The sequence below is a fragment of the Strix uralensis genome, chromosome 23 (assembly GCF_047716275.1).
Source record: "Strix uralensis isolate ZFMK-TIS-50842 chromosome 23, bStrUra1, whole genome shotgun sequence".
NCBI classification, from domain to species: domain Eukaryota; kingdom Metazoa; phylum Chordata; class Aves; order Strigiformes; family Strigidae; genus Strix; species Strix uralensis.
The window spans coordinates 77,266-147,617 of NC_133994.1; the positions used below are offsets into that span (position 1 = coordinate 77,266).

General features: G+C 47.7%; 3 protein-coding genes and 1 long non-coding RNA gene across 12 annotated transcripts; 2 read left to right on the forward strand and 2 right to left on the reverse strand.

The window, feature by feature from the left end:
• Nucleotides 1-23,653: 23,653 nt before the first annotated feature.
• On the reverse strand, nt 23,654-26,026 carry LOC141953899 (uncharacterized). 3 transcript variants are annotated; one of them, XR_012632038.1, is made up of 3 exons: nt 25,973-26,026; nt 24,571-24,949; nt 23,654-23,892 (listed from the first exon to the last, which is right to left on the reverse strand). It is a non-coding gene; the product is annotated as an uncharacterized LOC141953899 (long non-coding RNA). The 3 variants fall into 3 exon arrangements; XR_012632036.1 differs by having other exon boundaries at nt 25,892-26,011; XR_012632037.1 differs by having other exon boundaries at nt 25,848-25,999.
• Nucleotides 26,027-26,069: 43 nt separating this feature from the next.
• Nucleotides 26,070-26,780, forward strand: MRPS16 (mitochondrial ribosomal protein S16). Its single transcript, XM_074892832.1, has 3 exons — nt 26,070-26,110; nt 26,202-26,462; nt 26,537-26,780. Exons 1-3 carry the CDS (start codon nt 26,098-26,100, stop codon nt 26,659-26,661), a joined length of 399 nt encoding a protein of 132 aa, XP_074748933.1. The 5' UTR covers nt 26,070-26,097; the 3' UTR covers nt 26,662-26,780.
• A 3,394-nt stretch (nt 26,781-30,174) lies between these two features.
• SLC45A1 (solute carrier family 45 member 1) lies at nt 30,175-45,473 on the reverse strand. 7 transcript variants are annotated; one of them, XM_074892823.1, is made up of 9 exons: nt 45,337-45,473; nt 40,397-40,809; nt 39,273-39,365; nt 38,598-38,822; nt 36,801-37,540; nt 35,486-35,639; nt 34,210-34,386; nt 33,307-33,512; nt 30,175-33,240 (listed from the first exon to the last, which is right to left on the reverse strand). In XM_074892823.1, the coding sequence occupies exons 2-9, from the start codon at nt 40,794-40,796 to the stop codon at nt 32,959-32,961; spliced, it is 2,277 nt and encodes a 758-aa protein (XP_074748924.1). In that variant the 5' UTR covers nt 40,797-40,809; nt 45,337-45,473; the 3' UTR covers nt 30,175-32,958. The 7 variants fall into 7 exon arrangements, with proteins under 7 accessions (XP_074748924.1, XP_074748925.1, XP_074748926.1 ...); XM_074892824.1 differs by lacking the exon at nt 45,337-45,473 and adding an exon at nt 44,010-44,132; XM_074892825.1 differs by lacking the exon at nt 45,337-45,473 and adding an exon at nt 43,694-43,746.
• Nucleotides 41,593-46,312, forward strand: LOC141954119 (uncharacterized). Its single transcript, XM_074893324.1, has 8 exons — nt 41,593-41,658; nt 41,865-41,958; nt 42,113-42,298; nt 42,414-42,430; nt 43,168-43,219; nt 43,483-43,681; nt 43,781-44,167; nt 45,364-46,312. The coding sequence occupies exons 1-8, from the start codon at nt 41,593-41,595 to the stop codon at nt 45,698-45,700; spliced, it is 1,338 nt and encodes a 445-aa protein (XP_074749425.1). The 3' UTR covers nt 45,701-46,312.
• The last annotated feature ends 24,040 nt before the right edge of the window (nt 46,313-70,352 follow it).

The window sequence follows — 70,352 nt, forward strand, 5'->3', positions numbered from 1 at the left end:
CAATTTTTTCTGGCCTCTACTTCTCTCCAGCCTCCCACCCTTTTATGGCCTCCCACACATTTTTGGTCTCCCACCCCTTTTCGGCTTCTGATTTTTTCTGGCCTCTACTATTCACCGCTCTCACACTCCTTTTTGGCCTCCCACCCCTTTTCGGCCTCCAATATTTTCTAGTCTCTACTTCTCTCCAGCCTCCCACCATTTTTCGGCCTCCCACCCCTTTTTGGCCTCCCACCCCTTTTCGGCTACTAATCTGTTCTGACCTCTACTATTCACCGGTTTCCCACTCCATTTTGGCCTCCCACCCCTTTTCGGCATCCAATTTTTTCTAGCCTCTCCTTCTCTCCAGCCTCCCACCATTTTTTGTCCTCCCAGCCCTTTTTGGCTTCCCAACCCTTTTTGGCCTCCCACTCATTTTGGCCGCCAATTTTTTCTGGCCTCTACTACTCTCCAGTCTCCCACCATTTTTTGGGCTCTCACCCCTTTTTGGCCTCCCACCCGTGTTTGGCCTCCCACTCATTTTGGCCACCAATTTTTTCTGGCCTCTACTCCTCTCCAACCTCCCACCCCTTTTATCGGCTTCCCACCCCTTTTCGGCTTCTGATTTTTTCTGGCCTCTACTATTCACCGGTCTCACACTCCTTTTTGGCCTCCCACTTCTTTTCGGCCTCCAAGTTTTTCTAGCCTCTACTTCTCTCCAGCCTCCCACCCTTTTATGGCCTCCCACACATTTTTGGTCTCCCAACCCTTTTCGGCTTCTGATTTTTTCTGGCCTCTACTATTCACCGCTCTCCCACCCCTTTTTGGCCTCCCACCCCTTTTCGGCCTCCAGTTTTTTCTAGCCTCTACTTCTCCCCAGCCTCCCACCATTTTTCGGCCTCCCACACCTTTTCGACCTCCAATTTTTTCTGGCCTCTACTTCTCTCCAGCCTCCCACCATTTTTTGGCCTCCCACCCCTTTATTGCCTCCCACCCCTTTTTGGCCTCCCACTCATTTTGGCCGCCAATTTTTTCTGGCCTCTACTTCTCTCCAGCATCCCACCCTTTTATGGCCCCCCACACCTTTTTGACCTCCAACCGCTTTTCGGCTTCTGATTTTTTCTGGCCTCTACTATTCACCGCTCTCACAGTCCTTTTTGGCCTCCCACCCCTTTTCGACCTCTAATATTTTCTAGCCTCTACTTCTCTCCAGCCTCCCACCCTTTTTTGGCCTCCCACCCCTTTTTGGCCTTCCACCCCTTTTCAGCTTCTGATTTTTTTCTGGCCTCTACTATTCACCGGTCTCCCACAACTTTTTGGCCTCCCACTCCTTTTCGGCCACCAATTTTTTCTAGCCCCCACTTCTCTCCAGTCTCCCACCCCTTTTTGGCCTCCCACCCCTTTTCGGCTTCTAATTTTTTCTGGCCTCTACTTCTCACCAGCCTCCCACCCCTTTTTGGCCTCCCACTTCTTTTCGGCCTCCAATTTTTTCTAGCCTCTACTTCTCTCCAGCCTCCCACCATTTTTCGGCCTCCCACTTCTTTTCGACCTCCAATTTTTTCTGGCCTCTACTTCTCACCAGCCTCCCACCATTTTTCGGCCTCCAACCCCTTTTTGGCCTCCCACCCCTTTTCGGCCTCCAATTTTTTCTGGCCGCTATGTCTCTCCAGCCTCTCACCCCTTTTTGGCCTCCCACCCCTTTTCGGCTTCCAATTTTTTCTCGCCTCTGCTATTCACCGCTCTCCCACTCCTTTTTGACCCCCCAATCCTTTTCAGCCTCCAATTTTTTCTGGACTGTATTTCTCAACAGCCTCGCACCCTTTTTGGGCCTCCCACCCCTTTTCGACCTCTAATTTTTTCTGGCCTCTACTTCCCTCCAGCCTCCCACCATTTATCGGCCTCCCACCCCTTTTCGGCGTCCAATTTTTTCTGGCTTCTACTTCTCACCAGCCTCCACCATTTTTCGTCCTCCCACCCTTTTTTGGCCTCCCACTCATTTTTGGCCTCCATTTTCTTCTGGCCTCTACTTCTCACCAGCCTCCCACCATTTTTCGGCCTCCCACACCTTTTCGACCTCCAATTTTTTCTGGCCTCTACTTCTCTCCAGCCTCCCACCCTTTTATGGCCTCCCACACATTTTTGGTCTCCCACCCCTTTTCGGCTTCTGATTTTTTCTGGCCTCTACTATTCACCGCTCTCACACTCCTTTTTGGCCTCCCACCCCTTTTCGGCCTCCAATATTTTCTAGTCTCTACTTCTCTCCAGCCTCCCACCATTTTTCGGCCTCCCACCCCTTTTTGGCCTCCCACCCCTTTTCGGCTACTAATTTGTTCTGACCTCTACTATTCACCGGTTTCCCACTCCATTTTGGCCTCCCACCCCTTTTCGGCATCCAATTTTTTCTAGCCTCTCCTTCTCTCCAGCCTCCCACCATTTTTTGTCCTCCCAGCCCTTTTTGGCTTCCCAACCCTTTTTGGCCTCCCACTCATTTTGGCCGCCAATTTTTTCTGGCCTCTACTACTCTCCAACCTCCCACCCCTTTTTGGCCTCCCACCCCTTTTCGGCCTCCAATTTTTTCTGGCCTCTACTTCTCTCCAGCCTCCCACCCTTTTTTGGCCTCCCACCCCTTTTTGCCCTCCCACCTCTTTTCAACTTCTGATTTTTTCTGGCCTCTACTATTCACCGGTCACCCACTCCTTTTTGGCCTCCCACTTCTTTTCGGCATCCAATTTTTTCTGGCCTCTACTTCTCTCCAGCCTCCCACCCTTTTTTGTCCTCCCACCCCTTTTCGGCTTCCAATTTTTTCTGGCCTCTACCTCTCACCAGCCTCCCACCATTTTTCGGCCTCCCACACCTTTTCGACCTCCAATTTTTTCTGGCCTCTACTTCTCTCCAGCCTCCCACCCTTTTATGGCCTCCCACACATTTTTGGTCTCCCACCCCTTTTCGGCTTCTGATTTTTTCTGGCCTCTACTATTCACCGCTCTCACACTCCTTTTTGGCCTCCCACCCCTTTTCGGCCTCCAATATTTTCTAGTCTCTACTTCTCTCCAGCCTCCCACCATTTTTCGGCCTCCCACCCCTTTTTGGCCTCCTACCCCTTTTCGGCTACTAATTTGTTCTGACCTCTACTATTCACCGGTTTCCCACTCCATTTTGGCCTCCCACCCCTTTTCGGCATCCAATTTTTTCTAGCCTCTCCTTCTCTCCAGCCTCCCACCATTTTTTGTCCTCCCAGCCCTTTTTGGCTTCCCAACCCTTTTTGGCCTCCCACTCATTTTGGCCGCCAATTTTTTCTGGCCTCTACTACTCTCCAGTCTCCCACCATTTTTTGGGCTCTCACCCCTTTTTGGCCTCCCACCCGTGTTTGGCCTCCCACTCATTTTGGCCACCAATTTTTTCTGGCCTCTACTCCTCTCCAACCTCCCACCCCTTTTATCGGCTTCCCACCCCTTTTCGGCTTCTGATTTTTTCTGGCCTCTACTATTCACCGGTCTCACACTCCTTTTTGGCCTCCCACTTCTTTTCGGCCTCCAAGTTTTTCTAGCCTCTACTTCTCTCCAGCCTCCCACCCTTTTATGGCCTCCCACACATTTTTGGTCTCCCAACCCTTTTCGGCTTCTGATTTTTTCTGGCCTCTACTATTCACCGCTCTCCCACCCCTTTTTGGCCTCCCACCCCTTTTCGGCCTCCAGTTTTTTCTAGCCTCTACTTCTCCCCAGCCTCCCACCATTTTTCGGCCTCCCACACCTTTTCGACCTCCAATTTTTTCTGGCCTCTACTTCTCTCCAGCCTCCCACCATTTTTTGGCCTCCCACCCCTTTATTGCCTCCCACCCCTTTTTGGCCTCCCACTCATTTTGGCCGCCAATTTTTTCTGGCCTCTACTTCTCTCCAGCATCCCACCCTTTTATGGCCCCCCACACCTTTTTGACCTCCAACCGCTTTTCGGCTTCTGATTTTTTCTGGCCTCTACTATTCACCGCTCTCACAGTCCTTTTTGGCCTCCCACCCCTTTTCGACCTCTAATATTTTCTAGCCTCTACTTCTCTCCAGCCTCCCACCCTTTTTTGGCCTCCCACCCCTTTTTGGCCTTCCACCCCTTTTCAGCTTCTGATTTTTTTCTGGCCTCTACTATTCACCGGTCTCCCACAACTTTTTGGCCTCCCACTCCTTTTCGGCCACCAATTTTTTCTAGCCCCCACTTCTCTCCAGTCTCCCACCCCTTTTTGGCCTCCCACCCCTTTTCGGCTTCTAATTTTTTCTGGCCTCTACTTCTCACCAGCCTCCCACCCCTTTTTGGCCTCCCACTTCTTTTCGGCCTCCAATTTTTTCTAGCCTCTACTTCTCTCCAGCCTCCCACCATTTTTCGGCCTCCCACTTCTTTTCGACCTGCAATTTTTTCTGGCATCTACTTCTCACCAGCCTCCCACCATTTTTCGGCCTCCAACCCCTTTTTGGCCTCCCACCCCTTTTCGGCCTCCAATTTTTTCTGGCCGCTATGTCTCTCCAGCCTCTCACCCCTTTTTGGCCTCCCACCCCTTTTCGGCTTCCAATTTTTTCTCGCCTCTGCTATTCACCGCTCTCCCACCCCTTTTTGACCCCCCAATCCTTTTCAGCCTCCAATTTTTTCTGGACTGTATTTCTCAACAGCCTCGCACCCTTTTTGGGCCTCCCACCCCTTTTCGACCTCTAATTTTTTCTGGCCTCTACTTCTCACCAGCCTCCACCATTTTTCGTCCTCCCACCCTTTTTTGGCCTCCCACTCATTTTTGGCCTCCATTTTCTTCTGGCCTCTACTTCTCACCAGCCTCCCACCATTTTTCGGCCTCCCACACCTTTTCGACCTCCAATTTTTTCTGGCCTCTACTTCTCTCCAGCCTCCCACCCTTTTATGGCCTCCCACACATTTTTGGTCTCCCACCCCTTTTCGGCTTCTGATTTTTTCTGGCCTCTACTATTCACCGCTCTCACACTCCTTTTTGGCCTCCCACCCCTTTTCGGCCTCCAATATTTTCTAGTCTCTACTTCTCTCCAGCCTCCCACCATTTTTCGGCCTCCCACCCCTTTTTGGCCTCCCACCCCTTTTCGGCTACTAATTTGTTCTGACCTCTACTATTCACCGGTTTCCCACTCCATTTTGGCCTCCCACCCCTTTTCGGCATCCAATTTTTTCTAGCCTCTCCTTCTCTCCAGCCTCCCACCATTTTTTGTCCTCCCAGCCCTTTTTGGCTTCCCAACCCTTTTTGGCCTCCCACTCATTTTGGCCGCCAATTTTTTCTGGCCTCTACTACTCTCCAGTCTCCCACCATTTTTTGGGCTCTCACCCCTTTTTGGCCTCCCACCCGTGTTTGGCCTCCCACTCATTTTGGCCACCAATTTTTTCTGGCCTCTACTCCTCTCCAACCTCCCACCCCTTTTATCGGCTTCCCACCCCTTTTCGGCTTCTGATTTTTTCTGGCCTCTACTATTCACCGGTCTCACACTCCTTGTTGGCCTCCCACTCCTTTTCGGCCTCCAATTTTTTCTGGCCTCTACTTCTCTCCAGCCTCCCACCCTTTTTGGCCTCCCACCCCATTTCGGCCTCCAATTTTTTCTGGCCTCTACTTCTCTCCAGCCTCCCACCCCTTTTTGGCCTCCCACCCCTTTTCGGCCTCCAATTTTTTCTGGCCTCTACTTCTCTCCAGCCTCCCACCCTTTTTTGGCCTCCCACCCCTTTTTGCCCTCCCACCTCTTTTCAACTTCTGATTTTTTCTGGCCTCTACTATTCACCGGTCACCCACTCCTTTTTGGCCTCCCACTTCTTTTCGGCATCCAATTTTTTCTGGCCTCTACTTCTCTCCAGCCTCCCACCCTTTTTTGTCCTCCCACCCCTTTTCGGCTTCCAATTTTTTCTGGCCTCTACCTCTCACCAGCCTCCCACCATTTTTCGGACTCCCACCCCTTTTTGTCCTCCCACTCTATTTTGGCCTTCAATTTTTTCTGGCCCTTACTTCTCTCCAGTCTCCCACCCCTTTTTGGCCTCCCACCCCTTTTCAGCCTCCAATTTTTTCTGGCCTCTACTATTCACCGGTCTCACACTCCTTGTTGGCCTCCCACTCCTTTTCGGCCTCCAATTTTTTCTGGCCTCTACTTCTCTCCAGCCTCCCACCCTTTTCTGGCCTCCCACCCCATTTCGGCCTCCAATTTTTTCTGGCCTCTACTTCTCTCCAGCCTCCCACCCTTTTTGGCCTCCCACCCCATTTCGGCCTCCAATTTTTTCTGGCCTCTACTTCTCTCCAGCCTCCCACCCCTTTTTGGCCTCCCACCCCTTTTCGGCCTCCAATTTTTTCTGGCCTCTACTTCTTTCCAGCCTCCCACCCCTTTTCGGCCTCCCACCCCTTTTCGGCCTCCAATTTTTTCTGGCCTCTACTTCTCTCCAGCCTCCCACCCTTTTTTGGCCTCCCACCCCTTTTTGCCCTCCCACCTCTTTTCAACTTCTGATTTTTTCTGGCCTCTACTATTCACCGGTCACCCACTCCTTTTTGGCCTCCCACTTCTTTTCGGCATCCAATTTTTTCTGGCCTCTACTTCTCTCCAGCCTCCCACCCTTTTTTGTCCTCCCACCCCTTTACGGCTTCCAATTTTTTCTGGCCTCTACCTCTCACCAGCCTCCCACCATTTTTTGGCCTCCCACACCTTTTCGACCTCCAATTTTTTCTGGCCTCTACTTCTCTCCAGCCTCCCACCCTTTTATGGCCTCCCACACATTTTTGGTCTCCCACCCCTTTTCGGCTTCTGATTTTTTCTGGCCTCTACTATTCACCGCTCTCACACTCCTTTTTGGCCTCCCACCCCTTTTCGGCCTCCAATATTTTCTAGTCTCTACTTCTCTCCAGCCTCCCACCATTTTTCGGCCTCCCACCCCTTTTTGGCCTCCTACCCCTTTTCGGCTACTAATTTGTTCTGACCTCTACTATTCACCGGTTTCCCACTCCATTTTGGCCTCCCACCCCTTTTCGGCATCCAATTTTTTCTAGCCTCTCCTTCTCTCCAGCCTCCCACCATTTTTTGTCCTCCCAGCCCTTTTTGGCTTCCCAACCCTTTTTGGCCTCCCACTCATTTTGGCCGCCAATTTTTTCTGGCCTCTACTACTCTCCAGTCTCCCACCATTTTTTGGGCTCTCACCCCTTTTTGGCCTCCCACCCGTGTTTGGCCTCCCACTCATTTTGGCCACCAATTTTTTCTGGCCTCTACTCCTCTCCAACCTCCCACCCCTTTTATCGGCTTCCCACCCCTTTTCGGCTTCTGATTTTTTCTGGCCTCTACTATTCACCGGTCTCACACTCCTTTTTGGCCTCCCACTTCTTTTCGGCCTCCAAGTTTTTCTAGCCTCTACTTCTCTCCAGCCTCCCACCCTTTTATGGCCTCCCACACATTTTTGGTCTCCCAACCCTTTTCGGCTTCTGATTTTTTCTGGCCTCTACTATTCACCGCTCTCCCACCCCTTTTTGGCCTCCCACCCCTTTTCGGCCTCCAGTTTTTTCTAGCCTCTACTTCTCCCCAGCCTCCCACCATTTTTCGGCCTCCCACACCTTTTCGACCTCCAATTTTTTCTGGCCTCTACTTCTCTCCAGCCTCCCACCATTTTTTGGCCTCCCACCCCTTTATTGCCTCCCACCCCTTTTTGGCCTCCCACTCATTTTGGCCGCCAATTTTTTCTGGCCTCTACTTCTCTCCAGCATCCCACCCTTTTATGGCCCCCCACACCTTTTTGACCTCCAACCGCTTTTCGGCTTCTGATTTTTTCTGGCCTCTACTATTCACCGCTCTCACAGTCCTTTTTGGCCTCCCACCCCTTTTCGACCTCTAATATTTTCTAGCCTCTACTTCTCTCCAGCCTCCCACCCTTTTTTGGCCTCCCACCCCTTTTTGGCCTTCCACCCCTTTTCAGCTTCTGATTTTTTTCTGGCCTCTACTATTCACCGGTCTCCCACAACTTTTTGGCCTCCCACTCCTTTTCGGCCACCAATTTTTTCTAGCCCCCACTTCTCTCCAGTCTCCCACCCCTTTTTGGCCTCCCACCCCTTTTCGGCTTCTAATTTTTTCTGGCCTCTACTTCTCACCAGCCTCCCACCCCTTTTTGGCCTCCCACTTCTTTTCGGCCTCCAATTTTTTCTAGCCTCTACTTCTCTCCAGCCTCCCACCATTTTTCGGCCTCCCACTTCTTTTCGACCTCCAATTTTTTCTGGCATCTACTTCTCACCAGCCTCCCACCATTTTTCGGCCTCCAACCCCTTTTTGGCCTCCCACCCCTTTTCGGCCTCCAATTTTTTCTGGCCGCTATGTCTCTCCAGCCTCTCACCCCTTTTTGGCCTCCCACCCCTTTTCGGCTTCCAATTTTTTCTCGCCTCTGCTATTCACCGCTCTCCCACTCCTTTTTGACCCCCCAATCCTTTTCAGCCTCCAATTTTTTCTGGACTGTATTTCTCAACAGCCTCGCACCCTTTTTGGGCCTCCCACCCCTTTTCGACCTCTAATTTTTTCTGGCCTCTACTTCCCTCCAGCCTCCCACCATTTATCGGCCTCCCACCCCTTTTCGGCGTCCAATTTTTTCTGGCTTCTACTTCTCACCAGCCTCCACCATTTTTCGTCCTCCCACCCTTTTTTGGCCTCCCACTCATTTTTGGCCTCCATTTTCTTCTGGCCTCTACCTCTCACCAGCCTCCCACCATTTTTCGGCCTCCCACACCTTTTCGACCTCCAATTTTTTCTGGCCTCTACTTCTCTCCAGCCTCCCACCCTTTTATGGCCTCCCACACATTTTTGGTCTCCCACCCCTTTTCGGCTTCTGATTTTTTCTGGCCTCTACTATTCACCGCTCTCACACTCCTTTTTGGCCTCCCACCCCTTTTCGGCCTCCAATATTTTCTAGTCTCTACTTCTCTCCAGCCTCCCACCATTTTTCGGCCTCCCACCCCTTTTTGGCCTCCCACCCCTTTTCGGCTACTAATTTGTTCTGACCTCTACTATTCACCGGTTTCCCACTCCATTTTGGCCTCCCACCCCTTTTCGGCATCCAATTTTTTCTAGCCTCTCCTTCTCTCCAGCCTCCCACCATTTTTTGTCCTCCCAGCCCTTTTTGGCTTCCCAACCCTTTTTGGCCTCCCACTCATTTTGGCCGCCAATTTTTTCTGGCCTCTACTACTCTCCAGTCTCCCACCATTTTTCGGGCTCTCACCCCTTTTTGGCCTCCCACCCGTGTTTGGCCACCAATTTTTTCTGGCCTCTACTCCTCTCCAACCTCCCACCCCTTTTATCGGCTTCCCACCCCTTTTCGGCTTCTGATTTTTTCTGGCCTCTACTATTCACTGGTCTCACACTCCTTGTTGGCCTCCCACTCCTTTTCGGCCTCCAATTTTTTCTAGCCTCTACTTCTCTCCAGCCTCCCACCCTTTTTGGCCTCCCACCCCATTTCGGCCTCCAATTTTTTCTGGCCTCTACTTCTCTCCAGCCTCCCACCCTTTTTTGGCCTCCCACCCCTTTTTGCCCTCCCACCTCTTTTCAACTTCTGATTTTTTCTGGCCTCTACTATTCACCGGTCACCCACTCCTTTTTGGCCTCCCACTTCTTTTCGGCATCCAATTTTTTCTGGCCTCTACTTCTCTCCAGCCTCCCACCCTTTTTTGTCCTCCCACCCCTTTTCGGCTTCCAATTTTTTCTGGCCTCTACCTCTCACCAGCCTCCCACCATTTTTCGGACTCCCACCCCTTTTTGTCCTCCCACTCTATTTTGGCCTTCAATTTTTTCTGGCCCTTACTTCTCTCCAGTCTCCCACCCCTTTTTGGCCTCCCACCCCTTTTCAGCCTCCAATTTTTTCTGGCCTCTACTTCTGTCCAGCCTCCCACCCCTTTTCGGCCTCCCACCCCTTTTTGGCCTCCAATTTTTTCTGGCCTCTACTTCTCTCCAGCCTACCACCATTTATCGTCCTCCCACACTTTTTCGACCTCTAATTTTTTTTGGCCTCTACTTCTCTCCAGCCTCCCACCCTTTGTCCTCCCACCCCTTTTCGGCTTCCAAGTTTTTCTGGCCTCTACCTCTCACCAGCCTCCCACCATTTTTCGGACTCCCACCCCTTTTTGTCCTCCCACTCTATTTTGGCCTCCAATTTTTTCTGGCCTCTACTTCTCTCCAGCATCCCACCCTTTTTTGGCCTCCCACTTCTTTTCAGCCTCCAATTTCTTCTGGCGTCTACTTCTCACCAGCCTCCCACCCCTTTTTGGCCTCCCACCCCTTTTTGGCCTGCAATTTTTTCTGGCCTCTACTTCTCTCCAGCCCCCCACTATTTTTCGGCCTCCCCCCCTTTTTGGCCTCCCACTCTGTTTCAGCCTCCAATTTTTTCTGGCACCTACTCCTCTCCAGCCTCCCACCATTTTTCGGCCTCCCACCCCTTTATGGCCTCCTACCCCTTTTTGGCCTCCCACCCCTTTTTGTCCTTCAATTTTTTCTGGCGTCTACTTCTCTCCAGCCTCCCACCCCTTTTTGGCCTCCCACCCCTTTTCGGCTTCTAATTTTTTCTGGCCTCTTCTATTCAACAGCCTCCCACCGCTTTTTGGCCTCCCACCCATTTTCGGCTTCCAATTTTTTCTGGCCTCTACTATTCACCGGTTTCCCTCTCCTTTTTGGCCTCCCTCTCCTTTTTGGCCTCCAGTTTTTTCTGGCCTCTAAATGTCTCCAGCCTCCCACCCTTTTTTTAGCCTCCCACTTCTTTTTGCCTCCCACCCCTTTTCGGCTTCCAATTTTTTCTGGCCTCTACTATTCACCGGTATCCCACCCTTTTTTGGCCTCCCACCCCTTTTCGGCCTCCAATATTTTCTAGCCTCTACTTCTCTCCAGCCTCCCACCATTTTTCGGCCTCCCACACCTTTTCGACCTCTAATTTTTTCTGGCCTCTACTTCTCTCCAGCCTCCCACCATTTATCGTCCTCCCACTCCTTTCGGCCTCTAATTTTTTCTGGCCTCTACCTCTCACCAGCCTCCCACTATTTTTCGGCCTCCCACCCCTTTTTGGCCTCCCACTCTATTTTGGCCTGCAATTTTTTCTGGCCTCTACTTCTCTCCAGCCTCCCACCCTTTTTTGCCCTCCCACCCCTTTTTGGCCACCCACCCGTTTTGGGCGTCCAATTTTTTTCTGGCCTCTACTTCTCTCCAGCCTCCCACCCCTTTTTGGCCTCCCACCCCTTTTTGCCCTCCCACCTCTTTTCGACTTCTGATTTTTTTTCTGGCCTCTACTATTCACCGGTCACCCACTCCTTTTTGGCCTCCCACTTCTTTTCAGCCTCCAATTTTTTCTAGCCTCTACTATTCACCAGCCTCCCACCCCTTTCTGGCCTCCCACTCACTTTTGGCCTCCAAGTTTTTTTCTGGCCTCTCCGTCTCTCCAGCCTCCCACCATTTTTTGGCCTTCCACTCCTGTTTGGCCTCCAACTTTTTCTAGCCTCTAATTCTCTCCAGCCTCCCACCCTTTTTTGGCCTCCCACCCCTTTTCGGCATCCAATTTTTTCTGGCCTCTACTTCTCTCCAGCCTCCCACAACTTTTTGGCATCCCACCCCTTTTTGGCCTCCAATTTTTTCTGGCCTCTACTATTCACTGGCCTTTCACCCCTTTCTGGCCTCCCACACCTTTTTGCCCACCACTCACTTTTGGCATCCGATTTTTTTCTGGCCTCTACTTCTCTCCAGCCTCCCACCTTTTTTTGGCCTCCCACCCCTTTTTGGCCTTCAATTTTTTCTAGCCTCTACTTCTCTCCAGCCTCCCACCCTTTTTTGGCCTCCCACCCCTTTTTGGCCTCCAATCTTTTCTAGCCTCTACTTCTGTCCAGCGTCCCATCATTTTTCCGCCTCCCGCTCCTTTTGGGCCTCTAATTTTTTTCTGGCCTCTAATTCTCTTCAGCCCCCCCCACCTTGTTATGGCGTCCCACCCCATTTCAGCCGCCACTTTTTTGTGGCCTCCACTTCCCTCCAGCCTCCCACCCTGTTTTCACTGCTGTGCCCCCAGGCACACCAGCTCCAACCCAGACATAAACAGGCGCAGACCAACACTGCACACATACAAGACAAATGCTGTGACAGAGACATTAAAACAAGCTCTCTTAGAATGACCCCCCTCAGCCAGAGAATGTGCCATATGTGAAGACCTGGGAGGCCATGAGGAATATTCCATGGCAGGCTGAGAAGTGCCACACGCTGTGGCCTGAGACAAAAACAGATGGGAGCAACTGGGCTGAGGCAGGTGCAAGACACCTTACTTCGAGGCCTAAGCATGTAAGGATGCAGGGTAGAACTCCCAGGAAACGTCTTTACAAAAATGGACTGCTCGAGACCAGCAATGTTAACGCAGTCTGGAACAATGCCGCAAAAGCAGACCGACCTGAAACTTCCACACCTATCCATGCTTTAAGCTTGTAATGAAATTTAAAAAAGCACCCGACCAGCACTGTGTCAATGACTACAAGCAGTCAAGACCCGAGGGATGGTGCCTGAAGCACACGCTGTGCTACTTCAATGCAAAGAGCGACGAGGATGTCGTGACCCAAGGAAGCTCTAGGACACATAAAACAGAAAACATGAACTACACAATAACACAGCCATAGGCTGGAACTGCCCTGCCCGACACATGGCAGTCTTGTGCAGAAAGGTCACCTGCTCCTTTTCCCTCCCAAAAGGCACTGTTCCTGGATAGTCCTCTCACCTACGCTAACTTGAAAACTCCTCCCTGCAATTCCCAACCTTGGGCTCACCCCAGAGACCTCTCCCAAACACCAATCCCTCAACTTATCTGGGGGCTGGGAGTCTGAAGCCATTTTTCCACAACAACCACATCAGCTAACCTGGATATTCTTATGGACACCAGGTTCCTTGTGGGAGGCATTGGCCTGCCAGCCTTGCACAGCCTCTGAGAAAGTGCTAGGCTTTGATGAAAAACAGGCCTTGGATGAAAGATAAGAGACTGTTGAGTTATGCCAAGGTGGCAGGGAAAAACAACGGACAGCTGCAACACTAAACTGTGGAAAAGTACTGGACTGTGAGAAGATGCTACCACGAGAACAGCGCGTGAACAAGAGGGTGATTGGTCGGCACAGTGCGCGTTAGAGTGTCTTAGGTCTTATGCTGATAGGAGAAAAGGTTGATAGCTAATTGCTGACTTGTTAACTATGAAGTAAGAGCTTTGCCGACAGCATCCGAGAGCATAAGCATGTATCATTGTAACAATAAACACTCTCTTTCTCTCCCTTCTTCTCTCTGGATTTCTTCGGGAGTCCATGCCTCAGTTGCCACAGTTCCTCTTCATCATCTGCACAAAAACAGCACCAGGAGTCAGCACCATGTTGGCTGACACAGCCCTCTTCTGCAACACGCTCCTCCTCAAAAGCATCAGACTTTCTGCTCACCTGCTCCATACCGGTTTCGGTGTTGAACACTATGGCGATCATCGCTTGTGGCACCTATGACATCAAAAGACAAAACATCGTAGTTGTGCTTGTGTGAAAACACTGGGGCCGTGCTCCTCCTCTCTACTACCCCAGCTCACTTCAAATGCTCATCCTATTCCAAAGGCTGCCTACACAGCACCTGCAAAACAACATGGTTCTCTGCAGGGAATTAGGAAAGGCAATGAGCCATCCCGTACCCTGAAAGACCCTGCGCCTTACATCCCTCCCCCTTTTCTGAGAAATGCTAAAATTCCATATACAAATGCACACAAGATGCTCATTCTAACCCTTGTTACATTATCTCATCTTTGGTCCTATTTAGACAGATGATATCAACAACTTACAATGTGTACAGCAATACTAGGGAAAAAAACAAGCTCCCATCTTCAACAAAGTTAGAAAAGCCAGGAAAATACAACACATATGCTATTAAGCCATCTTAAACACACACACCCACCACCACTTAATACAAAATTACTTACCTGAAAATAAACCACTACGTGCCACTGCACTTCCTCTTATATATGCTGCTGAACCTTGACTGATCCTGAAACTCTTACCTTGGGTAGCTCTATTTCTGTGATTATCAAAACACACCTGCCCAAAGAGCTTTGACAGCTCAAAAGCTGCTATTTACACAAGGACCACTAGAGCACTGACCTCAGAGAGGCCCAAGAGCAGAATGACCACCCTGAGGAGAGGCTGTGGTTTATATACCCCAGGCCCCACCCACCACCCTGACCACAATCACCTGGGAAAGGGGAGGGGTGAACCACCAGAAGGCATAAAAGCAGCCAGGGGAGCAGAAGCAAGTTTTCTCACCTGCCTTAAGTTTACTGAATGGAAAGTGCTGTTTGAAGAAAGCGACACTTACTGGAAATGACAATATCTGCTCTCTCGCTACATCTATTGCATCAGTGATGTGACTGGGTAGGGAATTAAAATTAGCTTTTCTGAGGTGGTATAGATAGAAAAAGACAGATATTGTACTAAGCTATCAGCTAAATAACCAATACTAACTGTACTAACCTGTACTAACCAATCAGCTAAATGCAATAACAATATCATTATCCAAAAGGATGTGCTTTAGTTTCCTATGAAAAAAATGAAATGCTATGGGGTTACGCTTCTTTTCTAGCAAGACCACGCAAGCTACCTAACTTCTAACAGAACCATGTTCTGGATAGGAGTAAAGAACAAAGCACAGTGAGATGGAGAAATCACTATAAAAGGGATGAGGAGTCCTGCTGGGGCATGGTGGAAGAAAAACAGGGTCAGGGAGCAAGAGAGAGGGAAATAGAGAGAAAGTGATGAGAGGGGAGCAAAAAGGAGAGAAAGAGAGAGAAATTAAATGAGGGGAATAAGGAAGGTGGGAGGAGAGGAGAGAAATAGATGGAGAAGAAGCCAGAAGGGTTGATAGAGTAAGAGAGAGACAGACAGATCAGGGCAAAGAGAGGGACAACAAGAAAACTGTGGTACGCTGCAGGATGAGGAAAAAGGGGCAGAGAGAAGGACAGAGGGGAATAATGGGATAGGGAGCTTGACAAGGGGATATAGTGATGGGACAAGCCATGATATGGAGATACACATTCAAATGGTTAGGGAGAGGATGGAGGAACTAAGACAAAGCAGGAAGGGGGTGAGGCAGAGATGGAGAAAGAAACATTAGAGAAATGGATAGAGTGACTGGACAGAGTCAGAGATAGAAAACCAAAGGACAGTGCAAGATAGGAAACTAGAGAATCAAGAAGAGAGAGAAGAGACAGAGATCTTGAAGACAGGTGAGGGACAGGGAGCCAGAGAGCAGGAGATGACTGCGGAAGAGAGAGGGACACAGAGCAGGATGCTGGATTAGAGAGCAAAGAGCAACAGAGAATGACAGAGAGGTGGAGTACGACAAAGAACAGAGACAGAGAACAGGACAGAGAGATGAAGCAATAAATAATTGAGACAGGGAGCAGCACAAAGGGTCAGAGAAAGGATGAGATAAACAGGGAGGAAAAGAGGGACAGCAAGATATAGAATAAGGGGGGTGGGCATCAATGACCAAGGTAAAGGGATACAGAATGCCAGGGGAGGAGGGAGAGAGAGCAACTCAGAGACATGGAGCAGCACAGACAGGCACGGAGAGGAAAAGAACGCTAGGGAACAGGCCAGAGAAGTTGTGGGCAAAAACAGACCGATGCCGATCAGGACCAAGAACTGGAAAAGGAAAAAACCAGCACTAGGCTACAGGAGAGAGGTGGAGGATGAAAAAAAGGAAGGAGAGGGAGAGGAACAAAGGCATCTAGAGAAAAAGGGAGAGATAGAAGAAGACACAACAAGAGGGAGTGGGAGCAGGAGAGAAGAAGGAGAGCAGAGATAAAGGGAAGCAAAAACATCACAGCAGTGTGGGATAAAGAGGGAGCCAGGGGAGAGCCCAAAACGCACAAGAGGGGCGACAGGGCCCTGAGGGTCTGCAACTCACCCCAGCCGTCGCTCTCAGCGCTGCCAGGAAAATTTGCCAGTTCAGAGCCTTCTTTCTCCTTCTCTCCTCCCTTCCTCTTTTGTGGCTCCAGTCACTTGGCTGTCCTCCCCCTAAAAGAATACATGGGTGTCTCTTAGTTCTTACGAGACACGGTTTCCTGTTCATGCAGCCTCACTCACTCACGCACTACGCAGCTGTACCGCACTTGGGGTGACGCACACAGACCCTACGGTGCACGTTGGCAGTCTGGCTTGCTGCGGACTATGAAGAGGGCTGCTTCCTCATCCAGAGAGGCAGGTTGTCTCTTCCTGCAGTGGGAGGCAGGTGCTGCCCAGATGACCTTGTTTTTCTTCTTCGTTCCCTTTCTCCAGCCTCTCCAGCTTCAGCCGTGGCAGCTCCTGTCCATATCCAGAAAACATCCCAGGGGCCTGCCCCTTTTCACCTCTATGCTGAGAGGAGCACAAGGCCAGGCAGAGACACCCCACACAGTTCTGAGGTGGGTCCAGTCAGCAGCATCCCCAGGGAAGGAACAGGCAAGCACAGCCTCAGTGCAGCCTCTGGGATAAGGAAAGATGAAGCGACTACCATTATTACCATAGATCACCCCTGGCCGGAGCCCCTCCTTCCACAGGGGCTTCTGCAGATGCACCAAGGGCCAGCTTGCTGCCATTCCCACAGGGCTTGGGGGTGACCTGGGGCTATGGGACAGGCTTCAGGGGAGGTGCGAGAGCTGGGGCCAGCTGCATGGTGTGGGTGAGGCCAGTACCAGCTCAAGGGCAGCTCTGGAAAGCTGGGGAGGCACCCAGCACCAACCCCTGGTGGGGACACCCATCTTCTTCCCCTCTTCCTTTCTACCAGCTCTCAGGTCACTATCTGGGGCTCCACTGGCCCAGATCACCTCCAGCAGAGTGGAGGCATGACACAGCAGGCGGTGTGAAGCTTCCTGTCCCACCGCTGCCATGGGGCCAGCAGGCAGGAGGTGCCCCCACACCTGCCAAAGGGGCTTGCTGGCCTCAGCGGTGGCCTTGGCCCTCACCCACCACCAGGAATCACGCCCAGCAAGTCATCATACTGCGGCAGCAGGAAAGCCGGCTCTGGCAGTGCTGCGCACCTGTGCAGCGCTGGCACTGCAGTCCTGCACTTTGCATGCCAAGTGCCCGCCGACAGCATGCACGTGAGGTGGCAGCAGCACTTCCTTACCAGGAGGCAGCACCAAGTGTGGCCGCACCACCCCACAGGCATTGGAGCATCACGTTGATGTTACTGGTGGGTGGCAGTGTGGGGCATGGGGGCACCTCTGCGTCGCCCACCTGCAGTACCATGTTGCGTTTGCCAGACAGCAGCAGTGAGTGTGGGGGAGCGCCACACCCCACACGAGCAGCGGCTGAGCGGCAGTACTGCTCGTCGGATGCCGGGCGGTGCGCCACTGCGCACACACTCTCAAGGTATGGGCACAATGCTTTTTGGGAAGCAGCCAGAAGCCCACAGGAAACCACATGAAAGCAGAAACAAAACTATCCCTCGTGCTGCATTACAGGGGCTGTAGTGGTAGCAAGGCCTATGCTGTGCTACGCACACCCGTGAGCAATGCAGCTGCCTGGCAGCGAAGTCTGCAAAACCTACAGCTCCTGGCATGTGCTAGCAAACACAGCATGGCTGCCCAAGCCAAGTGCTGGAAGACCACACATCCCAGCACGCCCCAGGGAACCAACGTGGCTGACCAGAAACCCCATACACCAGGACTACAGCTCCTGCTATGTTGTGAGAGGCAGCTTTCCCTACTTTCTGATGCTGCAGGGACACCATTGTTCACCCCTCCCAACCCCCACCAACGCACCCAGAAGCCCCATCAGGCGCAGCCCTGGACAGCCTGCCCCACAGTGTCCCCGTCACCGGCTTCAACACCAAGCAGTGTCCCCCCGCTGCTCTGTGCCACCCCCTTGCCACCCTGCAGACACCACCATCCTCCTTATGAGCTCCTTCCCCAGGAGCTGCCAGTTGATTGTACAGCTCCACTCACCTTCTCTCTCGGTGCAGCCACAGCCCAGCAACACTCAGCAACTGCTCTGCTCCTCCCTTGGTTTACAGCAACCCCTCTGAGGGCTTCCCTGCTTTCAACAGCAGCACCCACCCCTCCACCTGGAGCAACCCCTTTACAGGGAGGGGCCACTGCCATCAGTCTCATTGCCCACACCTGGGGCCCCTCCAGCTCCAGCCCACAGCTGGAGGCCATCCCCCCACCCCCACAGTGCATCATCACCCCTCTCCTGGGCTCCCTCACAGCCCCTCACCCGGGGCAAAGGAAGCACAAAAGGCAGCCAGCAGCCAGCAAGTGTTTACTCAGTCACACACATAAGTCACAGAAGGGAGTCTGCTCCGGGGCTCAGGGCCCCTAATGCTCCCCCTGCCCCTGGCGCACATTGGCGCTTGTTCCCAGAGCCATGCTCCTCAGGCCAGCAGGGAACAGTCAGTCAGTCAGTCGGCTCCTGGAGCAACGGGCTGCTGGGCAGAGCTGGAGATTGCCAAAAATGAGGAGCAGGGTGCAGGACACTAGAAGACAGGAGAAAAGGGGCAGCCAGCTGGCCAGTATGGGGGTAGTGAGAAAACAAGAGGCGAGGAATGGGGTGGTGAGAGGATGGGGACAGGGAGCCCAACACGGATATAGAGAAAGAAGCAACAGGGAGAGAAGAAAAGAGGCAGCAGAAAGAGGAAGAAGGAGCAGGACAGAGACCAACAAAGAAGGATGAGGAACAGGACAGAGATGCAGAAAAAAACCTGGGATGGGCAGTACAACAGACATGGAGGAAAAAAGAATAGGGGCAGGGAGCTAGACCAGGAGAGATGGTGAAAGACAAAGCTACAAAGAACAGGGCACAGAGGGAGGAAAAAGCAACAGCAACGGGGAGTCAGGACAGCAAACAATGGAGGAAAAGGGCAGGGGAGGAACATAAATCAAGCCACAGAGCTACATGTTACAGGGCAGAGAAGGAAGAATTAGGAAACAGGGACAGAGAGACAGTAAAAAAGACACCTGGAGACAAAAAGTAATACCAATGCATACAGAAAGAAGAGGGGGGAAATTCTAAAACAGGGGAAACAGAGACAGTGAGATGGAGAAAGGACAAAAGCAACAGACTACAAGGCGTCAAGAGAGGAATTACTGAATAGTAACAGAGCGCCAGCCAGAAACAGACCACGCAAGAGAAAAGATCACACGGGGTATAGGGCACAGAGGAAGGAATTCAAAAACCAGGGACAAGGAGCCAGACAGAGAGACACGCAAAAATTAAATGGGGAAAAGTGACAGACCGCAAGGCAGAGAGGGAGGAATTGATAAATAGGGACAGGGCACCAGACAGAGAATGAGGGAGAATGGGAAAAAAAAAATAGCAGCAAGCTACAGGGAAGAGGGAGGAATTAAAGAACAGTGACTGGAAGACAAACAGAGAGACATGGAGAGAGAAGACAAAAGAGCGATGGGCAACAAGATGGATAGGGAGGAAATAAAAAAATAGCAGAAGGAGCTGGCCAGAGAGAAAGACACCGAGGAAAAAGGCCAGACAGGCTATGAGGGGCAGAGGTAGGAATAAAAAAATGGGGACATGGAGTCGAACAGAGAGAGATGGAGATCACAGGGAAGAGCAGCGGGTGCAGGAAGAAGAGGGAGGAATTAATCAATAGGGACAGGGAGCTGGACAGAGAGGGATCGAGAAAGGCAACAATAGTGGCAGGGTACAGGGCAGAGAGAGGGATGACCTACAAGATGGGGACAGGGAGCTGCTCCAAGCAAGATGGAGAAGGAAGATACAGGTGAGCATAAAAAGCTGAGCAGCATCAGAAAGAGAGGAGTCTAGGAGAAAGACAGGGAGGGACCAGGACACACAAGAGGGATGAGAGGGCCCCAAGCGCTCGGGACTTATCGCAGCTCTCAGTGCTGCTGCGAGAATTTGACAGGTCAGACGACTCCTTCTCTTTGTCTCCTCCCTTCCTCTTCTGGAGCTCCAGTTGCCTGGCTGTCCTCCACTTCAGAGAACATGTAGGCGTCTCACAGCTCTTACGAGATGAGGCCTGCTAGACACGGAACCTCACTCGATCACACACTACGTGCAGGAGTAGGACAGAGGAAAGAGAGAGAAACTGATAAGCAAGGAGCAGAACAGATGGATCGAGAGAGAAATGGACTGAAAAGAGGAGCGAGAGCGGTACAAAAGGTACAGAACAAGCTGGAGTGGTTGAGGAAATAAGAGAAAAACCCGCACAGATCAGGACAACTAGAGGGAGAGATTAAAACCATGGCTGGGCTGCAGGATTTGAAAAAAGCCAGGGAGCACAACACAAGAAATAACGGGACACTGAGCTGGGCAGGGGGATATAGCAAGAAACAATGGGACGGGCAGTGGCATGGAGCTCTACAGGCAAAATGTTTGGGAGAGGATGGAGGACAGAGAGAAGAGAAAAGGGACAGGCAGCAAGGCAGTGATGGAGAAAGGAACAGCAGCAACCGAGAGATAAGGAGAGGGACAGGACCGAGGCAGAGAGGTGGAGAAAGAACGCCAAGCCAGCGATGGGTAGCAGGCCAGAGGGATCAGAAAACAGAGGAGGCAGGACAGAGGCATCTAGAAGAGAGGTGAGGGACAGGGAGCCAGACAGCAGGAGATGACTGCGGAAGGGAGAGGGACACAGAGCAGGATGCTGGCCTGGAACCAACAAAAGCAACAAAGAGAATGACAGAGAGGTGGAGCATGAGAAAAGACAGGGACACATAGGATACATGAACCAATCAATAGCCGAGGCAGGGAGCAGCACAAAGGGTCCGAGAGAGGGTGAGGTGAAGAGGGTGGAGGACGGGGACAGGGAGATACAGAATTAGGGAGGTGGGCGTCAGTGAGCAAGACAAAGAGATAGAGGTGGAGAAGGGGGGAGGGCAAAAGGCAGTCAAGGACACATAGTGGCACGTGCAGGCACAGAGAGAAAAAGAATGAGTGGGAACAGGCCAGAGAAGTTGTGGGAGAAAAGGGATCGATGCCAATCAGGACAAAGAATGGGAAAAGGAAAAAAACAGCGCTAGGCTGCAGGAGCGAGACAGACAATGAAGAAAAAAAAAAAAAAAAGGAGAGGAAGCAGGACAAAAAGAAAAAGGCAGAGCTAGAAGAAGAGAGAGAAAGAGGGAGAGGGAGCAGGACAGAAGAGAGAAGAGCAGAGGTAAAGGGAAGCAAAAAAAAAAAAAAGTCACATCAGTGTGGGATAGAGAGAGCAACAGGGGAGAGCCCACATGCACTCGAGGGGCAAGAGGACTCCGTGGTCCCAGGACTCACCACAGCTCTCGCTTTCAGCGCTGCCAGGGAAATTTACCCACTTCAGACCCTTCTTTCTCCTTCTCTCCTCCCTTCTTCTTCTGTAGCTCCAGTCCTCCCCTAAAAGAATACGCGGGTGTCTCTCAGCTCTTATAAGCCCGGCCGAACGCAGCCCCGCGCGACACAGCGCGGCTCCGGGCAGCGCCGCCGCCGCCCGACCCCGCCGCGGAGCGGCTTCTGCCCCAGGTCCCGCCGCACCTCGCGGCGCCCCCCGTCGCGGCTTTCCCCGGCAGCCGCCAGGAGACCGACCGCGCGGCCCCGTTCTGCTGCTCCCTCGGCTCGCACCGGCTCCTCCTCCAGCACCGCCCCGGACAGGGAGGAGCCGCGGCCCCGCGGCCCACCCCTGGGGCTCCTCCAGCCCGTCCCACGCTACACACACACTCCCCCCCCCCCCCCCGCCCCCGCGCGGTAACTATAGCGACCAAGACCATTAAACGCCTAAAGTGCCCCTCAGTCCTCCGAACTCGCGCTCTATGACCTGCCAGTCCTCCAGTCCCGGGAACGCAGCTGCGCATGCGCGCTGGGCGGGGAGCAGAGCAGCATGGGCCGGGGGGGGGAAAACCATGAGTCGCGCATGCGCGCTGAACGAGGGGCGGAGCCAGCGTGGGCGGTGGGGCGGAGACAGGAGCCGCGCAGGCGCACTGGGCGGGGGCGGAGCCAGCGTGAGTGGGCGGAGCCAGAAGTCGCGCATGTGCACTAGGCGGGGGAGGAGCCAGCATGGGGGGCGGAGCCAGGAGCCGCGCGTGCGCGCTGGGCGGGGGGGCGGAGCCAGCGGGAGGGGTGGAGCCAGGAATCACGCATGCGCAGGGACGGACCCAGCGTGGGAGTGGGCGGGGCCAGGAGCCGCGCATGCGTGCTGGGCGAGGGGCGGAGCCAGCATGGGCGGAGCCAGAATCCGTGCATGTGCGCGGGGCGGAGCCAGCAGGTGCGCATGCGCACTGGGCGAGGGGTGGAGCCAGCGTGGGAGTGGGCGGAGCGAGGAATCGCGCGTGCACACTGGGGGGGGGGTGGAGCCAGTGTGGGAGTGGGCAGGGCCAGGAGCCGCGCGTGCGCGCTGGGCGAGGGGCGGAGCCAACGTGGGCGGGTGGGCGGAGACAGAATCCGCGCATGTGCGCTGGGTGGGGGGCGGTGGAGCCAGGAGTCGCGCATGTGCACTGGGCGGAGCCAGCGTGGGAGTGGGCGGGGGCAGGAGGCGCGCATGCGCGCTGGGCAGGGGAGGAGCCAGCGGGGGCGGAGCCAGGAGCCGCGCATGCGCACTGGGCGAGGGGCGGAGCCAGCGGGGGGCGGGGGCTGAGCCAGGAGCCGCGCATGCGTGCTGGGCGTGGGGGCGGAGATAAATCCGGCCTACAGTACCCGCTTTTGGCCACACGGTGGCAGCAACGAACACGAAGGCGGGCACGCCCGATCGCCGGGCTGCAATAAGTGATTTTTAATCACTCACCTGGGACAACCCCAACGGATGATCCACTCTGGAAAACTGACCCGTACCGGATAATCCTCACCAGAGAACCCCCAGCAATGCCCCTCAAACAGCCGGAGTCTCACCCCGGATTTTCCCCAAATTGGGTCTGGGTTTGGGTTTTTTTATTTCTGTAACACAAAAACTGGGGGTTTTGTGCTTTTTGGAAATACTCCACTTCGGTCTTTTTCAGGACTTTTCCACATCAAAATTGGTGATTTTTGGTTTTGTGCATGAAAATGGGTTTTCTGCTCTCCAGCTGCACCAATCCAGGCAGGTTTGGCTGTCCCAGTAGCCCCAAATTGAAGGTTTTTTTCCTCCATTGCAGACCCAGACTCAGGGTGCTTAGGGTATTTTTGTGCCATGGCAGCGACACAGGGCTGTCCCCGCTGTCAGGGGGTTAACGGCCGCCAGGCAAACCTGGCCCGGGGGGACCCAGGTTTTGAAAAACAAAAACCCCAAATCCTATTCCGGCATCTTGAAAAAATAACACAGAAGAAAGTTCCATCAGAATAAGGGTCAGGATATCAGTGGAGCTCGGGGAGGACTCTGCGTGAACAGGTCAGCTCCACCTACAACACACCCTGGCAAGGCCGGAGCGATTTCAACTCCTCAAATCACCAGCAAGGCCGATTGATACGATCCCGAGCACATCCTGCCCATAAAAGCAAACGCTCTTGCTGGTGTCGGAATGTCTCATCCCGTCCATACAGCAGGGCTGCAGGGAGGGAACCCTGCGAGGCTGCAGGACAAGGTCGTACCGTCATCAGAACCTATGGCTGACGGATCCGCCGCAACAGCCGCAGCCCTTGTGCTGCTGCTGCTGCACATCCTGCTTGCTGAGTCAATAAAATCAGGAGTGAAGTGTAAAACTTTAAAGAGTAAAATAGAAAATAAAGAATAGAATAAAGCTCAGTCCCTCACTCTTTAGTATAAATGTGGGCATATGTTTATAGAAGTATTTTTATTAGATGTGTAAGTATTTGATTTTCCTTTTGCATTCCCTGAACTCGCCCAGCTGTGAGCTGATACCATTACACTATCTCCAAAATACACACGTACAACTTGACAAGGGGGGGTTTGGTGTGTTCCATAATTAGCAGGGACGTCTGGCCAGCTGCACTGCCCAAGAGAGACGCTGCTGAACTGCCAAGGAAACGCGCCACTGAAAGTGAGACAGAAATAAAGTACTTCAGAGCACCCCAACAAAATATCAGGAAAAAACCCTGTAACATTCAGTTACCTCTCTTTTTAAACATTTAGAACAAATAGCTAACTGCTTAAATACATCTAACAAATTATATGCTATAGCTATTTGGCAGTTACCGTTTAAACAATGCAAGTCAATTCATAAATTATACCATTTTAAGTCTCATCTATAACAGAAAAACCAGTGAGATAAAAGATGCCCCATATGGTTTTAGTTTTGGGGGGGGGGGGGGGGGGGGGGGGGGGGGAGTCCCCAGTGCTGCAATGCATAAGGCTACCAAAAAGGACTGGCAGATTTGCTAATCTGTGTACTGCAGGGGAACATGTTTTTACGGTATCTCAGCTGTTACAGCCGAGACCCCAAAGACCAGCAATGCCACCAACTTTTAGAAAAGGTGCTGCGCTTGGGTCTTTGGAAGGAAACTGACTTTTTTTTTTTTTTATAGACAGTCTTGTTGGTGATGACTTCTACCACCAAATACATCATCTCTGAAGATCCACTCTGATGGGAAGTTCATAAAATGAAACTTCTTTGAATGAAAAAGATTTCCATTTTGGAAAATCTTTCCAGCTGAAGTCAAAATTACACACCGTCAGTTAAGGAAAAAAGGACATTACTGAAGCAGTAACTCACCACAACCACATCAGGACTCACTGTCACTAGTCTGAGGGCAGCCCACGCTGGTGCAGTCTTACAGCTCTTAAGATGAGACTTTCTAGACATGTAGCCTCACTCTCTCGCACATTATGCAGTTGTACCATGCTGTTGGTGACGTACACGGCCCCTGCGGTGCACATTGGTGGTCAATTTCTTCTTCGCCTTTAATCTGGCCTCTTCAGCTTCAGCCGCAGCAGCTCCTGTCCACAGCCAGTAAGCACCCTGCCTGTCCCTTTTTGCCCCCACGGTGCAAGGAGAGCAAGGTCAGGCAGAAACAACATATGTAAGCACAAAGCGGTTGCAATCAGCAGCATCTCCAGGGGAGGAATGGATATCCGCAACCTCAGCATGACCTCTAGTAGAGGGAAAGAAGCAGTAACCGTTGTTACCGTAGATCAGCCCTGGCATTGGAGCCCCTACTTCCACGGGGGCTTCTGGAAGTGCCTCAAGGGCCAGCTCGCCACTGGCCCCACAGGGCTTGGGGCTGATGTGGGGCTTCGGGACAGGCTTCAGGGAGATGCCAGAGCTAGGGGCAGCTGCACAGTGCAAGGCTCAAGGGGAGCTCTGCCGAGCTGGGGAGGTGCCTGGCATTTGTGCCTGGGGTCCTGCCCACCTCCTTCCCCTTTACCAGCTCTCAGGTAACTCCCCGGGGCTGCCCCGGCCCAGCTTCCCTTGGACCCTGCCGCAGCGGTGGGGTGAAGCTTCCTGTCCCACCACTGCTGGGGGGAAAAAACATGATGGGCTACAAGACACAGAGGGAGGAATTTTTTTTAAAAGGAGGGATCGAGAGCCATAAAGAGAAAGATGGAGAAAGGAAAAATAGTGACAGGGGACAGCTCAGAAAGGAAAAAAAGGAAAAAAAAAACAGGCAGAGGGAACGAGACAGATAGCGATGGACTACAGGGCAGAGCAGAAAGAATTAAGGAATCGGGACAGAGAGAGATATAGAAAGACGTCCCAGAGATCTAATCTCCACAGGAAAGCCACAAATCCAGCACCGTCTCGGTCACAAGGGTTTGGAAACAAAGGACGGAGCTGTACATCCCCCCGCATCGCTCCGCCGCCCTGTCCCTCCGCTCCGACCAGCTGCGCCGACGGAGCGCCCCCAGACCCTGCGCCCCGGCACCCCTTGCTCCTCCCTCACCCCCTACCCCTGCGCCCCTTTCCCCTCAGCCCAGACCGGCCCTCCCCGCTTCCCGGCGCGCGCAGCCCACAGCTCGCTCCCCCGCTCCCGCCAGCACGTCCCGGCTCACCCGGGGACGGACAAAGCCCTTCGGGGCAGACCCGCCGGACGCACCGCAGCAGGCAGGAGACTTCCCGACACCCGCGACCTCCGCGGCGCCCCCGGCCCACAGCGCCGGGCGGCCCCGGCCCCCACCCGATGCCGGCGAGAAGGAAGCGGGTCCCGCCGCGCGCACGCGCGCGCCTCTGCTCCCGGCGGGCCGCGCTTCCGGCCCCTCCTACGTCATCGCACCGCGACGCACAGAAGGCCCGGCCGCCGCCATGGTGCAGCTGGGTGAGTGCCCCGCGGGCCCGGCCCCGCCACGGCGCAGCCCGGTGGGGGCCCGGTGGTCCTGGCCTCTGACTGCCTCGCGCTCTCTTCGCAGGCAGCCGCCTCCTGAAGGGCTACCGCGGCGGCCACGTCGTGATCCGCTTCGCCCTGGGGGGCTGCACCAACCGGCCCTTCTTCCGCATCGTGGCAGCGCACAGCAGGCGCGCCCGCGACGGGAAGTACCTGGAGCAGCTCGGCTGCCTCGACCCGCTGCCCAACGCCCACGGCGAGAGGGTGGCGGGGCTCAACCTGGAGCGGCTGCGCCACTGGTTGGGCTGCGGCGCGCAGCTCTCCCGGCCCGCGGAGAAGCTGCTGGGTAGGCCCGGGGCGGGCGGGCGGGCGGGAGCCGGGCCGGGGCGGCTCGCCGCGGCTCACCGCCTCTCCTTGCAGGTCTGGCGGGGTTCCTGCCGCTCCACCCCATGACGGTGACCGGCGCCGAGAGGCGGCGGCGGCGAGCGCAGGAGGCCGTCGTGCCCGCTGCGGACGTCTCGCCCGGGCCCGGCGACGCATCCTGAGAGACGCCCCGTGCGAGGGGCTGCCGAGGGGCCCAGGACAGCGCCAGCCCTCCCGGATGCGGCTGCGCCCTGCCCTGTCAGGGTACCTGACCACATTAAAGTGTCATTTGCACACTCTACACTCTGCCTCTGCTGCTCTCTCCGGACTCCACTCTGAAAAATTTACTGTTGCTGCCAGATCGGGTGCAGCAAATATAAAAGGGGTTTTCTTACTATAATGTGGGTATGGAACTATTCTGGGAGGCACGTACGGCTTTTCCTAAAGGCATTAGGTTATTAGCTCTAGCGTATCGCTTTCTGCAGCAATGGCCTGACTAGGGCCAGCTTCCATTTGTCTGCTGCACTCATCAAGTGTTTTGACTCCTGGCTCTGACTTACTCTTAATAGGACAGTCCAGTGGTCCAGGAGAGGCCTAGCACTGACAAATGAAAGTGGCATTGTAGCTGCGTTTCTGTTTAGTTTTTACAGAGAGGTTCTGGGCCTATTTGTTCAATTTACAAGCAGAAGGGAAAGATTTCTGAAGTCTTGGGTAAAGAGGGAATGGGGTTTGCATGGAGTGAGATATGAGTTACTACTTCATCACATAGTTGACCCTATCCCGAGAAGCAAGAAACTCACTGAAGCCTCTCTCCTACCTTAGATACAGCTCTTGCTTTTTGGGGTTTCCTTTGGCACAACTCTTACACAAACAGAGGTTAGGCAAGGACAGGTTTTCAGTTTTGCATCCTGATAAGGCTTGTAGCATAACCACCCCAACAGAAGAACAGACAACACTCTTAAGAAGGGGGCTTGCTTGCTTTTAACAAAATCACAATACTGAAAATGGGTGGGTTTATTTCTGCTTACGGATGAAAGATTCAATGATTAAAAAAATATTGTTTGAAGTGGACGACACTGTGAAAGGTGGTACTGCTTTTGTAATACCCTCCCCCTTCCATATATCTGAATGTTTGGAGTCATGTTTTCTGTAACATGGTGACTGGTACACAGTTTCTAGGAACTTCCTCTCTAGCTTACTCTCAGTTTCTTTGCTTCAGAAGTAAAGGTTTGCATCTGCACTTGTTCTTCCTATCGTAGTCTAAAGATACCACACAGCTTTCCCTTTCTGGAGCTTTCTGCTTCAAACACAAGGAGGGAGGTCTGTAATGTTTCTTTTGAGAGTTTAGTGGAGGCCTGGCTTTTCTTACTATTAAGAAAAATACTTTGTTATTAAATAAAGCATCTTACAATCATAAACAAGGCAGTAAAGCGGTTGCTTTCATGTCCTTTTGAATACTGAAGTGCCATGGAAGTGCTCTGTAATGCAATAGGGTTACTGATGCAAGACACAGTAATAACACCAGGTAAATGAAGGAAGCGTGAAGAGGAGAGTCCGGCAGTGCTGAGGTCCTGCTTTCCACAGTGGCTTCTCTCGGCTTTTCTCTTGCCCTGCCTATTCTCTTAAATCCCCCGCTAAGGCATCTGCTACACTGAGAAACAACATGCAACCGATCGGAGGGGATTTACAAAGACAGGGTGTTTCTCCTCACCTACCTACCTCTTCATTGTCTGTGCAAGTGATAGATCTGTTTCTTTTCATGGATGAAACAAGTAACTTTCTTAGGCTCCTGAACTGTTGCAAGTGGATCAGAAGAATAGTTTGTGCAACAATGCACAGCCTCTGGGCCGCAGTAAACCCAATCCTGCCAGTGATTTGTTCTGCACAGATGCAGAGTACTGTGTGCCAGTACAGGACAGCCCAAGGTTTGTTTTTTTTTTTAAAAAAAAAGGCTTAGTGAGCTTTTAAAGCATAATTCTCAGATAGTTGCTGTAAAACCTGCATACAAGGAGCGAGCATAAGCCAGAAGCAGAGTAGAGTATCATCAGGCTGCAGCATGGGAAAAGCTAGCATAGAAAGATACAGATGAAGCTCAAATCTCTAACATAGTAATTCTTCCTAGCATTTGATAGCAATACTGTTAAATGCCTTATTGTTCAGGTAGCTCTCGTAAGCTTGGTTAGCACTGTACTCACACAAACCAAAATGGTCATTTCTTCTCCGATGATGTGATTCCTCTGTTGGCCATTCCATTGGCTACTGCAACAAAATTTGTTATCCTTTGTTCAAGAAAGCTATTGCTGGATCCTAGAAAAAGCAAAAACAAACAAAAAAGCTGACATACAGCTTATATAGGCGAATACTGCATCATCCCTACTACAGACTGCTCCTCGGTCTGCAGACTCCCACTCTGTGCATACTTCGCATTTGAATTCATCTGATTAACATTACTCATCACCTGCTTTCTTCCTTCTGCAGGAATACTTCTGTGTTCCATACACTGGGCAAGCTGACGAAGCAGTCTCCCCTTTGTTTACTGTTAACTGTTAGCGCTACTTGGGTACTGGACTATGCTGTTGCCTTTCAGATCTAAAGTAAAACTCCTTGGACACCACTCGGTGGGGGCATTAGGCATAAGCTGCATACACCAAAAATTCTCATTATTCCATGCACTTACTGTTTCTGCATGGGATATATGAGAGAGAGAGAGCATATTGGCACAGCTTTTAACACGAAGAACTCCTTGTACAGCGTAGAACACTGCCTTCCCAGAACCTTCACACTGTTAGGAGACAGCATGGACAGCGAAACCAACAAACTAAGTATTCTAGTAAAAGACCTCTAGTCTGTCCTGGTGCTGCTGCCCTAACTTTTGCTGTTGTCTTGGGTGTTGCAGCCTGAAATTTGCCACCCTAAACGCAGGCACACTTTCACTAGCACCTTCCCTTCTACTGACCCTGCTACAGAAGCAGCAGCCTGGCCCAGAGGAACAGCAATGGAAAATGGCTGCAAGTCATTTCCTTAGTGAACATCAACAAAAACCTTCCCAGCAGAAAAGCTAGGCTAAATGAATCATTACATCTTAACAACCAGCAGTATGGAAAATGTCGATTTAGATAGATTAAACAGATGCTGGAGATCTCCCTTGGCATTTCAGCTCCAGCAGTCATAGAATTCTCAAGATGTTTACTGTACTTAAAGCAATTCATTGAGTGTTGTGATGGTAATGGCATCTAAAAGTCTCTCGCTGTCTTGCAGTCTGAGGGAGGGAGAATATACATTAGGAAAGTCACCTTTAACCAAAGACAAATTTTTAAAATCAAATAATCTCCTATAGAGTACAACATGACTAACTACTTGTTAGTAGGAAATAAATTGTCTAGACAACTCTTTCCAAGTAATTCCCAGTATACTTTTCTTTTTTTCTGTATATAGTCATGCAATTTTACTTGATTTGATTCTTGAAAAGACTTATTGTCTTCATTCAAAGATACAGCAGAAGTTCCAAAATTGGTAGGTTGTCTTTTTTGAGAGACACAGCAGAGGTCAAGTGAACTGCAGACACACAGTGAAATGGTTACAGCTAGCTTAATTACAAACATGAGACAATTATTAGGTGCTTTCTCCATCCTTCTCTCCATTTTCCTTACTTCTGCATATGTGTTAGAAATACATTTATGACCATCCACAAATAATTGCCATCAAGCAACTTTTAATGATAAGGACTTAATCAAAATTAGCCTTTAGGCACTGCTGAAGAGATTAAACTACAGCACGGCATAAAATCACTTTTCTGCCTAAACTCATGCATCTTACTTCTAAACAGCAGCTTGCCGATTTAGACAGAATATTTGAAGCATTTGGATTCCAAAAGGTAAACATCACTTTGCAGTTCACAGTTCAACAGTGACCACATACAGTAATTTTTGTAAAACACAAGCTGTATGACAAAGGAAGAGAATAAGCAAGTAAGCAGTGCCTCTTTTTTAAGTTACTTCTATGGATTTGGTGCAACTTCCAACTCTGCATGATGGTGGCACGCTCTGGGCTTTTTCCACACACCACCAGTATTGCCCAAAGCCCCAAAATGACATACATTGATGTTGACTTAGAAGTACCATGTATGTAAACACTACATAAATACATATGCAAAATAAAGTCCATATCCCATAAAATAGCAAATGTAACATATATTCTCTTGGACAATGCGTATGAGCATAGCAATAGTTTTCTAACTACATAAAGGTATTTTGTAATATTATTTACAGATGGAAGCAGAGACAAACATTACCATCAAACACATTGATTTCATCAATTCTGTGAATCTTTTGAAAATTCTTGCTTGCAACAAAATGATCTGGAACTCCAGCTACCTAGAAAAGGAAAGTGCTCAAGATCCATTTAGTGCAGTAATGCTGGCTACAAAACTTAAAGAGAGAAAACATTTTAAGAACTAGTACTGCATTAGGTAGTGGGACCAAAAAAAAAAAAATTTGAGTTTAAAAGTTCAATAAGGAAGGGAAATTAAGGTTACACAGCAGACCAACAAAAAAAGAAAAATTCTCCAAAGTCAAGTCTTTAGATTGTCAGAAATCAGAAGCGCCAAATTATGGTATCTCGTGCTATTTTGTTTCAGTTTCATCCTGAACATTCTTGGAGACAGCTGTCCTATAATTAAGGAAACGGCACATCACAGATACTCCTGCAGATATGACACTACATAAGCCCAAAGGAAAAAAAAGAAAGATGAATAGACTCATCAGTGTGACGGTCCTTTACCTCTGAGGGCTTGACTTCGTAACTTCAGTAGTGTTCCTCCATTTAAGAAAATACTGAGTCTCACGAAACTTGCTTCTCAAATAATAAAAAAAAAGGAATACTCAGGGACAGAGGATAAAAACAAGACGTTCTTACAAGTCGTGCATTATGCTTTCAGCACTGGAGTACAGTAAGCCACAACAGCTAAAGATTACACAAGTTATTTCATCTTGGCATCATAGATCAAGCATCAGAATAAACTTAGGTGAACAGTCAAGTACAACTCATTTAAAAGGAGTGACGCTCCAGAGAAAACCCTTCTTCTGGACCTAAAGACCAGGTGAGCAAAAATAACCTCTACAAGGATGCCATGCACAGCACGCATAAACACCAAAAGGCCCATCAGGCTTGGTAAACCTTGGCTGCCTACCCAAATACAGATGCAGGCTGACAGGGATCATAGAAATAATTTTAACTGGATTTCAGTTGTCATCTTCGCTCTCAAAAGACTCCTGGGCTTAACTGGAATTTCTATGAGATCTCACACAGTTACAACCTTCCAAAATCAAAATAATTAATTATCTCAGATAATGAAACCCAAAGCCCTTTTACTAGTTTCAATGAGATGCAGAAGATGCAGCTCTAGCTGAAAAGTACTTAATCACTGATCCCCATGCAGATTTTAAAACATCAGAAGGTACAACTGTATGAAAAACAAGGATGATGTGCTGCAGGCTTTCACACACATTATTTTTCTTAAATTCTCACCCTAACTTTGAGAGTAAGCTTCTGCCTAAGGGCAATTCATGCAAAAAGACCCTTCTCCCCAAAGCTGGGTTACGGACAACTGCCCATCCTCCTGCTAAATCATCACAAGCCCTTGTAGTCTTAGTTAAGTCTAATGTGGAAGGAAATATGCGTGTATTGGCAACCATCACTGTAGACCACAGCCAGAACCTACATAGCAAGGTTTGGGAGCCAGGCCACTGCGGCGTCACCCCACAGCGGCTCTGTGGAGCAGTTCTGCTGGTGGGAGCTCTGCGCACCCAGGAGCCCAGCCGTGGCACTTTACACCACCTGAGCAAGACCAGTCACTCTCAGCCTTTCCAAAGTTGTGAAAAGCACTCTCCAGAGCCAGGTCTACCACGGGCAGAGGCTGGGACCTGCAGGTTGGCCCTGCCGCTCTCCGAGGCCTCACAAGAGTCACCGCTAACCTCGACGACCGAGGACCGGGCCACTCTCCCTGGCTGTGAGATGGCACCTTCTGCCCACGAAGCTGACGGAGCGCCGCAGCCCCAGCGTTCCCGCAGTGGCGGTGCCCACAGCAGCATGTGCGGCCCCGCAGCTCGCTGCCACCGTGCCCGGGCACCACACTTTCAGGTCCCCTGCCTCAGGCCAGACAATGCCACTCGTCCCCCCGGGAACGACGGGGCAGCCGGAGAGAACACCCCACGCTGACACCACCGCTTCCTGTTGCTGTAGCCCCAGGGTCACAGATGGGCCCTTGTCACTTCAGGGGATCGATGAGCGGTGCCACGCGCCACCGACTCGCCCCTTGCCCTCCCACGGGCAGGGGAAAGCTTGGTGAAGCCAGCGCAGACCTTCTTGCCGTTTGCCACGCCCAGTGCTGCCGTCCCGGGGGCGCGTGAGCCCACCGCACCACGATGGGGAGACCAAGGGCGACGCAATGAGGCAGCGGAGGCTGTGGCGGCTTCTCCCGTTTATTCGTTCCGCGTGCGGGGCAAGAGCGGACGCTGCTCCTCGGCGGGCGGCAGCTCCTCAGTGGGCGGCGACTCGTAGGTGACACAGAGGGATGAGAAGAGACAGCCCAGGAAGGACACCAGGCTGGCGAAGTACATGGCGCCGCTGGCGCTGCCGACAGCCGCCGTCAGCGGTCCCATGGCCAGGGCCACGAGGATCTGTGCCAGGAAGTACTGGCAGCTCAGCAGGGAGATGTCAACGCCCATCCCGCGCCGCGTGCCCTCCGCCTGCGAGCCTACAAACTGTGGGGGACACAGCATAAGGGGGTGCCGTGTGACCCCCTCTCCCCTCCCCAGCCCGGGGCTCACCTCGTGGCTCTGGTAGTAGTCGCAGAGCAGGGAGTAGGGCAGAGTGCAGAGCGTGGCGAAGAGGATGCCGTAGGTAGCACACAGTGACAGCACCACATAGACATTTCTGGAGAGTGTGGCCAGCCCCGTGCCCAGCCCGAAGGCCAAATATGCCACAAAGTACAGCGTCCGTGTGCTGAACCGCTCCTCCAGCTTCTCCAGCGCGGCTGCAAGACAACAGCACGGCACTCGGGGTGAACTGTAGCCCTCCCTGCTGCCAGCTGGTTAGTGGAGCCAAGGGGTGCACCTTCAGGCCCCGCAGCCCAGCCATTAGGCAGCAACATCTCAGCAGCAACTGTTACGCCTTTGAGTAACTGGTGGCTCACATGTGAGCACCAAGGACCCCTTCTGAATCCCGCTGCCACGATGCAGCCTTGCTGCCCTACCTGTATGAAGGGCACAGCAGAGCTGAAGCCTGGCAGTGCCCCTGTCCCGGAGGGGGAAATGGGAACCTGGCAGGGGGCAGGGCAGACGCACGACACATACAACGAGGTGCTGGGGTTGTGCGTGCCACCAGGGCGCTCTGCCAGGGGCACAAGGGCACCGAGTGCTGCTGCACCAGAACTGTGCCTGTGGTGGCTGCGTGTATTTCTGGATTCAACATACATTGAAAATGCCACTTCATAAAAGGAACTATATACTAACAGAGATATATTTTCACTGGACTGCTAATCTCATCTGCTGTCCATGCAGGCCAAGCTAGCTAGCAGAGACAAGACAGTGAAAAAGAACACACTGCTTCAGCACTCGTGCTGCGTGGCAGGCTATGCGCAACATAAACGCCAGACTACTTGTTGCAGAAAGCCACTTAAGGAGCAGGTGCATCTTTCTCACAGCAGTGGCTAAGATGGCTGTACGAAGTACCTGAATAGAAAGCAGCACTGAATGCATAGATGCACATTCCCCAGCAGCCCATGGTGACCCCAGCGTTGTACTTCTGATACTCATCTGAGTTGTGAGGCGCTTTTGGATTCCCTTGAAACACTACTTCTCCCATGAAGTCGGTGTAGAAGAGTAACATCCCCTCAAACGAAAGCCATCCTGAAAGAAGCCAGAAGTAACCTATTAGGATTGCAGAGTATCTGTTTCTCCTTGTAAGCTGACATGGATGCTATAAGCTGTATTAAAAATCACAACTGAAGACAGGTGCAACATGAGTATTATGTAACATTCAGCCACATTTATCCGAGGCTGCTGTTCCCTGTGCATTATGCTACAATATTTGTCAAAGACATTTGGGATTTTAAAGACTAGAGGCTGACTGCAGGCCACAGAATACTGGTTTAGCAAGACAGACAAACAGATTACAGCAGTCTGAGCTGCCTTCAGCTTTTGACAGGACAAAACGCTCAGTTTCAGTGGTTCATCACAGTCATTTCAGGTTGCTGTTGTCCTCCCACACAGAACTGGAAGGTGTGCTTCTTATGTCACAGTTGCAGCCTCTAGAGTGCCTCTGATAGTTAAAAACTACTCAAAAAACCGTCATCAGGGTCACTGATGCAGGCAGTCTCTTAATTCCTTTCACAGCCAGTGAGTTTTAACTACCCATTACCTTCTGTCCAATTTTGTGTAAACTGGATAGCTTGCAAGCCCCTCCTAACCATCAGTCACGCACTGATGTACAGGTAACAGTGCACTGGTTACAGGCGCTCCTGCAGTGTGGTGTTCTGCGCCTCCTCACAGCCTGTTCTGGGACCCCTACACACATGCTGTCAAAGGGAGGAATGTGAATGCCAGTCTCGGGTGTAAGCAGGGAAATACTTGTCTTTCTGCTCAGAAATGCCAGTTTCAGAGTGTTTAAAAAAAAAAAAAAAAAAAAGTCGGTAAGTTTCAAGTTTCTTGGTTCAGTGGCATTTCTCATCCCAGTGTAAACATTCCATTTAACAGTCCCACTGATTTAGGCCGTTGTTATACCCCTTCTAGGAATGTAGGGTTTACTGTTTTGTTGTGGGGTTTTTTTTTCCCTTTCTCAGTGTTCTAAGAACCTAAATACCAGTAAAGTACCTTATTGGTGAGTGTATATGAAACAAATCATGTCCTCTCTAGTTACCAGCCACTGCAGCAATAGATAAAATCTTTTAAAACATTCACCCGAGGTAGACTACTTCACGGTGAAAGCAAGACAGCACTTTCTGAATACCTAGGAAGTGGTTGATGCAGAGGTTACGAAGAGCCTTGGGCATCTGGCAGATGGTCGAACAAAGAAGTTTCATGGAGAGTGGTTGCTCAGAGGACTCGCCTGATCCATTCAGCTCGCTCTCATACTTAACACCATTCAGCAAGATATTAGCAACCTGTACCATAAGAACTCCCAGGTCAACAAACACAGTCAGAAAAACCTCAAACATCCTTTGAACAAACCTATGCAATATTACACACCTATCTGATCATCTAAAAGTTAAACTGTGCTGCTGCAGTATGTTGACCTGGACATTAAGAACAGTGTATTTAGCTAAGCTGTAAGTTCAGCCTTGGAACAAGTGTTAAATGGCAGCACCACGCTGCAGCTTTCAGTATACTTGAACAGTATTCTTCACTTCTCATTTGGCAACCACATCCAGATGCTGGCATAGGGAAGGCATAAATCCCATTGCATTTAATAGGAGCTGTACCCACACATTCAGGTGAATTTGGTTCCTGAAGTTTTAGAGACAACAGTGAAGAAGAGGCTGGTTTTAACTGAAAAACATTCTCATTGCTTGCTAACCTTGATGCTTGATTTCTACATGCACAGTATGTAAGATCCTGGCCCTAATGAAGTTTGCTCTCATAAACTGGGTCAAAGTACAGCAACAGCAACAAACAAACAAAACTAACAAAAGGCCCACCCACCCACCCACCCCCCAAAAAAACCCAAACCAAAAAACAACAGAGGACAGTTTACCTCATCCTGGATCATAAAAAAATGGGCCAGCATACAGAGGTCTCAGACATTCCAAGTTATCACCAACAGTGGGAGGTGAGGTCAGAGTCTTATCCCTGGGTAAGGGAAACCTCACCTCCCTGATGGAACCAGATGTAATGACTGCCATAAGGAGAAGCTCATGGGAGAATCCTATCCCTGGCCCTATCTTGAGGTATTTCTGTGGAAAGGGAAGATATAGTCTCAATAAAAACGTGTCTTTTTCTGCTCTCATGTGGTAGCTCCCTGGGTGCTGAAGCACAGCTAAAAATACCAACCTAACTTTCACATGTGGCCTGGTGAGATTGGAACGCTCCCATTTCTGCCATCTTAACAAAGGCAGCTGACAGACTGCCAGTCATAATTCACATCCTACCCGCTACTTTACCGATCAAGTCATAGTTGGTATGTTGTTCCCATAATGACTTTTACGAGCAAACTATCATGAGCATTCTTTAAGGACGGATTTGTGCACTGCACATTTAAATCTATATAAAGAGATTAAATGAATGCTCAGGTTTACATGGTCATATAATTGATGTTCCGCCCTTACCTGTTGGCTGAAGGTTACATTTCTTCGTCTGCTATTTTCTGGACAGTGTCCTGTTACGATATCTGGAATGGCCAAGGTCTGAGGTCTTTTCAGGATCCCTGGTGACCGTGGCTTTATCGCATCCAGTGAGCCCACCCTTAGGGCCTCGCCGTCAGGCCCTGGCGTTATGCTGCTCTCCCCTTGCTCCAGAACTCCGTTTTCTCCTCGGTAACAGCCATCAGGCACATGAGGAAAGCTGACACTGACGGGCTGCCTGGGCAAGCTAGCTGGAAGTGCTAAGTAACTACTGTGCCCGCCTGTAAAACAGTCTATAAGCACACTGTCAATATTTGAAGTCCCAAATGATGATGCAAACTCATTAATTCCTGTCAAGGAATTGTCTCTGCTGACAAAACTGCCGTATTTGGGCGTGAGTGGGCTGAGGGGGGAAACGGGACTCGTAAAACTTGCATATAAGTGAGCTGAGTTATGAGAAGCAATGCTTTCATTTACACCCTCCTCAAAGAAGAAAGGTGGAGAGGGAGGGAGGGGAAGACTTGGACTCTTCATCACCTTTTTCTTCCTGCTAAAGGACCTTAAGGGTCTCTCTGGAATGCTAATTAGAGTCAGCACAGTAGTGACAGTCAGTATAACTGAGGTGAAGACATAGATGACACGAAGTTGCCCTCCCACAGCTTTTCCAAAACTGGTTTTTTCCCAGTGTATTCCTCCAACAACATAACCAAAGCCACCTCCAAGACCTGGTGGAAAAACAAAGCTGAGATTATCTTCCCTAGCCAATGCTGGAAGTCAGTAACAGCACAGCATCATTTGTCTAATGATTTGTGAGTAGAATACAACGTGTTACCTCTGTTTTACTAATCAACCCCTTTTCAATTCAAATGAAGTAATAAACACAGTTATCTGTGCCACAAGGACAGTCTGGATGTACAAACACGGTACAGAAAGAGGGAGAAGGTCAGTGCTGTAGAAGTGATGATACAAATAATCAAAAATGGTAGTTCTTTCTTTGTCAAGAACAAACCACTTTACCTTCAGCTATTTCAGTCCGTAAAACAGAAGTGTCCACCAGCCTCGTGGCAAGGCTCTGCAATCAGTCAGCTAAGACTGTTTTCCTGAAAGTAAGTGAAAATCCATTTTCCTCACTCAGTTAGAGGAACGCAGATCTAACTGCGTCCAAGACAGACCGAATCACTTCAGAAGCATAGCAAGCTCATTACTCAGCAACGTGCTGACAGCGTACAAAACTGCCACTGCATTACTACTAATGAACATGGAAGTTCTGAAGGCACCGGATACCTCTCTCGCTCCATTCACGTGCTGAAAGCCTTACGATACTATCCTTTCTTTCTTATGAACATATTCAAGAGCATGAAAGAGTCTCCTGACAGAGAGGAAAACTAGACTAGGGCAGTACAGCAATTGAAGACGACAGCGATGAGGAATCACAGTGCCCAGTATGTGCTTTCCCTCCAACAGAGCAACTAAAAAAGGCGTTTTCCACACCTGCAGGAAGCCGAACCTCCTCCCTCAAGGGATAATTTTGTTTCCACAGGTGTTACAAATGATGTGCGGGACCTTCAGATGTAACAGTCCAGGACTGTGTTTTGTTTGGTAGTTACAAAAGCCTTTTGCAGTAAGCAGAAATTTGTTTTCAAAGTTAATTAGTGCTACCTCTCCAGATATTCGGTTATTATGCTTATACAGGAAAAGGCCAGTGATCTACACTCTGCTTTCTCACAGGAGGGCTTGTTTACTTAGCATTGACATCACTCGGGAAGCACCAAGAAAGCATACCTGCTAACAAAGCGTGGATGTTGAGGCCCCTGTCTTGATCCACTGGGCTGCACACATCCATCATGTAGGCATGACTGGGATTGTCTGCTGAATCTGCACTGAAGTCCATGAGGACAACACCACAGACCGTAAGAATGATCCCCCATTTGTGGTTATTTGCAGTGTCAGACAAGGCACTCCCTATATCTTTGCCATTCAACATAAGCGAGAGCCCAAGCAACGCTCCTGGGAATAAAACCAAATCACATTCAATCAATTGATTGCTCGTAAGCAAAAAAACCCTGCATTGCTCCATGCTCTAAAAGCATTATACTACCTGTACAGCCTTGTGGCAAGCACTATTGCTCTTGTTCAGATCTCCACAGTCTGGGGAATGAGCATGACCTTTTCCACTGTTCAAGTTTACAAGTGTCTGGAGTTGGTTTTGGCAAAAAAACCACATTCTTGACCCTCAAAACATCATCTCTTCAGACTCTGACAAGAGAAGCTTTCACGTGTGGATCTCCGGCTGCCAAAGAATCACCTCAGTGCCACTCACCACCTTCTTCAGACCCATAATACCCAACACTTCAGAGACGTTTTGTTCAGCCTAGTACCACAGGGAACGTCACAGGAAAGAGATGCGCAATGTTTCTACTTTACAAGCATTATGCCCATTGTTTCTAAAAGACGTACCTACTGCTAAGACCAGAATGAAAGGCCTTCTCCTCCCAAACCTCGATGTGCATCTGTCACTCCAGGCCCCCAGCAAAGGCTGTAGCAAGAATCCTAGGAAAAAGGAATCACTGATAAGTAGCATTTTGCTACAAGCCTGTTTCACAGGGAAGTTAAAATAGGTACCTTAAAAGGCAGTTGAAGGCAGGACACCATGGCACAGTGATATCCCCAGTGGGTACCAGTCACCCAGGTGTGCACACAGTGTACTGCCTTGGCTTTTCTCAGGTTGGGGACTGAATAATGTAACGCGCCGCTGCTTGTTGTCACGGCAGCTCAGGCTGCACCATTAATACAGCAGAATTTGACCTCAGGTGAAGAGTAAGAGCACAACAGTTATACATTCTAAAGCACTCTGTTCCTTACAAGCTATTTCATTTACCCTTAGATGGGATGTCCCCTGCAGAATTAGCTTGGAAGATAGCAAGAAGCAAACATGCAAGTTGGAAAGGTGCCTGTATTACTCTGGGCCAGCCTGTGAGCAGAGGCCTATCCACTCTCTTCTCCTGAAGTACATCCCACGAGTACAAGAACAGGCAGAACAAAGTTTCCGATAGCCCATCCTATGGTTCTTCCCATAGTAATGGATATGCTCCAGCCCCGCCTCCGCGCTAAGGCAAGTAATCCAATGACCATAACAGTAGTGGTCAATGGTCTTTCACCATTGGAACACTTCATTTGTTTCAGAAAGTTAAACAGGAGAAGGCAATCCTACTCTGCTTTTTTCACACACCCGTGGGAACTGCCTCCGTATGCTTTTTTTCATAGGGACATAAATGGATACCCTGATCCTCTTTTGCTAGTTTTTAAATATAGGAACAGAGTAACCAAAGCTTGCCCTCACACAATATGTAAGAGGTTGAGAAGCCATGAAAAGAAGACTTTGTGATCACACCAGGCCCATTTCAGGCAAGACACAACAAGAATATTTATCCATTCCATTGTCTAAAATTATGGCTAGTGCTCCTTAATCTCGAGAGCACACAGAATATACTTGGGAACAGCTGAGGCAGAGAAAACAAAAACATATAACCCCCGTGTAGTGGAAGAAACAAGAGGGAAGAAATAGCACAATGAAAAGCTACCTAATATAGGGCTGATGAACCACACCATTCCATACAGTTGGTCCGGAAGCCCCATCTGAAGCAGCACAGGGGTAACATAGGCTGTTTCCATGGCATAGCTGAACTCAAGCCCAAAGAGAATGCACCCATTAAACAGGAGTTCTAGGAAAGACCTCTGAGGCTGGAGATCCCCAAAGTCAATCAAGTCAATAGGACATGGAGTATTTGGCGGTGGTGGTGGCGAAGGGCGGATGCGTTTTCTCCTTTTCGGATGTCTCTTGAAGTTGTTGGCCCGATGACTTATGTGCCGTGTGACCGATCCAGAATAGCCTGGAACTTGTGACCTCCAGATTTCCTGAGAAGCCATGCTTGGCAAGAGCGCAGCATCGCTGACGGGGGTTGTTGCAGATGGTGGAATCATCACGGGTAGGCGTCTGGAAGAAAAATAGCTCAGAATAAAATGGCTGAGTAAGAAAACTTTGCTTAATTTCATTTACTGAAGTTCAAGCAATTTCTCAACATTTCTCATACTGAGTGAGGCCTTCATATTAGCTACAACCTTTTCTCTCCATCTCTTGACATGAGGCATGTACATTTTATAGGCACATCTCCATCTTTGCACAAATGAGACGTCAAGAGATTCTATCTCGGTTACCTAGGCGTTGCCTACCATCATCTGGGATTAAGACTGAAATATTTAAAACAATTAGCAGCCAGACATGTCACACCTCCCAGGAGTTCCCATAACAGCAATAGGTTTACATTTATCTGCAAATTCACTTGAGTTAAATTAAGATGAATCACAACCTCAGTTTAAGTTTACAATAACACAAAGCTGTGGCTTGGCTGCAGATCCAGAACCCTGCTGCAATGTGAAATCACCCTTCGGTACAGATCCTACCATTCCTGCAGCCTGTGCTGAGGCCAAGGCTTAATGCAAAACTGTTTTCACAATGACTGAATTTGGGTTTCCGTTCTATTTACATTCCTGAATTCAGTAGGGACTTGCTGTTGCAAGGACAGGGTCTGATCCTCTGCTTCTCGATGGTTCTATTTACATAAGACTTTACTGGAATGCCCAAAGAACGTGTTTTGAAGCTCAGACTACACAAGTGGAACACCTGGATGAGGTCAGCTGGCAACAAATATGCTTGGAACCAGAGGCTGGTATCATTTTTCAGTACAGAAACTGAAGTTTCAAACTAATTCCTGAGAAGATGACGCATACCCCACAAGCCACCCTCAGCACTGCTACTCCTCTCTCAGAGATTAACGGCATTCAAGTACCGAGCAGCCTCCTCAGGTCTCATCAGAATCACTCCTGTAGCCAAAGTGCACATACTGTGGTGGGTAAAACTGCCAAATGGGTTCCAAAATACCATCTCAGGATAGATGCCAACAGACCTGCTGAATTAACGAACCACATGTGACTTCTTGCCTCTTGTTGCCAGAAATGGAAACAGCTCATGAAGTCTGACCTTTTCTTTAGGCTTTCTTGCCCACGGACCAAAGGCGGCTGCTGCACAAGGATGGTTCCACATCACCCCACACCTCTTCAGGAAAACCCTCACAGCTGCACACTAGTAAAAAAACCAACCCTCTTACTTTTTTGCTTACAGTTCCACTGGGGAAAAGACTTCCAGCTGTTCTGCTCTTTGGCTGTACAGAACTCCCACAAACTCCTGTTTTCTGCTACTTCCTCCAGTGCATTTCATGCACCAGTCTTTCCTCCTGTAGCCCTTAGTCTACCAACACCATTCTTTGCTGCACACCCTGTGTTTACTGTCATGCTGACACAAAAGGTTGTTAAGCATGGTGGTATGATGCCCTACACAGATCCCCACCTCCACACAAGTGTCGAAAGAGAGACACTGCACAATGCAAAAGTGAATGCCAAGCACCTCACAGAAGACTGCAGCTGGGGTAACTTGACTGTATTTGGGGCCTGAGGGGGAGAAGGAAGGTTGGGAGACAGAAGACATCTACTGAAGTATTGCTAACGCTTACCATGGGTTTCCTTGAGACTGCTCCTCTTCAGACCAAGATACATACCACGTAAGAGAGAACAACAAGCAATTCATAACTGTAGCTACATGCCTTGACAACCCCCATCTCACGAGGCACCAACAGCAAGCTGCATTTTGTTAGGAAACCTCATTAGACACAAAGTCCCCTAGACTGACAGAAGGAGAAGCGTATGGAGACTTCATGAAGATGCCCACACCAGTGCTCCCCTTGACAACATTTTCACAAATTACTGAAAACTTCTTATGATCTGCGTCGTTCATAAGCAGAGTACTTACTTTGCAGGAGTACATTGCTCAGCCTCCAGGTCAAAGTAATTCCCTCACAATGAGAACTTGTTAAAAATTAGGAGAGAGATACCAGAAAAAAGACAGAACAAAAACCCAGTCGGACTTGCGAGGGATGCTCTAATGACCCTTTCACAGAGACACAATACAGCTGTGCTAGCACTCCCTTTCACCACTGATACGCCTTGCCCTTTGCACCCAGAGTGTTGATTTCCCTCTATTCATCTCTAAGTTTTATTTCATATTAGATCCTCTTTCATCTTCCTGTCTGTACTGTGCACTGCAGAGACTGTATCACAAGTTGTAAGTGGCAACATTTTAGTGACAGAAGAACCCCTCTGCATGGCTCAAAAATACACAAGGTGCTCTGTAATTACTTAAAACAAAAGGCTATTATTGACAGAGTATCACCAGTCCAGCAGAAAGTCAGCGTGAAACTGTGAGCTGAGCCTATATTCCTCATTGCCGGTTTTCCTCAAGTTACGAACCGTTCACCAGAGGACACCTCCGAAGGACTTAAGCCTGTCCTCAGGTGAACCTACCCGCTGGTCACCACAGCTTCAAAGCAGGAAACCTCTCACGCAGCGTGGAAAACCATTACACGGCCGCTAGCTTTCACCGTCAACAGTTATTTGTGAATTTTGGCACCGCGTCTGTTCCCCGCACCGGCGCACCCCGGTCTGCAGGGCCCCGCCGAGGCCGGCTCTGCCGCCTGCACCGCCGAGGCGCGCGGCCGGCCGGCCCCGTTCCTCCCGGGCTCCCTGCACCGAAAAGGTGTTTCTCCTTCTTCGGCAGAATCTGGACTCGATTTTTCTGCGGTGGGTGCCGAGGGCTCCGGACGCCCCGCGGACACCGGCGCTGCGCGGGCCGCCCAAACGCAGCTGCCAGCCGAGAACGCGCCGCCGCAGGGCGGGGCCGCCGCGCCCCACCGCCCCCGGGCGCCGTTCCCCCGAGCAGGAGGCGCCGCCAGCGCGCCCCGGCCCCGGCCGCCCCGGCCCGGCCTCACCTCCCGCGGCGCCCGGCCCGGGCCCGCACTGCGCCGCGCGCTGCCGCCGGCCCCGCCGCCGTGACGTCGCGACCGCCCGCCCCGCAGCCGGTCCCCCGCGATTCGCCGGCGGAAGCGGCCGCCCCCGGGGGCGGTTACGGCCGGCGCCGCCGCTGCGCTGGGCCCCGGCGCCCCTTCCCCTGCAGAGCTCTGCCACGCCGGGCCCGGGCGCGCCCGGCTCCGGGCCGGCCCCGCAGCCCTGGGCCCGCGGCGGACGGGGGAGGCCACTCGCCTGCCTCCGGCCACCTCCCGCAGCGGCCGGCGCCAGCTGCCGTACCCTCATTTCCACAGGCTTCTCCCCTCTCGGCACCGGCGTGGCAGCGGATCGCGATGGTCAGATGGCGAGCTGGGCCGGAGGTGTTCGATAGGCCTGTGGAGCAGGTGCCGGAGATGGTGCTGCACCCTTCCCTCCTCTAGCTCCGCCTCCGCGGGCGGGTAAGGTGGCTTGGGGGTTTGGTTCTACAGTGCCGTGGTTTGTGCTCATGTTCCAAATTTCCCCCCGTTATGTAGTGCGGTCTGCTCTGGGTACTTATAAAAAACTTCAAACTCAGGGCATCAAGGATGCTTAGTTTTATCTCCAGAGGTTACCATAACACTGCATGAATCTTTATTATATATTACCGTTTTAGATCTTGTAGAATATTGTAGCAGAAAAATGGCTTCCCTGCACCTAAATCACTAGTCACAGTAGGAATAATAGGTATTGTGTCTTTGTCTGTAGAAAACTAGCTCTCATTTATGTGGTAGGTGGTGCAACCACAACATCTGAAAAAGATGCCAAAGAGCACTGTTGGAGGCAGGTGGGGTGTTCAGCTAGTGCTCAAGTTCATATAAACCCCGTCAAGAAATGGTGAGAAATTTGGGTAATCTTGCAGTGTGCAAGAGACCACCGAATATTCTTACCACCAGGGATTCCGTCACCTGATTTGTGGTGTTCAATCTTTAATGTCGGTTTAGCCATTATATTGGTCAAGTATCATCGTCAGCATTTATGTAATCCAACAGCAGTGTAAAGGACCTGTTTGCAACACTAAGGGTTATTCACTCACAGCACAATGACATCTATGGGGCAGAAGGGGGTCTGTACTGGTCTAAATGAAAAGTGGGACTGGGTTCCTCACCTATCCTCACAAATGTTCTTCCTCAAAACCACATTGCAACCAGCACATCAACAGGCGCAGCAAAACTTTTCCCTTTACTGCTTTCTAAGGCAGGGCCCCGTGCCCCGTTCCCTGCACGTTGTTCCCACACTGACCCTAAGATACATGCTTAATTCTGCCAGACTAGGTAAAAGTGAGCAAGAAACCTGTCAAGCACCAGCACTGTTGCTCTCAGCTGTTTGATCCAGTTCACCTTTTCACCTTCTCCTTCACCCATGCCAAAATGCTCATGCAGATAAACTAAACATAGATGGGAGAGTCAGTCTGATGTCCTAGACATCTTTGAGTAATGGATGCATCCCAAAATACACCTATTTGCCCCAAACAACATGTGTTCTGCTGCTGCCCTGCCAGACACTGTCACAGGCTTCTATCAAAGATGCTGCAGGTTCCTCATTTAACATACATTCTACCCCCGGTCCTTCTGGCAGATTTGTCTCTTACCTGTCCGTGCTGCACTTTTCCTTTCAGATCCCCAGATACGGGACTCTCGGAGCCTGCGTCAATCCAGCCTTGCCACACGCCACTTTCTCAGTGCCAATGCCAGATGGCTGCCACCACAGCAGAATGCTGTGGTCCTCCTGCCAGAGGGTCTCATCCACAATACAGCAGCCACTGCTCCATTTGCTGCCTATGGAGAGAACAAACTGGTTTTAGAAGCCACATTCTCAATGAATTGATTAAAACCATTGCTGTGGCTCTGGAACAAAACAATCATGTTCTTGTTCAAAACCATGGGCTGATGGCATTCCTTTTATTTACATGCCTCCAGTACCACAGCAATTGGAAAAATCCTTCACGCTTCTGAGCAGCAAAGATTTGCAACCCTAAGGATGAAGGGCAGGAACAGGGGAAGGTCCAGCCAGGTGCCACAGCTGGTAAGAGAACATGAGCAGGCAGGTCTGCTGCCTGCCAAAGGGATCAGACAGGTGGGGCAAGACACGGCGTTTGCTGGGAGGAGCCATTACCATCAGCAGTAGTTGTAGTAGCACCAGCTACTGCTCGCCCAGCTTCTAGTGCTCAGGGACAGCTAAATGAGCTGAGACTGTGGCTGTCAGACCACCCACTATTGTTTGCTGCCGCCTTTGCTCAAGCCCCATGGTCAGCCATCCCTTCAGTGACCACACGAGAACACCGTGCAACAGCCTGTGCTCCCGCCAGCCTCAGTCCCCCCCACCATCCATGTGCTAGAGAGCTCTGCAAACACTGAGCAGATGAACAGGGCATTTAAGAGCCCTGTTCCTTGTCACTGAGGAATGCTTCTTGTTCCACCTGGGCATGGAGAGCCAGTTATATTACTAATGTTGGCAGGCAGTCGTGGCCATTGCATATGACGATTTTTCCCTGTGAATGTTTGAGCCATTAAACTCATGTTTATTCCATGTTCAATGAAATAAAATTGTCTGCTCAGAACTTAAAAGGATTAACTCTTACACCATTTAGCACAGTTTGTTCACTTGGGATGGCGGGACAAGGCGCTCTACTCCTTCCCAGGGTAACCACAATGGAGAGAACGAAAGCAATTCCTGCTGTGCATTCATCTATCAGCATCCTTTGGGCTTTAGACAAAACAGAAACCACAAATCTCCTCTCCTGTGTGAGCTGAGCTTACACATAAATTGTTGTAATGTAAAGATACTCATTTACTTTGTACTAATTTAACCCAACAGCATTCAAAGGAGCGAGTTTTGGTGATGAATACCCACTGCTATGAATCTGCGCTGTTCCCTCCTACCTTCTCTGGGTGCAAGATGTTTTGCATTCATTAAACTCTTTTGTTAAGTCTTTCCGCAAAGCAGCTTCTGCAGTGTATTCATCTCTCTGCTCCTTTACAGCTCCCTGTTAGGCTCACTGTTTCATTTGCCAGTGGACCTCATTATTTGACTTCCTCAGATCAGGACCATTCCTCTGCTTCTTGGAAACCTCTCTTCCTATCCTCATAACCCTTTCCTCCGAGGTAAACATTAGCTCCAGTCGAGTGAAATTCTGTGCAAACCACCAACAAAGAGTATGCTGATCTGTCTCTTGAAGAACGGGGTTTTGGTTGTGTGACGTTGGGTGCTTGTTTTTCTTTTTTCATCTTAAAATTCATTTTAAAACATCTTACAGTTAGGTTCAGTGGCTTCGTGAAGTCATTCAGTGATCCACCTGGAACCAGCAGCTTCTTTTTCAAGCACAACGTGATTCTTTTCGGGGGGGATACAAAGTCTGTACCAAACAGACACACTGTGAAAGCTGTTCTGTGTTTGGGGGCCACCACTTCAGAACACCCAAAGGCCACATGAATCCTGGAGTAAAGATTGATCTATGCTTAGTGACCCCAAGAGGGAAGGCCTGATGAGTTACCAAGTTCTTATGTCTGCAGAGGGTCCTGCACATGCCCTCCTCAAGCTATCCCTCCACTTCCTACAGAAGAGCAGGTTATCTGCAAAGAAGTCAAGGAAAAACTATGCCAGTAGATATCACACATGACCCCTCTTCCTTCAGAAGGGCCGTGAACGTGCACATTCTGCACTGCTGTGTTTCTGTGGGAGACTGTGGGCACAGCCGCAGAGAGCTCCTCAGAACAAACCGTACAGGCTTACGACAGCCATACAGCTTGGTTGCCCTTGACACAAAAGGGTTGCCTTGCCAATATTGTAAGAGAATCTTGGAAAGTGTATTCCTTTCTGAAGACACAAGGTGGGGGGCAAAGGCTCTCAAATGAAGGGACCTTTTTTTTTCTTTTCTAATTTAGCAGAATTCACTTCATTTAAAGGGAAAGAAAGCTGCTCAGTTTGGAGGACTTCAATTTGTCCCCTCCTGAGCTCCACAACAAAGGAGGTGGGGTGGCAGAGCAGTATGTGAGAAAAATCCAGAGCAGCATAGGTTACAGAAGAATAATTGCCAAACCTATCTCAAGTCAGTTTGCACAATTTCCAGGTCAGTGATGCTGTCACATACTGGATACCTTTCCTTTGTAGCGTGTCCCCATGCCCACAGTGAAACACTGCATATTTCTTGCTCCTTAGGAGGAATAAGTCGTCTAGTGTAATCTGTCATTTTTGACCACTGCAACCTGGCACTAATACAGAAAGAACTAAATATCCTTCTTTTCCTACTCCATGTTGAAGTGACAAGTTAATTATTGTCCATGTGCTAAAGTGTTTCAAAAGGAAAAACAAAAAACCCTTTGTCTTGTTTGGGAGAATGAGATTCAAGGTTGCAGGGGCAGGATAGGGGGGTGGGGGGGGTTGGGGTGCCACTCCTATTTAGTTAATTATTAAATGTAAAGGTTAGACTAAAGAAAGCACTCAATTTATGAACAAGTTGAGATCTCTTACCCATTTGTTACCAATATTTAGCTCTCACTGAAAAGAGTAATTGACTGATTCATCTCTGCTGTGCTAGGCCTTAGTACCACAGTGGATTTGGCAAATTCACTGCCAGCGATATTATACAGCACATATGCTTTTCAACACTTGGTGCTTTCATAGGGTTTTTTAGAGAAAGAGAGAGATGTATACAGACACAGTGACTTCCTAAGGTCTTTCAAGCTGTATAGGATTTATTGCCATGGATTCAAGACATTTGTCTGATATAAATTAAATTGCCCAAGAAATTTTGGGAGAGTTTTCGGAAGGGATTGGGGGAGAAACAACCACTCAGGTTACATGGCTTTGTACAATAGCTTCTTTGTTTGGTTACTGCCTCTGAAACCACTGTGCCCAGTCTGTTGCATCTTCCTATTTTACTTAAGCAGTCTTTGTATTTTAGCAAAAGCACGCTTTCAAAAAGCTACAGTCAGGAACTCTTCCGGCAGAGAAGTGAGATACAAAGATCTCTGCTCATGTCCAGAGAACAAGGTGTCAGCATCTGCATTGCTTCCTCTTGTACACAGGCATGACTCTAGATATTTCCATATGCACAAAACCAGCCCACTGATTTTTCACCATATTTTTGTAGCCCAAAAAAATTTTTTTAAATTAAAAAGAGGTGGTTGATGCCCCATGCCTGGCAGTGTTTAAGACATTTGGAAAATGCCCTTAATAGTGTGCTTTCATTTTTGGTCAGCCCTGAAGTGGTCATGCAGTTGAACTAGATGATAGTTGCAGATCCCTTCAAACTGATCTAGTCTAATCTATTGCCTGAGACTTTTTTCTTGAGAACCAGAAAAGCAGTGTGATTACTTAAGAAGCTATGAGTAAAGCCCTGTACACTTGCTACTGGGCATCAGGCTCATCTCTTTTAAATACAGTCTTTTTCCAAGTTCAATGCTCCAAATATTTCTGTAATCCCTTAGAAAGCTTAACACAACTCTTCCTTTTACAAAGTATATTCTTCATTCCGTCTAGTGCAGTTAATGAAAAGTGACATTACTAACCCCAATGTGGATCTCTCACATGTGTTGCAGTCCTTCCAGCACCAAACTACAGCACTGGGGGCTTCTTCCCAGAGAGTCCCGGCCTTCTTTGGGCAATGCCGCCTGCTCCGGTGTGGGGTCCTCCACAGGCTGCAGGTGGGCATCTGCTCCTCCGGTGACCTCCATGGGTGGCAGGGGGGCAGCCTGCCCTCTCCCCATGGGCTGCAAGGCGGGGGGGTCTCTCTGCACTGACACACCTCCCCCGCTTTCACCTCCTTTCTTCCACTGACCTTGGAGTTCGCAGAGGTGTCCTCCTTGCAACTCGTCCTCACAACTCCCACTCCTCCTCCCAGGTTTCCCTGGAAAATACGTTATCGCAGAGGCGCAGCCACCATCGCTAATTGGCTCGGCTTTGGCCAGGGGCGGGTCCCACTTGGAGCTGGGGGAGCTTCAAGAAGCTTCTCACAGGGCCCACCGCTGTAGCCCCTCGCCCACTACCAAAAACCCCACCTCACACATGAACCTAGCACAAGGCTGAAGCGCTCCCTAAATCCAAACTGTCCTTGCTCCTTTTGCAATCCAGTTTTCCAGATCATTTCTAGAGCCGATGCCAGTTTGCCCTCTTCCCTTGAACGATTCCTGTACATGTATTCCAGGTACACAAGAGCTTTTGCTTCTTTGCTAAATCCAAAAGAAACTCTGCTTTCCACAACATTTATGATATCAGTTGAAGAAGTAAATTTTTATTTCTGTGGATGCCCAGTTATACCAATAAGGTCTATGGCCTTATGGTATTGAACACAATGCAAATACAGAGTAAGACAGAAAAAAAGAAGCAAGTTCAAACAAGGTGAGGTGCATTTCAATTATACGTTCTTAATGCTTATATGGTAAGAAGAGCTTACCACGTAAATTACACCGCCCCAGCATCCCTTAAATGCCAACTGAGTAGGCGTAAGGAAGTTGGTGGGAGGCTAATACAATGTAAGAACATAAAGAAGTCTCATATATGCCAGTTTGCACCCCACCTCCATATCTGGCCCTTAGCATATTGTCATATGACTTTAATAGCCCAGATAAATCAGTTCCTGGACCTGGATTCACCAGACTCCTACGCTGGCTATATTAATGGATGCAATTAAATATTTAAAAGGGCACTTGAATTTTTACTTAAAAGAAGGAAAAACAGAACCAAAAAAAACTCAGACCCAAAACACCACCAGAAACGAAACCGTGTTTTGCTGCAGAATGAACAGCAATGGTAACAGCACTGATCCACTTGCATTAAAATTGGGCTGTGAATTCACTGAGAAAATAAATTCAACACAGTGAACTACTATACAAGTTAAGAACATGAATTTTTACAGAAACAAGTATGCGTGTGCTGACAACTGCCGTCTGCATTTTGTAAGTCTGCACTTGTGTGGATATAACAAAGTACAAAAGGAGTTTGTGTCTGCTCCCATCCTTTCCAGGAACAGAGCAAATCTATCCTATTCTTCTTGGGTGCAAGGTGAGGCCACGGTCCTGAATCAATCCATTAAGGAGTATCTTCAAAATGCCCCTGGACAAGTGTGCCAGGTAACTGCAATGCACAACATTGCGCATAGAGCTCTAATAATAGGGAGAGACAGAAATATCCCCGCTATTGATAAATACACAAAGCAGAATAGGCTTGGACGGTAGTTCAAACTGTTCTGTAAAACAGATGAAACTTTTTTTTTAAACAAGCAAAGTCTTTCATAAAGAACCAATTTGGTTTTTAAAAAACTGGAATGCTGTCATAGTACAAATGAAATGTCAGTAACCTATCAGCCTAGTGTACAGTTGCTGTATCAAATGAAAACCAGAATGCTGTGGCCCCTTCTCAAACCTTAAAGGATAATTATTCAGAAGAATTTCACTAATGCCATGCTTCACAGGAACCATTCAAGTGTTGTGCAGTGACAGCCCAGTAGTTTTTCTTCCACTGGTTTGCACTTGATTTGACTTGTGTTTTGGTTCGAATGTGCTATTTCCACAATAGCGGTGTTCAAGCATTTAGTCGTTTGCTTTCCTGTGCTTTGTGCAGTGACTGCTCAATGAGCATTTCTATTTGCTTCTGCAGGACAAACCAGTGCTGCCCTCAAAATAATATGAGGACATTTACATAGCTCCTGCCCTCACCAGACAACCACCCCTTCAATGGCTTGTCTCTCTCCAACAATGAAAACCTAACACAGTTCAGAGAATTAGTCACTAGAGGGCACTTACAGAATCCAGAAGATTGAGAATGTGCTTGGTAATCTGAAGGCCACAGTCCTACCGTTTAAAAGAGTCCAAATGACAAGGTTTGGGTTTACTTCCTCGCTAGCTCCTGCGCCCAACATTTCAAGACACAGAACCAGGGAAATAATTATATTTCAGATCTTTATCATCTTCTGTTTTTCCAGCAATTGAATGAAAGAAGATTGAAGAAAAACTCCCCTCTGAGGCAACACACATGCTAGGCTACATTGACCATGCACTTCTGGACAAATGCTAAACAAAAGTATTAACTGCAGGCATGTAAGATATTTAGCATGTAAGATATTGGTGCTAAGCGGGTTAACTGTTGGGTGTAGCTTTGGGGAAAGAGGTGCAGGAACACACAAAGCAGTTTGGCAAACTCACTGAAGTACAGTATTTCAATTCACTGTGATGCCTCAAGTGCTCCATACATTTCATAGAGGAAGATGTGATTATGCCCCAAAGACCCTGCAGGTTTTTCTTCTGGATATGACAAAGCACAGAAGGGCAACAAGTGATATGCCAGGAAAGCAGGAGCAAGAATCCTGGATGCAGGAACTTGCGGTCACCCAGAGCAGGAACAGGCTACACATATTTTAGAACTAGACTCAATTTTCACTTAAACATAGAGCATAAATAGAGACTACTGTCATCCCTGCTGGGTTACCTGAAAATCTCAATTCCTTGCTTCTTGTACTAATTGTGAGCTGCCACTTCCAAGCATTAGGTCCCATCGTTAGTAAGATCAAAGTTTTCTTGGCTACCGGGTGTCTTATTTCTGTGATCCAGTACACTTCTGATCTTCTGCTGGAGAAGGAAAGCAGAACTCAAGTGATCGGTGAGTTCTGGAAAACCTCAAATCACTGCCTTGGTGAAGGCCCAGTGCAGGTCAGCACAAGGAAGGGCCGGGCCGCTGCTGTACCACAAGGCCTGACGACGGGAAGAGGCGGTCGGGTGAGGCACCGCGCAGAGGGCAGGCCACGGCGCCCAGCTGCAGGCCAGCATGGCCAGTGGTGACCCCAGCAGGCCCATTACGCAGCACCGCCCTTGGCGGGAGAGGTGGTGAAGGGGACCAAAGCGGTGCTGCACCAGGCTCCGTTCTCCAGCAGCTGCACCGGCAGGGGCTCACGCTGGCTCAGCAGCGCCCAGAGATAGGGTAATCGCAGCTCACAAAAGAAAAGCGGCATGGCACCGAGTGCTACGTCCTACGCGGTGGGCGCTGCAGGAAGACCGGGGGGTGCGCCTACCTCTTGCTAAGCATTAAAACTGTGGTTTATAAATTGTCTCTGTACCTTGTCTAAACTGACTTTGGAAGCCTGTGGGAAGTACTGCCCCACTTCCCTGTGTTTACCACAGGGGAAATGAGAAACCACCAGGTTCCTGGGGCTAATTACTTTCTTCAAAACCCAGCATTGCTCTATGTTTCTGACTCAGTGCATCGTTCAATTTTCTGCTGAGATTGTATCTATATCGCATTACAGGATGAGTTGCAATAGCACTCAATGTTAATTGCAGTGCACAGACTGCTCCCTTCTCTCCTTTTTACCAGTTATCAAGAAAAACCAGAAAGTCTGCTTCTGCTGTTTTTAATTTAGCCTCTTCCATCCATACAGAGTGCCTGTCAGACAGGAGAGGCAGGGGCTGTCATCCCCTTTCTGCCTGAAAGTGTCTAGCAACAAGGCAGAGACTACAGGGATGTCTACATGACATCCCAAACAATCAGCTACCCTATGGAGACAGATGTTGGGGTGCAGTACGGCCATTTGGTGTAAACAGATACAGACAGGTGCTTTAATATTCCTGGATGGCCCCAAAGCCATTCTGACAGCCTTTCTTGCCCCTCGCATCCACTGAGGCAGAGAAAAGGGCAGAGATGAAATAAGAGGAAAAGAACACCCCTATGTCACTCTGGGAGCTTGGCAGTGTCTTCCAGGGCCTGTCTGCCTAAAACACCAAAGCAACCCTCAAAGCACCAGAGTACAGCCACGAGCAGACTTCTGCAGAGCACAGAAACAAGCAGGGGCTGTGCATCCTGTCTTGACAAGAGTATATGGCACAGCAAATTCTCCCATGGGAACTAAATTTGAGAACATCTGCTGGGTGATGGGTACAATTTACCTTCCATGGAGCATGGTCAAAGGGATAAGGGTTTTTAGCATCTTATCCTTATTTTGTTCCCCTCCTAAATGTCCATCTCTGACAGCAGTATTCCAGCACACCACCTTGTTGGAAACAAACATTTATAAGACACGAGTCATTTGCCAGCCTATCATCTCCCACTCCCCTTCTGTCACTAGCACACAGGATTTCCATCACTTTCAAGTGTTAAACAGCAATGCTAACTACTGCTTGCTCTGCATCACACCTACACAGGGGAACACTGTGGCCTTGTAGAGTGCTCCACACTTTCAATGCAGTCTACAAATAGCTTTTGAAGGAAATTAATTAATCGTTTTACTGGAAAGCAATGCCTGCAGGACTAGCATGGAGGTCTTTGGAGATCTTTTAGTGGCATCTTTCAAACACAGCCTCCTACTAAAAACAGGAAGGCACCCATACTAAATCAGATAGCAGTCCTGTTTCCAGTAGGGGCTATTAGCAGACACTTGGTTGCTGCTATTCACAAGCCTGCTTTTTGCTTCTACTGGTCTAAATAGACTATTCACCTTGGTATTCAATTTGTTGAGTGTTTTCAGGTAAATCAAAGTGCTGTATCTCCTTTCTTCTGATTTCTTACCCTTTGGTTAAAGGCCCTTTCCCCATTTGGCAGAATATTCTCAAGATGTTTTCTACTGTCCCCCATCAGCAGTAAAGAAACTCTTCTGACTAGAGTCCAGCCTGCAACATGATGTTTGCAGCCTGGAGTTGCTCTGGGGTTAGCCCGAATTTTCATAGGAGAGAGGAGGGAAAAAAAAAAAATTTAAAAAAAAGGACAGGAGAGGAACAGAACATTCTGTCAAATAAACATTTGCTAACACTCTTGAGCAAGAGAAATGCAACAGGTAGCAAGCACTAACACAGATTAACTATCTGCTAGGGCAAATACACAGTACGCAAACATTCCCTGTACACTGTTTGATGGCATTTCTGTGTTGAGCCTGATACACTGATATGTTAATTGATCTCTCCAACAAGAGCCATGACCTTTGGATACAAAATTGGAGGTCAGGCCTCAAAGTAATCCAATTAATCTCCTGCATGGTTGAATAAAAACAGGCTTGCTGTTAGTTTGACTTCTCTACTTACTGTTTTTTCCTCTCCTATGAGGAACAAGTGATTTCTGCAGGTACACAGTTACTCAGTTTCTTGGTAATATTATCAGCTCTCTGGGTGTAGGACTAGCAGAGCCTGCCGAGAATCCATGGGTTTGATTCTATATGAAAGTTTAGTGCAACTTCTACGTCAGCTTTATGTCTGAAGACTGAACATGTAGCAATCAGTAAACGAGTAATTGGTTCCTCTTCTGAGCCTGAACCACACAGAGGTGTTCTCCAGGAAGGGGTCTGATTGCAGCCCTGGAATACCTTTAACCAGCAGGGAGTATTTTCCCTTCTAGGCCTGGTACAAATGAAAATGACACTGGAGCCTGAGCCTAGCTCTGGGGTCCACAATGGAAAGATAGCATTGAAAAACTCGGGGTGAAGAATGGCAGAAATAATTTAAAGGCTGGAAAACATTTTGCAGCAATATAGTTAAAGAATTCTATCTGTTAAATTCCTGAATAAGACAAAGCAAGGGCTTCTAAAGCAGCTGGTCCAACCAAGGGCTGAAAATTAAGGCTAAACAAATTCAAACTACAAGTAAAATACATGTTTTTCATAGTTAGAAGAGATCAACCATTGCAATAAGCTACCAAGGGAAGCAGTAGACATACAATGCTTATGTGGAATACATGCATTAGTCAAACAGAGATCACTGGAGAAAGAGGGAACGTGGGTGGAAGATGGTTTTGCTGTATGAGAGCTCAGTCCATGAGACAAATGGTCCTTTGCAGCTGTGAGGAAGAGAGTTTTGCACCTATCTAACCAATCTCTTCTCAAAGACAGTAGGGACAGAGCTGATCACATCCACTCCACACTAAGCCAATTTACCATCTTTTACAAAGTGGAAAAAAAAAAATCTCCTTCTGAGGTCTGATGGTCAGAAGGAAGGACATGATAACCGCATACCAATTTCTTCAAACAGACCATATTCTCCTGGCTCTCCTTTTCACATTGGCCAAGATGCTGGACAACCTTCCCATGCCCAAGTGACAAATGCTTCCAACCCCCCACTTTGTTTTTGGAATTAAAAATCCAAGTGCACTAGGAGACTTGCTTATGTGATCAGGCTACATAGAGATAATAAAATGGGAGAACTTCTTGATCAGAAATAAAGTGGACATCCTCAGATACTGGAACAGGGGCTCATTTACATTTCAAGTATCAAATAAATGTCTTCACTTTGTGATACAGAGATCAGATTTCACAGCTGAAGAACAGCCATAAAAGACAGAGATGAAAATTAATATTTGAGATTTATACAACATAAAGTAGATTTCTGTCACTATCTTTCATTTCTGGACAAGTTGGATAGAAGAAAAACAGGTTTGATACAAGCATCTTCCTGCAGATTAACTTGTTACCTACCTTTGCACAGCTTCTCAAGCCACCCACTTGCCTAAGGAGAAATGTTGCTGACAAATCTAGTCCATGAACCTCAGACAGACCTTGACCTTTACTTTCTATGGATGATTGTAACGATAAAGCCTGGACTTCCAGCTCACAGATACAGGAGCACATGGTCTTATTATAATATTGGTCCTGGGAACTTCATGCATACTATACATTCTCCCCAACAGAAGAGATGACCAGGGCTAGTTTCTCCTTCAGCTTTAAGACATACTGGACCACACTGAGTCTGGACATCTGCTCAGAATGATGTTCCCTTGAGAATTTCAATAGGGCAGAAACATGTAGACTCTTTTAAGACCTTCTGCACTGTCAGTAAAAGGGAAGGAAATAACCTGCTTTGACTTGCAGAGTCAATGTTCATGACCTTTTGCAACATTCCCTTTAATTTAAAATCAAACATTTCTACCAAGCCAAAAGTTACTCTCCCTCTCTCAACTCTATTCTAATATGTTCTGAGATAATGTGATCAGACCAACACATAGAACTCCTGCCATGGGAGTAAAGCAGATCTATCCAGCAGCAGTATTTTCTCCATTACACCCTGGTCTGACCTCACTGCAGAAGTTTGTCCCAACAAGCATGTTGCATCTTTTTCAGTCCTTCATTCTAGCACTTCAGGTTTCCCTGTGTTTTCTGTCACAACAGCATTTCCAATGTCCTATCCTCCATCTGTTTGATAACAACAGCATTGCTGTGGACAAGTGTGTTTTTCACCATTACTGATCTTGCAGCTAAAACAACAATCTGTGTAGTAGTAGTTCTGTACAGGAAGAGGGAGCTAGAATTCTGACGTGCTTTTATTACATATATAATTCCCAGAATTGCCGAGTTGGACAGCTGGCATAGACAAATCTCACATCTCTACAACATTCTCAGAAAATACATGCATCTTAGATTGCTTCTACTTGTCATACCAAATGGATCTTCAGCCAGATCATCACCTTTGTTATTCTTCACCAAAACGGAATTTGCCTCCCTTTGCAATTCTTTATGAACCCACAAGTGCTTGGGCACTGCCTAGCTTTGCGCGTTCCTTCATGGATTAGAGGTGAAATGCACCTGACTGGAAAGAAAGGTTTTTTCATGTGTTTATTAGCTCAGCCACAGCTACCAACTCCTGACAAGAGGCTTCCAAGAAAGGAGGAGTTAGGAAGGGAAGTTTATTATTGTATATTAATGGACTAATGGAGTTTAATTAATGTATTTTATTTATTTATTATTATTATTTAATTAATGTATATTAAATGGACTGTCCACATTCACGGTTTATCCTCAGAAACCCCAACTGTCACCTTCTTCTATGGTCAGTTGACAGAAGCCGTGAACCCCACAGTTGTGAACCTGTACAGCTACAGCACACATCAGAACAGCTGCTCACCTCTTTGTTTTGCACAGTGTGCGACTATGTAGCAACACACACATTACATAATAGTAAGTCATAAACTAAAAGGAGTCAGATTGCTAAATGCATCCACTGTTTGGATGACATTTTTACTTCCATCACCTGATAATTTAATTGCTCAATTAGCTCCGCCTGAATGCCTTGGCTGTGGTAGAGGAATGTTCCCTTGCAGGTCATGGTAAATCAGAAGACAGGAGGCAAGTAAGCAATGCAAAGGTAAATGATTCCTCTACAGCAAACCAAATGCATCATCCAATTGTATTTTCTCTCCTGATCAGCTCCTTGCAGAACAGGCACCAGATAAATAAATGACCATAAAACTGTGGTCAAAAGCCAGTATCGTAGGAGGCCTCCCCTACGTGCTTTAATCCCAAAACTTTCTTAGCCAATTCAAACGTAGGTCAGACATTTCTTTTTCCATTTCTGAAATTCCACAACGTGCCTAATTTAGGTAACAGGGTAATCTCCTCATTGATAAGGACTTTGAAACATCTGCTGCACCACTGAACATTATACTACGGCTTTCCTTTAGCCAAGAGGCAAGTGGAAGAGACACCATTAGTGGCACGTTTTGATCATCCCAGAGCAGAGTGGGACAGACCATGGGCCTGTGGATGTCACTCGTGCATCAACAGACCATAGCACAGAGGGTTTTGGATGCAATGAACATGGCCTGTAAGTAGGTACAACTTGATAGACTTTGTAACTAATTTTTTAGACTTAATGAGAAAGTAATTACTTCTGCTGTAGAAGCAACTCTTGAGTGTACTGCAGGCACCTAGATCACAAGAAACTAATTGTATCATAGCACACAAAGAAATTAAAGCACATGCGGTTACCAGAGAAATCTGCACTTGTAATAGATTGGCTACTGTGTAGGAAAGGTCTGTCTCTGAGTAAATGCATTTGACACACAGTTCTGTTCTAAATGGTTCTTGCCCTGCGCTGTACACCATAGTGCCTGCTTCTGCCTACCCATAAATTCACCGGCACTGATCCAATCCACGACCAGAAAAATCTGACTCACTGATCTCGTCCTCTGGATAGGTGCTGGCACTGGCCTTCTTTCCCTCCCAGCTTGAAAGTGACTTAAAGTATTTTCTGGAGAGTGGTTTCCCCAGGCTCCTATTTCTGGATCACACTCATCCCAGGCTACACTGCAAGAAAAAGTACCAAATGGACAGATACTCAAAGACTGGACAAAATAATTGGCATTCACTGTGCTGCCTTTGGGGCCTAATTTTAAATAATATTAGTAAATATATTGTGTGTTTTTTAAGGCATTATTACTTCCGAGGTAAATCATTACTGTATGCCCTGCTGTGAAATACGACCCTAATCTGCACATCATTTATCTGTGTATTGTCTGCGTCTAATTCAGTCCCTTTCCTGTCTCTCTCCCATCTGTATTTCTGTAACACCAGTTTTACTAACAAACCTCACTGAAGAAAGAAAATAAATTACCATTCATGAAACCAGCACAAGCAAAAGATCAGGAAAACACATCAGAATAAATGAGAATTCTTCAGGGTACAGAACCTTAAAGAATATCAAGGGGCCAAGAGGTGAGCAGGGTGGTCATTACTGCAGCAAGCTACAGATACCTTAACCATACCCTCTTTCATCTGGTGGGTGGCACTGGAACACAAAATGAAGCTACAGCAGTCAAGTTCATAGCACTCTCCCGATGCTGCCCATGTCAAAACCTGAGTGGCTCCTGCACAACTAATGAAATTGTGTAGTTTTATTTAAAACAGGGGCAAAAATTTCTATTAAGAATTTTAAATAGCTTAGGGAGATAGGAAAGTATCCCTGGAGACTTTTAAGATCATCTGCCAGGATACTTGAGAGCAGGTTAGGGTTATTGCCTTGGGCCAAGTTGATGAAATAGAGGAATTCTGTGACCTTGAAAGGTCTTTTCTAGCTTTTCCCAGAACCATTCAATGAAAATGGCGTGGAAAAGCAGCAAACTAAAAGAGAGCTTCTGGTCTGTGTTCAGCTGTGGAAGTAAAAAAAGCCAAAAGAGGCTTGAGAAGTCTACATCTAGCGAAGTGACGAAAGAGGAAAAGAGTTTACAATGGAAGTCAAAAACAGTGAGCGCTAAAGGGAAAAACATCCTCTGCTACATGATCCCTATTTAAGGTTTTCTCATGAGCACAATCATTAAATCCCTACCCATATTATCATTTTAAATAGCTCCTTCAAAACTCCATTTGTGAACTTCCCCCTGGTAGTGCTCCTTGTGATCACCATGAGAGCTCACATTAAGTCATTCCACAATGTGCCTTTCCTAAATTCCTCCCTGAGCCACCTATAAAACAGGTGGCTGAAGTGAATCAGAATTTACTTGGCAATTATTGACCCCCACTCTTGCTTTTATTTAGGATGCAGTGTCTCCTGAATTCTTGGTCATTAGAAATCATCAGCCTGTTGATTCTGCAAGTACTCACCATGCTAGAAAATCCTGTTTCTGCCTCATGCCAAGCAAAGTCTGACTGGATGTTACTTTGACCTGAAAAACAAGAAACAAAGTAGGTTTGCAGCCAAACCTTGGGCTGCTGACTATACCCGTGGCAGGAAAAGGTGCCTCTCTAGCAATGAGAAATTATATTTAAAATACATATTTTCTTGGTCAGATCCTATAAATCAAAGCAGTTCAAAAGAGGTGAATTTAATTTTAAAAACTTGTCCCAAATGTGGTATTGACAATCTTAGAAATTCAAGATTAATGGAAGCCAGAAAAGAGCTAAAATAGCAGTAACTATACATAACCAGCTTGGGAAACAGATAACAGAAGAGTCAGTGAGGAAGGGGAAAAAAAACCCAAAACAACAAAAAACACCACCTTCCAGCAGACAATAAGAATTTGTTAAATACATTAAGGTAAAACCAAATGTAACAATCTATAAAAACATCTGAAACAAGCAGGTTGTCTGTTACTACGTTCATAGGGTAAAATCTGTCAACAGTAACACAGAAAAGGTAGTTATTTCTCATAGTTATTTCTGCTCTGAACTGCAAGATGATGCATATCATATCATAGATTAAACCAACGACTCAGACTGATATTTAAATAGTACCAAAAGTGAGATATTAGTGAATCAGCACCTCGGAGCCCTACAAGATGTCTGAAGATCTGATTGCTGACACTGAGTTTCTGCAAGTCATTGAGAAATAAGTTAGTTCCATAGGTCAGAGAGAAAGCTAATAATCTCTAGAAGTATTAATGGGACAATCCAGACTAAGAGCTCAACACCAGTCCAAAAGTGACAGAAGGAACTCTCTTTCTCTGGAAGGAGGGAGGGTGTTCCAAAAGTAAGCATCTGCCACCTAGGCACTACCTGGCAGACCACCCATCACACTTTTGCCAAACTGCTCAGCTTCCCAGGAAGCTGCAGGCACCAACATTTTTACCAAAGGCCTTAATAAAAAATGCTCAGAGTTCTGCATTTGGTCAAAGATGCTCCACAACCATTAACTGATCAGAGCACCTACATCAAAGGTGGCAGAGCTTTGTTCACGGACGGACACTGAGCTCAAAGGATGTTGGGCTGTAAAACAAGGTTCAGTACCAGTGCAGTAGGCTACTGGGACAAAAATAATCTCTCAGGTATTTGGAGACAATAGCCAGGAAGTAGCTAAAATACCTCTAAGTCTGCACCACAAAAAACTGTTTACTCAGAAATAGGAATACTTTTAAGAGTCATGAAGAACTTGGGAGGTCTCACAAGGAGAGATGAAGAGACAAAAACCTGTGACTTATGGCCTCTAACTAGAATTTCTCTGCTAGTAAAGAAAATGCTGTGACATCAGTAGTCAACTCCAGGTAAAAGCAATTCAAAACGTTTGTATTAAGGAAACACAATTGTAGCTGAATGTATTTGGGACACAATCAGAAAACTGCATTTAGGATGGTAAATTTCCTTTTTACTCCATCTAACTTGCAGAAAAATCTGCAGAATATTTTAGTATAAAGAGAATATTCTGGAAGAACTTGATGACTGTTACTTTACAAATTAAAAGTGTTTCTATTCTGTTCTTTGAGATTTTATCATCCAAATCACGCAGAAGTGGGTGACTGAACATTCCAAAAGGCTTAACACAACTTTTGCCATGTTTGCTTAGGCAAATATTCTGATACCTGTCACCAGTTCAAATTTAATCTTGACGTCCCAGGGTTAGAAAACAGGTCACGGTATGTTATATTTGCCATTTTGTTACGAAACTTCAGTGCATTTTCATACCAAGGACACATGAAACAATTTCTAGGCCAGCTGATTTCACTGGTACCACAGTTTCCTCTCAACTGCTACAGGATTCCCACATATTTGAAGAACACAAGCAGTGAAGAATAATTTGGTCCTTTAATTGTTTACAGTACTTGGAACGTTTTCTCTGACTGAGCCTGAAAGAAGTGCCAAGTTTTAATTCCACCACTACGTGAAAACCCGAACCCGAGTTTGGTAGAAAGCCCCACAGTTCTGGCATTTGAGATCTAATAGCATTGTAGGCTTTCTTTTGTATTGCAAGCTCATCAGATTTCAAGCCCATTTCCATGTTTATAAAGCAGTCGAGCTGACCCAACACAAATGAATAGGTGGAAAGCCACAGGAAACCGAAGCACTACCAATTACCTGCACTTGAATACCATTTCTCAGAGAGACAATGCAAGACGCTGATGAAATGCAGATATTCACTTTTGGAACTGGGTGCTGGCTGGCGAGTTATAAGCTTTCACTTCAGGCTGCAGCCATCCGCCAGCTGACCTGCTGCTGGCTAAGGGTGATTCAAGCACGAACGGCGCTGACGCCCCAGCCCTCCCGGTTCTGCAGCTTGTGACTCACGCTCGAACACGCACCCCCACACCCCCACACCCCCGCTGCCGGGCAGGCACCCCAGGGCCTTCCCTTGGAGCTCCGATACGTGCTGCTCCGCAGTACTTCTCCTTGCATTCAAAGCAACCCCATGCCCAGAGCGCCTCGGGAAATCTCAGTTTCAGCAATAACAAAGAAGAGTTCGTTAACAAAGAAGAGCAGCAAGGAAGCCTTAGCGAAAGTATCTTATACTTTGAATCTGGAGGAGTGGAGTGCATCTGCTGACTAACAGCAGGGAAGGCAGCTGGCATCTCTGTGAGGGAGGAGACACGTTCCTGAGTGATGCTGTGGGCAGTACAGGAGAAGCTGTTATCTTCAACACCAGCACGCTGCCTGTCAGGGACCCGACACCCACTGCTTCCACAGCACCCAACGCTCCTTTCCCTCCTGGCAAAAACGCATGTTCAATATGATGAGCCTGCAACACTAAAGAGGACTTAAACTACAGCTACAGCTCTCTGGCTAAAAGTGTTAAACACAAATGGAAAAAGTGAGTTTCTGTGAAGCCCTGAAAAGGAAAACCCAGGATATGTAAGTCCATTTGTAACAAAGTAACTTTCTGTGAAAACTAAATGCAAATGGCCCTGATGCTCCCCTTCCCAAGATCCCTGCACACTGCCCGGAGAGCAGAAAGCACTTTTTGCAAAACGCCACCAGGATTCACACACGTTCACAAGCTCACTGGCACCTCAGCCCTCTGCTAACAGAGTGGAAGAGCAGAAGCACAGCCTCCATGGACAGGATGGAACACAGCACTTCCAACACTTTTTGATTGAATTTCCCAAAGAAACTTTTACATGGTAAAGATTTGTGGATCTCTTCAGGCTTTCTGTGGTCAAAGGCATGCAAATTCCTAGGAGCAGAATCTCCCAATGCTATCAACAACCCCAAAAAAGGTTCATTTTTTTTCAATTTTCTTCCTTTCACATGACCAGCCAAGACTACTCCATCTGATCTACCTCCTTATGACGAAAATTTCTTGTCAGCTGTTAGTCAAGTGCTCCACAACTTTCCAAACACCGTATGCTCTTCACCTCCTGCCTCTGCTACATGCATCCTCACCACAAAGCAGCAACTCATAGTCTGCTCATACAGCTCATGGCCTAGACAGCTGCTGATCAGGATGTGGAGGTATCAGCCACATCCTGAAAATGGAAGGGGCCACAAGGTAGGACAGACAGAATGGTACTGACAGACCTGTGAGTCAGAACACAAGGGAGAAATGAAAGATGTTGTCGACAGCATGAGGAGCCTGGAGGTAACAGGGAGCCTAATAGCTAGACACGTACAGAACAGTGAATCAAGGTAAAACCCCTCCACAGCATATGCTGTAACATTCTCTCAGCACACATTCCTGAGCACAGAGTCTCACTGTGGTGTATTTGTAGCACTGTCAGGACCAGCGTGAACAGCTTTTTAAGACCACCATTCAGGAAGAAGGTTTCAGGGAGTCTTTTGTGATTATTAGTTATGTTAGAACAGACTGGACTTTTGTCTCTCTTAACTTTTTGAGTCAACTCCATGGGTCACCAGCCAGAAAACCCAACATGAAATGCAGTCTGGTGTTTTGTTAATAATATACTCTGTGTTTGTTCATGCTCTTTAATGACATGGTTTTTTGCTCCGTGGAACATCCTGTCTCTCTGGCCTAAACTAGGTTGGAGGTAAAGATGCTTTGGACTGAATCCAGACTACACATGTGTATTTTTGTCTTGCTCTGGAAACCCTATGTCAATTTAAAACCAATCGGTGGAGTTTGTATTGCTGTATTTTCCTGAAGAATAAAAGGAACGTACAAACAGGTAGCCCTGTGCCCCCCTCCAAGAGGAAAACCTTCACCTCTCCAAAGACAGGAAAAAAACTGAAGGGGAAAGGCTAGCACACCAATAAATTTGTTAAGACTAACTGCTCTTAAGCTATTCATCTACTGCTACTGCTATGTTTCTTATACATCAGCAAATGTGGTAACTGTTTATTTTTCTGTATTTTCATGCTAAGGTCATACCATTAATGTTTCATACTAAAGTGCTAGGTTTTTCTGGTTTTGTGCAGAAGGCTTTGGTTTTTTGGGCATGTTATACTAATCTCAAAAACCCATTTTGTGTTTCTACTTCCAAGTATTAGGAAACCACCAAATAAGGCTCCCAGTCACCGACACTCTTATGAGCAGAACTTATTATAAGCAAACTCTACCGCTAAACTGCTAACACCACAGATTCATGGATAACTTTCACAAAAATTCTGGGTGCTACCACTGCTGCCTTCTGAACCATGCATAACCTGGAGAGTATGCATGATGTCCATGGAGAAGGAGGTATTCCAACAGCAGCAAATCCTCTTTCAACCCCCATCTAGATGATTCATGCTTTCACAAGTTGGATAATAGGTTTTTATTCAGTCACTTTGATTGCTACCATGTCGGTCAAAGTTTACAGAATGCCTCAATGCTTCTCCCTCTGCCCCAGTTGTGTAATATCCAACGGATAAATTACTGAAACTGTGTCAGCATACTCAGGAGAAAAAAAAAAAACCCAACACAAAACCCACAACACCACAACAAAAAAACCAAGATTTCCTGATCCCAAAAATAAGAATAAACTGTGTAATTCAAAAGCTATTCTACTGTGGAGTTACATTTTATAATAAAAGCCAGTAAATAAACATATTGGACAAATGCCATTTTAAACCCAATGCACCTATTATTTGTAATAAACAAATACTGTAAAGGAACCAGGACTGATCATCAGGAATTTACAGTAAAACATTTTACAGGGCCATTTTAATAAGTCTGAAGAGACCTATTCTGAAACTAAGCAGATAACAATAATTAGCAAAATTACTGCAAAATGATTTATCCATTCCAAGACTAAGTGCTGTCATTTGGAATGTTGAACCATGTTCCTCACATATAAGCAAGCATTTGATTCCTGTCTTATGGGCAATACTCAAGTTAGTTTTCACTGTGGAACAAGTACAAAAGTATCCTTACTATTAACTCTCATGTTGAACATTAGCCATAAAATGACATAGGTACTTATTGCTGAAGATCCACTATTAAACAGGATTTGTGGTTTTAAGCTTTCATCATAAAATAGGTTAAATCTGCACCTTTGTAGAAGCGTGAGCACATAATCCTAATAAGAGACTATTTATCCTACACAAAAATAATTAAATGTTTGATTACTGATTTTCTGAGCAACAAATTCTGTTTTTCTGGTCAGGGACGCTATTTCTTATACATATTTTAAAAAGCTAATGCTAATTAACACACACAGTATATCCAGTAAGAATGCTGGTGCTGAAATGCTGGGGCAATAATGAGAAGGGATCTCCTGACTGCAGTGCAATGCTCCTAAGGACATCTGTGTCACTTAATATGGAAATAACATGGGTATTTTATATACCCAAAAATTTTGCATTTAGGATGAATATGAATGAAACGGTATTGTTTGGAACCATTGGGATCACTGACACGTCTAATTGACACGACTGGATGTGACTCTGAGACCAACTCGTTACCTCCATGTGTGTGCATCTGCAAACTGAGCTCCTGAAGCACATATCTACAAGGCATTTCTAACACACACAGTTTGCTGCAGAGGCGCATGTGCTAGAACTGGCTGTGAAGATTGGGCATCCCTCCTGATGCTGCACTTGTGTCAGTTTGATTTTGTAAACTGACTTCTACCTGGCCCGCCCTTGCAGGAAAATGATGCTCTTTTGACCAATGAGGAAGCATCAGTTATGTACTGTGCATATGCTGCCATTTTAGCAGAAAACAGAGTTTACTGACCTATGAAAGAAAGCAGCTCTGTGAACAGCAGAAGTAATGAAACTCAGGTTTAAATGGATTTTGTGGCTCCTGCCTGATTTACAGTTCTCTGCTGTCCTCAACTCATGCCAGTAAAATTCTCTTCTGATTCCTGTCACAGCGGACTCCTGTGAAATAACACACTGGCTGCCACACTTGCTCAGAGAAACCAGCTGACAAAAAGCATGGAGAGACAAACTTGACAAGGTTTGACTCAGAGCATTCTGAGCTCCCTATTTTCCAAAATTAATATGAAAATAATGATATCTAAGACTACATGTCTTCTCAATTTGCTAGAAATTGTCATAGATGGGATTGTACTCATCCTCACCAAATGCTCAACCACCCATCTAAAAAGCAGTTTTGAGGCACAAGAAACACAGAATTCTGACATTCAAAATCTCTTCCTATTTCCCAAGTAATGCTCATAACACAGAAATTAAATAGAACTAATTATTACACCTTAACTGCTAATATTTCAATTCATTTGAAGATAAATATTAGGACATATTAAAATATTAAATCGGTGTTCTGAGAACTCAGGACTTTTTATTCAGAGGAAAACTCTTTCCTGAGAAAAAAAAATTTACCTCACACAACCTGAGTTCTCATTTGTAGCAAAAATCTACTCCCTGTAAACAAGAGAATCATGTATCCCCCACCCCCCCCCTTGGTATCCTATAACAATTTAAATAAAATTCAGGTAGCACTGACATTTCTGGACATCTTTGGAGGGTAAAAGAATAGTATAAAAGCCCACTCCCAAACACTCAATGTTTCCCTTAAAGCCTAAGTCAGTTACAGATCTGGCACTGTGTCTGTCTCAGTTTTAAGTCTTCTTACAGCCTGGATGCTAGATACCATCCATCCACTGTGATCTGATACCAGAGAGACCTAAAGTTTTACACAGTCATTTCAGAAGGCAAAGAGCAAGTGTGAGCTGGATAAAATCCTCAGGAAAAAGCCCAGACAGTGTTTACAAATTTCAAATGACAGAATAATCACCTCATAGTAAGAAGCACTGGTGACAAATCATTTTTCAAAAACTGCCTTTTAGAACCAGTAAGAAAGGCTTATGGGGTTTTTTGGTTGGTTGGTTTTTGTTTACATACATACATATATATATATATATATATAAACATGTATTTTCAATCTTTGATCCTGACAGTTTACATGTTTCCTGGAAGTTTCCTGGAAAAGCTGGAGACAACACAAAAGTTCAGCAGTAATATTATGGTGTATCAAAAAAATACCTGGAGTCAATCCTACAAAGCTCTTTATTTAGACAAGCAGAAAAGTATTTTTTAAATACCAGCTTTAAAACTCTCTTACTTGAGATAGGTCTAAACAAACCAATGCCAGTGTTTTGTTTCAAGTCTGAAAACCTAGGGTTGGATGAACTCCAGAAGGAATGAGTGAATTTAAACAGACAGGAAGAATCATAAATTTTGCTTCTGGAAATAAAAGAGCTGTTCTGCTTGCCAACAGGATACCAATAAACCTTCCCAAGAGGAAAGAAGCTGAACAACAGTTTTTAAGTCATCCATCTACGCAGTCTTCCATTAAATTTTAAGAAGTTAAAATAATCTTTTGGAGATGAAAGTCTAAAGCAGAGAGAGTATCTCTCTGGAACAAGTAGGGAAAGAACATGTGAGCAAAAACATTGAACGTGACTTGTAGTGCTGCACACACACAGAAGGCCAACCCCACACAGTGTTCAGGTAACACCCAGCATGAGCAGCAAAAGGCCTATTTCCCCAAAAGCACAAGACTTTCTCAGTATCTCCATGTGAGATGACTCCTCTCTTACCTTCCAGCCCCTAAAGTCAATTCACTCTTTTTTTTTCTTTTTTTCTTTTTTTTGTTTTTCTGACTTTGGAAAACATTTTCTGTTTAGAAATAGTTACCCAAAAACAGATCAATACAGGCACAGAAGCCTGTAAGGTGCAGCATTAGGAGCAAGCCTTGGAAAGCTCTGGAAAAATCAGTGCAACTACAGTGACAAAATAAAACAGAGGCAGGAAGTGAGACAAATACGCACAGCTAAAATTGTTGCATGGCAATACATAAAAGAGCAAGATACTGTTCTGTCTGGTTTCATTGCTTCTGCTAGATGGCTTCTCCATTATTTCAAGTGTGGTAAAAACAAGAGGGCATAGCAGCTCATTTGCACAAACTTTAAAAAGTTTTACGTGACTAGAACAGAAGCATCAATCAGCATCTAGCATTCACTGGCAATACAACTCCCCCATAATCCTTCATCCACACAAGAAAAGGCAAGATAGGATTTCCATGCCCAGCCCTGATCAAAATTCTATGTTAGGAATGAATCAGCTTGCTACAAAGAAGAAAAACACGCAGGAGTGGTTTTGTCCTGTGTGTGCTTCCAGCAAAGCCAGCCTTAGGCTGTAACATCCACTACTAGGAGTCGGACAGCTCACAGTTCAGCTGTTCAGACTCCTTCCCTCTTTAAACAACATAGTGGTCCTTTTCAAGCCACGGAGCAGAAGTAATAGGTATTATGATTTGTATACATTGTAATATTTTTGCACCGTCCACTTTTAACATACCTATCAAAAAACCTACCGAGTTACAATCCAACAAGTCCATCTAAAAGATTCACTAGCAGGCAGTAATAAAACACAAGGAGAGCTCAGCATAGCAGTGATCATAGTGGCAAGTGTGAGAAACCTTGAAGAAAATGAATTTCAATACGAGCTTAGTAATTTAAGACTGCTGTCTGAACTACAGCTCTTGAAGTTCATCCTCATTCAAATAGGGCCTCACAAAACAGAAGACAAGAACTTCGGCTGCTCTAAGACACAAGAATTTGAAGAGATCTGGAAGACATCTTCTAGGCAGCTTATAGGTGCCCATCTGACAAAGAACTGATGTACAATGATGCTATGAACACAAAGGCACAACAATTTAATGAACACTGGACTGAGAATCTGCATGCTGGCTTATAAAAAAAATTCTTCTGTGGCTAACGGGAACTCATTTACATTGGGTGGTGCTGGAAGAATAAACAGAGGAGCAATATGTTTGAAAAACTGGGGAAGTGTCAGTTTTAAAGTCCTTAATTTTTCTCACAGAGAAGCTGCAAGCTTGCCTTGCCAGGCTAGGGACTTGGCAGATCAAAGTACCTGACATTTAAAAGTCCCCCTAGAAAACAGCTTGGGAAATACATGCTTGTGAAAACCATTTAGCACACAGTCTCAGAGAAAAAGAAAGTGGATCCAGGAAGGCAGTCCAACACAACTATGACTTTCCCATTCACAAAATGGCAGGGCTCAGTGGTCAGCTGAGTATATACCACCCATTTTGTTGATTTTTTTCCTACATTTTCCCTGAAATATACTAATGCTACATACATGAGGCAGTAATGAATTTCAAGGATTGCCCAAAGCAAGGGCTGTCTGTAGCTACAGTTCGATGGGAGAGATGGCATGATATGCAGACATTTTTGGTCTCTAACTCCCTTAAATTTTTAAGATAAGGATTGCCTGTACATACCCATTTCACTAAGAAATGTTATTGCAAAGATACATTGGCAGAAACATCTGCAGAGAGACTACCAGTATACTAATTAGATATGTGCACAAAATGAATAGACAACTAAAGCAAGCAGAAAACCTGCAGATAATACTTAAGTGCCCCTCACCTATATGAGCACCACTTCAAATATCTTTTTTCCACTTGATATGAAAACAATAACAAAAGCAAACTAAAATACTTCACAAGACAACTCTCTGACTGAATAGACTGAGCATACACAGGTGCTGTAGATAGGAAAAGGCTCTCTGGGGACTGAGGGATAGACACAAGGCAGATCTTCATGCAGCTGATACACTGCTTTTTTGGCATAACACAATTTTTTTTTTTTTCTTGGAAGACAACAGTATTCCAAATGTAGATTTGATTCAGTCTGACTACCAAATTATTACAGGAAGTCAGAAGAGACTGGCATCTGCATTCTAGCATACTTGAGAAGAGAAAGTAAAACCCATTATAAATGTAGGTGCATTAAATGGCCATTAAACATGTACCATCCTTACTGACATGTAATCTGTTTAAAAGCAGTTTACTC

Bases quoted from the DNA above. Each gene is read 5' to 3' on its own strand.
- MRPS16 (XM_074892832.1), top strand. The intron at 26,463-26,536 runs GTAGGCCCGGGG...CTCTCCTTGCAG, and splicing joins GCCCGCGGAGAAGCTGCTGG to GTCTGGCGGGGTTCCTGCCG.
- SLC45A1 (XM_074892823.1), bottom strand. From the start codon at position 40,796: ATGATTCCACCATCTGCAACAACCCCCGTCAGCGATGCTGCGCTCTTG. The intron at 35,640-36,800 runs GTAAGGGCGGAA...CTTATGGTACAG, and splicing joins ATGTAACCTTCAGCCAACAG to GTTGCTAATATCTTGCTGAA. The intron at 34,387-35,485 runs GTATTCAGAAAG...GGCTTCTTTCAG, and splicing joins CTGCATCAACCACTTCCTAG to GATGGCTTTCGTTTGAGGGG.
- LOC141954119 (XM_074893324.1), top strand. From the start codon at position 41,593: ATGACGCATACCCCACAAGCCACCCTCAGCACTGCTACTCCTCTCTCA. The intron at 43,682-43,780 runs GCCCGGCCTCAC...CCCGCCCCGCAG, and splicing joins CCCCGGCCCCGGCCGCCCCG to CCGGTCCCCCGCGATTCGCC. The intron at 44,168-45,363 runs GTAAGGTGGCTT...TTTTCCTTTCAG, and splicing joins AGCTCCGCCTCCGCGGGCGG to ATCCCCAGATACGGGACTCT.